Source organism: Gossypium raimondii, chromosome 1, assembly GCF_025698545.1.
Source record: "Gossypium raimondii isolate GPD5lz chromosome 1, ASM2569854v1, whole genome shotgun sequence".
Classification (NCBI taxonomy): Eukaryota; Viridiplantae; Streptophyta; class Magnoliopsida; order Malvales; family Malvaceae; genus Gossypium; species Gossypium raimondii.
Genome location: NC_068565.1, coordinates 33,788,919 through 33,861,007, shown reverse-complemented (window position 1 = coordinate 33,861,007; position 72,089 = coordinate 33,788,919). Strand labels below are relative to the sequence as shown.

The 72,089-nt window shown below is 33.2% G+C and overlaps 2 protein-coding genes across 3 annotated transcripts; one reads left to right on the top strand and one right to left on the bottom strand.

Moving 5' to 3' along the window:
• Positions 1-33,485: 33,485 nt before the first annotated feature.
• LOC128043111 (uncharacterized) lies at positions 33,486-34,057 on the top strand. The gene is made up of 2 exons (XM_052635239.1): positions 33,486-33,678; positions 33,786-34,057. Exons 1-2 carry the CDS (start codon positions 33,486-33,488, stop codon positions 34,055-34,057), a joined length of 465 nt encoding a protein of 154 aa, XP_052491199.1.
• Positions 34,058-58,540: 24,483 nt separating this feature from the next.
• LOC105785648 (probable peroxygenase 5) lies at positions 58,541-61,285 on the bottom strand. 2 transcript variants are annotated; one of them, XM_012611763.2, is made up of 7 exons: positions 61,030-61,285; positions 60,820-60,924; positions 60,645-60,730; positions 60,190-60,284; positions 59,978-60,103; positions 59,733-59,880; positions 58,541-58,771 (listed from the first exon to the last, which is right to left on the bottom strand). In XM_012611763.2, the coding sequence occupies exons 1-6, from the start codon at positions 61,064-61,066 to the stop codon at positions 59,736-59,738; spliced, it is 594 nt and encodes a 197-aa protein (XP_012467217.1). In that variant the 5' UTR covers positions 61,067-61,285; the 3' UTR covers positions 58,541-58,771; positions 59,733-59,735. The 2 variants fall into 2 exon arrangements, with proteins under 2 accessions (XP_012467217.1, XP_012467216.1); XM_012611762.2 differs by having other exon boundaries at positions 60,820-60,939; positions 61,030-61,280.
• Positions 61,286-72,089: the final 10,804 nt, after the last annotated feature.

Below are 72,089 nucleotides of genomic sequence, written 5' to 3'. Positions count from 1 at the left end.
ATGGTACTATCCTTTGTAAGTCTTATAATGAGGCTTATGAAATCATTGAGAGGGTTTCCAGTAACAATTATTAATGGCCAACCAATCGAGATACGTCAAGAAGATGAGTCGCTGGAATACATGAAGTAGATGCTCTCACTTCACTCGCATATCAAGTATCCTCGATTTCCCCAATGCTTTAAAATTTTACCACTAATGGGTTTAATAGTTTTACAGCAGAACCATCGAATCAATTTGAAAATGTAGCCTGTGTCTATTGTGGAGAAGGACATTTATTCGAAGAATGTCCATTGAACCCAAAATCCATGTATTCTATGGGTAACCAGAACCAAAACCGAAGAAGGCAAGGACTACAATCCAATTCCTATAACCCATCATGGTGAAACCACCCTAATTTCGCTTAGAGTAACCAAGGGGCTAGACCTAGTAACACATACGCCTAATCTAGACCGACCCAACCACCTATTTTTACCCAACAAGTTTAAAAACAACCTCAAGTTGAACCATCCAATGACTTAGAAAACTTGTTGAAGGCATACATAGCCAAGAATGATGCCTTAATCCAAAGTCAAGCAGCTACATTGAAAAACCTGAAAAACTAAATGGGACAGCTTGCAACTGAACTCAGAAATCGACCACAAGGTGCTTTACCTAGTGATACAGAGAATCAGAGGAATCCTGGGAAGGAGCATTGTAAAGCGTTAACATTGAGGTGTAGAAAGACATTAGAGCCTAACACCGTCGAGGTTGAAGAGGAGCCAGCTGATGGTTAAGACTCAGAGTAAAGTTCAACCAAGTGTTGAAATTCCAGTTTCATCGGAACCAGAATCTGCAAAATCTGATAAGGTAACTTATGAACCAATCAATTCTGATAAACTAACAACTTCATTAGATACATAGTTGCCACAAAAGATGAATCAATCAGTTCCAATAAAGAAGCCTCCATGAACCTACCCTCAAAGACTTCAGAAGCAGAAGCATGAAGTTCAATTCAAGAAGTTCCTAGATGTACTCAAGCAACCTCATATCAACATTCTGTTGGTTGAAGCACTTGAAAAAATACTGAACTACGTTAAATTCATGAAGGATATCCTGTCAAAAAAATAAAGACTTAGAGAATTTGAGACTCTAGCCCTGACAAAGGAATGCAGTGCATATCTTCAAGACAAACTACCCCCAAAGTTGAAGAATCCTTGCTGTTTTACCATACCTTGTAACATTATAGCAATATATTATGGTAAGGCACTATGTGATTTGGGTGCGAGTATCAACTTGATACCCATGTCAATATTTAGGAAGTTGGGGATAGGTGAAGTTAGACCTACTACGGTTACACTTCAATTACTAGATTGATCCTTAGCACATCCAGAAGGAAAAATCGAGGACGTATTGGTATGTGTAGACAAATTTATTTTTCCTGCTAACTTTGTTATTCTAGACTTTGAAGCAGACAAAGAAGTGCCAATCATCCTAGGAAGGCCTTTCTTAGCAACCGGAAAGACCCTTATTGATGTGCAGAAGGGCGGGCTTTCTATGCGTATTTAGGACGATTATGTAACATTTAATGTTTTTAAGTCTGTGATTTCTTGACACAATTGATGATTTTTCTGTAGTGTCTAGTTTAGAGGATTAATCATGGAAATGGAACTCAACTATGTTGAGGACCCATTGGAACAAATTTTGACATCAGACCCTCAAAATAATGAAGATGAGGATGAATACTAAGCTTTGCTAGAAGCTAATCTAAGGGGATTTAATTCACAATCTCGCTTTGAATCTTTGGAGTTAGAGAATAGAGATTATGCCCAACCAAAAGCGTCAATCGAAGAGCCACCTAAATTAGAACTGAAGGTACTTCCCTCACATTTAAAATATGTTTATTTAGGTAATGCTTCTACTTTTCCTATGATTGTTTTAGCGAAATTAACCACTGAGCAAGAAGAGAAACTCATCCTAGTATTGAAACAATTCAAGAAGACTGAACCCCATCATGAAGGACGTGGTAAAGAAAGAAATCATCAAGGTTAGGTGCGAGTATAATTTACCCCATCTCAGACAGTTTGTGGGTAGGTTTAGTCCAGTGCGTTCAAAAGAAATGAGGTATTACGGCCATTGAGACTGAGAATAATGAATTGATACGAACTAGAATTGTTACAGGATGGAGAATTTGCATTGATTATCGGAGGTTGAACAACGGGGTAAGGAAATATCACATTCCTTTGCTGTTTTTGGACCAGATGCTGAATAGACTCACAGGGGGAGACTATTACTATTTTCTCGATGGATACTCAGGGTATAATCAGATTACAGTAGCACCAAAAGATCAACACAAGACAACATTCACCTACCCGTATGGTATATTTGCATTTAGACGCATGTCATTTGGTTTATGTAATGCACCTGCTACATTTCAAAGATGTATGATGTCTATTTTTGCTGACATGGTTGAGAAATACTTGGAAGTATTTATGGATGATTTTTCAGTATTCAGAGATACATATGATGATTGCCTAACCAATCTAGCCAAGGTACTAAGGCGATGCGATGAAATAAACATCGTACTCAACTGGGGAAAGTGTCATTTCATGGTACAAGATGGTATTGTTCTAGGGCATCAGATAACGAGATATGGAATCGAGGTAGATGGAACGACGAAAATGTGCAAGTGTACACAATCGCAGCAAGTAATAAAGTGACAAGTAAATGTCGAGTTATCGTACCCACAGAGACTGTGAAAAGAATTATTTATGAATGCAATTTTAAAAACACTTTGGTGAAGAAATATATTTTGATTTGAAGAGGTGATTAAAAATTAGGATTTTAACGAAGTAAAATGAATAAAATAAAATAAAAGTTCAAATGCACGATTTCAAAAGATGATTTTAATCAAGATGACATAATTGTATTAGACTAATTACATTTCTAAACTTAGAATTATTAAACTCATGTTCATGTTGTTACGAATAAATTCACTGCAACTCGGTAATTTGCTAACTTATGAACATACCTACCTACCAAAATCTATTTATCTATTGACTATATCTTTACATCAATTCAACCGACTAAACAAATATTAATAAGGAAATGTGTTAATGCACATACATACTTATGAAATTAAAATGATCTCTTGTACATATCTCTATGCCAATTCAAAAATTAATTCAATCTCATAAGCACATAAAATATTACGTGAGGTAACAATGTATTTCTACCTTGAAACAGTTTAATCACAATAATCTTGCAAGTTATGCAAGGCTAATGTATCGTTAGATACTGTTGCTAATTTAACCCTCAACTACCTTTTATGATTAAAATTGCACTGATTAAGTATCATGTTAATTAATTACAATTTAAATCTGTTTAAATAATTAATTCATTAGTTACCATACAATTGTAATGCAAGAATAACTTAGTCATGGTTTTACTTAATCAAACATCTTACTGAGGCCTATAACAACACAAACACAATTTTAATAAATCAAATTCATGAAATGCAATCAACCTAACACGAATTAAATTTAAACCTTATTAATTAAATTAAGCATATCAAAATAAAAAATATTCATAGACATGTTCATCATAACAACAACAAAATTAAAAGGATAGGGAACAAGAATCAAATCTGTTGTTTCTCCAAGGCTTGACTAGTTTGCTCCACTCTTCTCCGTTTGTTCTTATTGAACCGAGGCTTCCATGAATACTTGAATGTTGATCCAAATGGTGTTTGAAGGACTCTTTTGAAGAGGTAAAATCGACAAAGGAATAGGGGAAGAAAATGAAAAACAATGGAAGGGAATGAAGAGAGAAAAGTGAGAGAGAAGTGGGAAATGAATGAGTTTGAGATGTGTTTGAAGTGAGCAGCAAAGCGGCATATTTATAGGTTGAGAAGGCTTCTAAAAATATAAAAAATCAGTAGCCATGGAGTCCCCCCATGGCTGGCCACACATGTGGCAAGTTTAAAGGTTTCTAACTTTCTATTTTAAGGTAGGGGCAAATTTTGAAAGGCATAAATAGTGGAGGGGTTTGAATGAAAATTGAAGGAGTATTCAAGGGCTATTTTGCAAGAAAAATAATCAGCCAAACAAGCTAATTGGGTCAGCATGTGGGACGGTTTTGGGCTGCCCAGTGCTCGATTGGATCGATTTTCTCGGTTCAGCTCAATTGGTCCTCTTTTCATAATTAATTAACAATAATTTATTTAACCCAAATTCAATTGGATTAAAATTAAAATTAATTATATTATGAATTAATATTCATAATTTGGACCGTCTTAGGTGAAAAATTAATTTTCCTTGATGCTTCAAAATTGCTTCTCGATTTTCTGCTTCTAGCAGTGTCTGCTAAGCCATTTTTCGCCCTTTGTGCAAATGTGTCGAAAATAATAAAAAATAATCAAAATTTGATATAAAATTAATTTAAATTCAAAATGTTAATAATTTTAGTGCAATTTAATTATTTTATAAGAGTTATATATTTTTCGACAAGAATTTTCCTGAAATTGCATGAATTTGAGTTAAAAAGGGCATGAAAAAATGTGTATATTTTCATGTTTCCAGTAGATAAAGCAAAGGTAGACGTTATTAAGAAACTCCTACCTCCAACATCTGTAAAGAGTGTTAGGAGATTTTTGGGCCACACCGGTTTCTATCGAAGATTTATCAAGGATTTCTCCAAAATTGCTAAACCCTTATGCAAATTATTGGAGAAGGACACGACGTTCAAATTTGATAAGGAGTGCTTAAGAACTTTCAAATATTTGAAGAGTCGGTTAGTTTCGGCAACCATAATCGTCACACCAGACTGGGATTTGCTATTTGAATTTATGTGTGACGCAAGTGACTTTGTGATAGGAGTTGTCATGGGCCAGCGAAGGAACAAAGTTTTTCATCCCATCTACTACGCAAGTCGGACTCTGACAGGAGCTCAACTAAATTAGACAGTAGCAGAGAAAGAGTTACTTGCTATTGTGTTTGCTTTTGAAAATTTTTGATCCTATCTTATAGGTACCAAAGTGACTGTCTATACGAACCATTCAGTAATTAAGTATTTACTTGCCAAGAAAGATGCTAAGCCGAGACTGATCCGATAGGTACTTTTACTTCAAGAGTTTGATCTAGAAATTCAAGATCAAAAGGGAGTAGAAAACCAAGTAGCAGACCACTTGTCCAGAGTGAAGCCGCAAGAAGGGAATTCTCCACTTATACCCATTCAGGAGACAGTTCCAGATGAACACATACTGAAGGTAAATCATGTCCATAATACCCTTTTGTTTGCTAATATTGCTAACTATTTAGCTTGTGGTTTGATGCTGATTGATAAGACGTATCATCAAAATAAAAAGTTTCTTCACGATGTGAAGTACTATTTCTGGGAAGAACCATACTTGTTTAAAAAGTGTGCAGATCAAATGATCAGGAGATGTGTGATAGAAGATGAAGTACATAAGATTTTATATCATTGCCACTCAACTCCTAGTGGGGGACACTTTAGAGGTACATGTACTGCAACCAAAGTATTGTAAGCCGGATTCTTTTGGCCAACATTATTCAAAGACACATATGCTTACATAAAGAGTTATGATTGATGTCAAAGGGTTGGAAATATCACCAACAGAAATGAGATGACCCAAAAAAAATTATTGAGGTAGAATTATTCGATGTTTAGGGTATTGAATTTCTCGGTTCTTTTAGTCCATCTTTTGGTCAGAAGTACATATTGGTAGTAGTAGACTACGTGTCTAAGTGGGTTGAGGCCAAGGCATATTCGACAAACGATGCTAAGATTGTGATGAAGTCTTTGCAGAAACATGTGTTCATAAGGTTTGGAACCTCGAGAGCTATCATTAGTGATGAAGGGTCCCATTTTGTGAACAGATGGCTGAAATGTTTACTCGACAAACATGGAGTGAAGCACAAGGTTGCCACAGCTTACCATCCGTAGACAAATGGGCAAGCTGAACTGGCAAACAAAGAGATCAAAGGCATACTTGAAAAGGTAGTTTGCCTGAACTGACGAGATTGGTCCAAAAGATTAGACGATGCTTTATGGGCCTACAGGACAATATATAAGACACCTTTAGGGATGTCACCCTATAGGCTAGTCTTTGGGAAAGGTTGTCATCTGCCCTTGGAGTTAGGGCACAAAGCTTACTGAGCTCTCCAACAACTCAACTTAGATCTTAAGTTTGCTCCAACACAACGAGTTAGAAGAATTCCAAATGTTCTCATACGATAATGTCAAATTACTCAAGGAAAGACTTAAGAGATGGTATGACAAGTACATTCAAATTTGAAAATTTGAAGCAAGTCAGCAAGTCTTGTTATTCAATTCTAGATTAAGGTTATTTCTAGGTAAGTTAAAATCATGTTGGTTCGGTCCATTTACGAGTCACCACGTTTATCCATATGGAGTTGTCGAACTTCAAAGTAAAGGAGGCAATTTTTGAGTTAATGCTCAGTGCTTAAAACATTATTGGGGGGATAAAATTGAACGGGATCAAATCTCGTTTATTTTATAAGATATTTAATTTTTCTTGGTTTTCTTTTTAAATAAATGATTTAGGGTATATTTTCGAAATTAGTATGTTTAAATAAATTATGTCTAGGAGATTAGAACTTAAGCGGGACCGCTTGTAACCTCTCCAATCTTTCCTGGGAATTGATTTTAACATGATCTTCAGAGAAAATATTCCCTAAATGGAAAAATAAATTTTTAGTTTTTCAAATAAAAGGGTCAATTTTGATCCAAGTTTCAATTGCAACACAGTTTCAAATTTTCTTTAAGCCTAGGTACCTAAGTGAACTATTTTCAAATTTTGGTTGCTCTTTTTGTAAATATTAAAAATTAGATGCCTCTTTTTTGTAAATATTTTCAAAAGACATCTAGAATAAATGTTTTTAATTTAATTTAATAAATAAGATGATAATAACTAGTATATAATTATATTTATTATAATATATATTAATTATTATCAACTTTGCATAGAATTAGGATTAGTTTAAATTTAATCATATTTTAGTTAATAAGTTTTTATTTTAATAAATTAATAGCAAATAATAATTTAATATGCATTATATTCATTATTAATTGTTGTTAACTCTATGTAGAATTAGAACTTAGAATATCTTAATTATTAATTTCTTCAAAGAATTCTAATTAAACTTGTACTCCCTTCACTATAAATTTCACTCACCTTTTCCACTTTTTCACTTCACTTCAACCTAGCCACACTAATACCCACCTTCGGCACTAGCAACCCCAATGCACACCGTGCGCGCCAACAGCCCAGCAGCCTACTCCTTGTCGTTGTACCTGCCCACACGTCTAGCTCCAGCAGCCTCCACACTAGCTCGCGCGCCTAGTAGCTCTCAAAGCCTGCTCGACGCACCTGCCTGTTGCCCAGTCTCCCACATCAACGCGGTACACGAATGCCCTGCTACTCACGTAAGGATTTGCACATTACTGTTGCCTCCATCGCGCCAAGCCACGCCTAGCACACCGCTTCTCCCTTACGTGCCGCTGCTGCCTTGCTACTCGCACCAACACCCTTGCCTATCGCACCACACCATCAAGACACCCTACAACCATCCCTAAACCGACCTCTTTTGCTTTATATTTATTTTCTTTGAGTTCTTAACTTCTATAAAAAGGTGGTAAGATAATTTTTTCTCCTAAATTTCAATTTTATTTAATTATTTAATTTTTCAAATTATTGAATTATTAATATTTTATCCTAATTAAATTTTTGAGAAAATATTTATTCTATCTTATGATCAGGTTAATCATGCCTAGCAAAAGAACTCGTGCCTCTACTCAAATTGATGAATCACAAAATAAATTCCACTATGAAGAAGCCAAAGCGAGATACGATAGTGTTTTCAAGAATCAACAGATGCACCCAGAAAAAGGCTTTACACTGAAACAAAATGACTATATTGATTTCATGGCGCGCATTCGACAAATTGCTGAAGCTCTCAATTGGGAGTTATTTTGTGAGAAAAGACCTAGTGAAAATGAGGAGTTAGTTCGTGACTTTTATGCGAATTTGATCACAAGCGAATTGACGGAAGTTTTCATTCACGGAATCAAGGTACGAATAACCTCAAACGCTATTAGTGAGTTCTTTGATTTACCTGATTTCGAAGACGACTAATATTCTTCCTTGATGAGAAATATTGAGTCTAAAAATCTACAATAAATTCTCTAGGAACTTACAGTTCTAGGTTCTAAGTGGACTGTGTCAAAGCAAGGTATTCACACTTGTCGCAGAGAATATGTGACACCACTAGCAAAGGTATGGTTCTATTTCATTCGATTCAGCCTTATGTCTATTTCACATGGGACTACAATTTCATTAGAGCGAATGGTCTTATTATACTTGATTTTAATTGGAAAGACCATTGATGTGGGAAAAATCATTTTGAGGGAAATGCGGAATTGTGTCGCCAGACGTTCTGGCCTAGCTTACTTTCCCTTTACGATAACAATTTTGTGCTTAAAAGCCAAAATTCTTGCAAATGTAAAGAAAACAGGTTATAGCCAGGGCATAATCACTGATTGGGACCTCTACCGAATAGTCGAAGATTTTGTTCTCCAGCAATGGGTTGAAGAGAGTGAGGATCCCGAAGAAGAAGAAGATCCTACAGAGATCGAACCAATGCAGTCAGCTGAAATCCTTGATAAGGCAGAACCAATGGAACTAGTAACCGAACCTGACATCGTAACTTCAATGTTTAGGACTCAATCACCTCGCCCAGATCTTCAAGATGAGTTGTCAAAGTTGATGGACATAATGCAACATATGCAGTGGCCGCAAAAAGCTTACTGAAGATATTAAAAAATACGGGATGACTCAATGAGAAGCGCTCCTACGAAAATATTCAATGACCAAATTATTTTTGTGCCTGAGTTTCCAGATTTCATATTTGAACCATGAAGTCCACTATCGGAGAGGAAGCAAAGAGATTCATGCAAAAACAAAGACGAAGGAGAAAAAGATGAGTCAAATTCGGAGGGATCTGTAAATAAATAAAAAAGGGGGATCTTGACTTTATTTTATTTTCGTTCTGAGGTCATTTAATATTTTAGTATTAGGTTTTATTAGGAATTTTTATTTTCACATAAAAAAACAAGAGGTGGAAATCATAAATAAAAATGAACAAGTTGCAAAGTATAAAGTGTGGCCATAGATATATACATGTCTAGAATTGGATCTAGAATGAGCTTGGTACTTAAGCAGTCAAATTGACTCACCTTCTCTTTTATAGAATCCCACCTGCTGTATAGTATCTATTAACTTTTTACAATGAGGACATTGTTCATCTTAAGTAGGGGGACCGAAAAATTGAAATTATTTCCTCTCAGAATAAATTTTTCTTTAAATTATGATTAGGTTACGTTTTGTTCAAAAATTTGAAATTTTGTTAAGTATGCTAAATTTCAGTATGAATAAAGTTCTACTATTCCAATAATTGTTATGCTAGCCGAATTATGACATAAATGTATTCTTAATAAAGTATGCAAATAATACCATAAATTTTTTAGTTCATTAGGAAAGTTAGGCATGCACAAAAGTTTAATTCTCTAGAATTGACTTAGTAGTTTCTTGAGGCGAAATCTTAGGAAGCATGGAATGTTGAAAATGATTTAGGCAACTTTTTTTTGGACCGTTTGAGCCTTTCAATCCAACCTTGATGAAATTTTATCCTTTGAAACCCAACTTTGAGACTATATGGCCTAATTTTATTTGAACCGTTGTAATATTTAGCCATCACTTTTCTCTTGATTATCTTTAAATTGTACCAAACACTAGACTCAATACTATTTAGAATGTTTTTTAAAAATAAGTTTGGGGGATTTGAAAGGAAGTATCAAATGCTCAAAAAAATTGTAGTACATAATGCTCATGAAAAGAAAAGAAAAGAAAAAAAAGGCAAAAACAAAAAGAAAAAGAGTATATTTACTTGAAAAAAAATAGATGTACAAAAGAGCATGTGAAAGCAAAGTAAGTTGGTGTATTAAAGGTAATTATTCTGAAGGTCTGATTAAAGCTGAGTCTAGGGTTTTCAGCCTAAATTTATCTATCTTTTACCTACCCGTAGCCTAGCCATGTTACGACATTTTTAAAGACCTATTGATTCAAGTTTCTTTGCTACCTACATTAGTGGAGAGAAATTACTATGTTCAACATATGAAGGCATAAGTTTAACTTAATGATTGCAGCTTAATCTTGAATAAGGGAATAAAATCAAATTGGTAGGGATTTAACATGTCTTTATTAGGAAGCATTGAGTCTATTTTTTCTATCATAAGAATAATTGAGATTAATTTGAATAATATGTATACTTAAGTAGCGTAAATCTCAAAATTCTTGTTCTTGAGAATAAGTATACCAAATTCATAATTTTGGGAAGAGTGTCGTTTTGAAGGAAATTTTCAAAGGTGTTTCCAAAAAAATTCTTTTCAATTTGTGCATTTCTCAGGATGAGCAATGAATTAAGTTTGGGGGTGTGGAAACACAAAAATTTACACACTTTTTCATGCCCTTTTTAACTCAAATTCATGCAGTTTCGATAAATTTTTTGTCAAAAATATATAATTAGTATAAAATAATTAAATTTTACTTAAATTATTAACATGTTTAATTTTACTAATTTTTATAATAAATTTTTATTAATTTTGATCATTTTCAATAGATTTGCACAAAAGGCGAAAAACGGCTCGACAGACACTGCTAGAAGCACAAAACCGAGAAGTAATTTTGAAGCATCAAGGAAAATTTATTTTTCAGCTTAAGATGGTAAAAATCATGTGTATTAATTAATAATATAATTAATTTTAATTTTAATCCAATTTAATTTGGGTTAAATAAATTATTATTAATTAATTATAAAAAGGGGCCTAGTTGAGCTGAACTGAGAAAACCTATCCAGCGAGCACTAGGTAGCCCAATACCATCCCACGTGCTGACTCAATCTATTTTTTTGGCTAATTATTTGGCTTGAAAAATGGCCCTTGAATACTCCTTCAATTTGCATTGAAACCCCTCCACTATTCATGCATTTCAAGATTTGTCCCTACATAAAAATAGCTTGTTTGAAATCTTCAAACATGCCACATGTGTGGCCAGCCATAGGGGGGTCTTTGGCTGATGATTTTGGGTAATTTTAGCAGCCTTCTAAACCTATAAATACCCCCATTGGCTGCTCACTTTAAACACATCTCAAAACCTTCCATTCATCACTTCTTTCTCACTTTTCTCTCCTCATTGTTCTTCATTTCCTTTCCCATTCCTTTGCCGATTTCACCTCTTGAAAAGGATTCATTCAACCACCATTTGGAGTAGCATTCAAGTGTTCGTGGAAGCCTCGGTTCAACAAGAACATGCGGAGAAGGAGGAGCGGAGCAAACTAGTCAAGCCTCGGAGAAACACTAGATTTGATTCTTGTGCCTTATCCTTTTAATTTTGTTGTTGTCATTATGAACATGTCTATGAATATTTGTGATGTTGATATGTTTAATTTAATTAATATGGCCTAAATTTGATTCGTGTTCGGTTGATTGCATTTCGTCTACTGGAGTTATTAAAATTGTGTTTGTGTTGTTATAAGCCTCGGTAAGATGTTTGATTCAGTAAAATCATGACTAAGTTATTCTTGCATTACAATTGTAAGGTAACTAATGAATTAATTATTTAAACGGATTGAAATTATAATTAATTGACACGATACTTAATCAGTGCATCTTTAATCATCTAAGGTAGCTGAGGGTTAAATTAGCAATGGTATCTAACGATACATTACCCTTGCATAACTTGCAAGATTATTGTGATTAAATTGTTTCAAGGTAGACCTCACGTAATCTTTTATGTGCTTATGAGATTGAATTAATTGTTTGAATTGGCATAGAGATATGTACAAGAGATTATTTTAATTTCATAAGTATGTATATGCATTAACACATTTTCTTATTAAAATGTGTTTAATCGGTTGAATTGACATAGAGATATAGTCAAGAGATAAATGGATTTTGGTAGGTAAGTACGTTCATAAGTTAGCAAATTACCGAGTTGCCGTGAATTTATTTGTAACAACATAAACATGAGTGTAACAATTCTCAGTTAAGAAATGTAATTAATCTAGCACAATTATGTCATCTTGATTAAAATCATCTTTTGAAATCGTGCATTGGAACTTTTGTTTTATTTTTTTTATTTTACTTAGTTAAAATCCTAGTTTTTAATCACCTCCTCAAATCAAAATATTTTTATTCACCAAAGTGTTTTTAAAATTGCATTCATAAATAATTCTTTTCACAGTCATTGTGGGTAGGATAACTCGACATTTACTTGTCACTTTACTACTTGTTGCTATTGTGTACACTTGTACATTTCGATCATTCCAAGGTGAACATAATTGAAAGACAGCCAATGAGTGTCAATGAACTATATACCCAAGTGTACGGTTACCTGTGAGAGTTAAGCTTGCTAAAGTAAAAAAATGATCTAGGATGAGACAGAATAAGGCCAATACCATAGGTAATCATTGTCGTTGAAGGACACATTTATGTTTGAAATAGTACATAAGTCCGCCAATGTTAAGCATTAGAAAAAGGCAAGACGTCGACCATGCCGAAAAATCTGTTGAAGGATAGACGGGAGTTTGAAATCTTTGCCTTTATTTTTATTTCCTCAAGCACATGAAATATTTTTGTTGCATTGTTTCACAAAGCCCCACTATGTTTATTTGAACTTACAAATTTACTTCTTGTTTACAAGATAAATGTTTTGACTCGGGAATCAAGTGTAGGGACCAAGCCAGACACCTTCAGATTTGAAGGATGGGCGAGGAAGTCGTTCATGTGTATAAAGAGGTTCCCTTAGAGACCACGCCTCGAAGTTTAAGTTGGATGTATCAGTAATAAAGTCTTAATCTAGAATCGTAAATACTGCTAGATTTGCTAAGGTAGTAAATTTGTAACAATTTATTTCTCGGATGATGTAGATTATAGCTAAAATTAAATTTTTTGATTTGACAGTGTCAAAATACTTAAATAAATTAGTCTAGAAATTTTGTTAACTTATTCGGGTTGTTTCTAACATTCGGTACCCGGACCCAGTGATCGAGTCAGGTATAGGATGTTAGACCAAGCCTTAGAACGTTTCAAGCCAACAAGCCTTATATGACCTTAGCATCCTTATGTACAAATCTTAAATGTGCAAAAACTTAGCGCGAAATAAATAATTTGTATTTCTTCGAGTATAGATGCATCATATTTGTATATCTCATTTTAATGGAACAATGTAAAAATGTGTTATCTTATGGGATTACCTCAAATCTAGATACTTTGGAACTTTGTGAACTAACTTGATTTGATCCTGAAGTTGTAAATTTGCAACGTGTCATTCTTAGGTTGTATAGGAAAAGAATTTATTGCATCGTACCTGTCCATTAATTGATTGTCAATTCTGTTCACTTTTCAAGGGTTATCTTTTATACATGATCTTTAAGTGCTTACTTGAGGACAAAATAAGCTTGATTTGTCGTAATTTAATACGTCAAATTAAGCTCTCCATTACATTTAAGGAGCTTATACTCGAGTAATTTAGATGTCTTTTCATTACTTCTGTTGATTTTTAATTTTATCATTAATAATTTTTTTTTTAGTTTTATACCATTTTTTAGACCCAAATTGGACAAACATGTCATGGGAACCTAACAGGTTGATTGAGTGTTTTAGGGGGTCGATGGTGTCCCGAACGTGAAGATTACATCACCTTCAAGGGGGTATCACAATATCGAAGCATGAAAGCCATGATACCCCTGAGAACGTTGAAGCGAAGAGGATTAAGGCCATCTAGAGTGGTATCGTGATGCCAAGACACCCAAGGAGACCCAATTTCAAGACTCTTATGGGTATCGCAATACCGCTACCTGATGTGTGAAAAAAAAATGTAGGGGAAATTTTATGCCCAACAAGCTTAAGTCTAATTTTCATTTAAGAGCATAATGGTCAATGTTAGGTTAAATGTTATTAGGCTATAAATACAACCTTATAAGCCTTTCATTTTAGATTTTTGTGGGCTAAACATTTCTCCTTAGGTTTCCATAGTTAAAGATTAGGTTTTCCTTTCTTTTTCTTTTTCTTTTCATTTTTAGATTAGATTTTCTCTTTATAATAGATTTTCCTTTTGTTGTTTATTTTCTTCTTTCTTGTTAAAGACTTTTGTAAATGAAGATGGATCAAGCTTTAGGGTGCCTTTGGTTCCACATCTAAATGAGCATTTCTTACCCTTATCTTTATATTGTGCATATTAATTGTTCGATGAAATGTCTATTTGAGTGTTAAGCTTTATCATGTGCTAAATTTTTTTATGGTTGGTTGATTGCTTATTTGTTAGTTTAAGTTAATGGTTATACTTGATTAATTAGTTGTTCAATTATATCAAAATGTTTAATACACTAGAATTGATGCCTCTAGCAGAAAATCTAGATAAACGAGACCAAGAGGAGAGTTATCAGTATATAGTTTGATATGATTGTATCGAATAGTGAGACAGAGAAGAGAGCTTATGTGGTATCTTTTAGTCAAGGATGAGACCAAGAGGAGATTCCTAGCTAAGAGTGGCAATCAATATAATTGGTATAGGTCTATTAGCTTAGTTAGCGATTAACGATTTAACTGACCATCATTTTATCATATACATTGTCTAAAGAAATAGGAAAAAAATTTAGATTAGTTAGTTTAATTGATAATTTAAATTTAGTTTATAAATAATTTATTTTGGAATATGCACTAAAAATTTCTGACTCGATCATATTAGTAATTGTTGAACTTCCAATTAACCTGATAAAAACATTTACCGGTGATCCTTTAGGTTCGGTCATACTAGATTGTCTCATTGACACTAAAAATATTACCATTTGCACTGCATGATTGCAGTTAAAACCAAACTTTTAATTGTTTTATAAAATTTTTGTTTTCTGGGCACACGCACATGCGTGTCACTCACTTTAATGTATGATACGAATTGGAGGTGCTATTGGAGTGCTTTTAAATCTTAACCAAAAATTTTATTTTAATAAAATACTTAGTTTGGTGACATATTGGTATTCTTTAAAATAATTTGGGAAAGTTTAGAAAGGTTTAATCACAATTAAAAATCATTTTGGTTTTTTCAAAACTTATATGAACATGTTTAAACCATAAGATAAGTGCTCGTGGTTCTTAGGTTTAGAATTCATAATGTTCGGGTTGAGAGAATAGAGATTTTACTAAATTTAAAACATAAAATAATAAAAATAAAATTTTAGAAATAAGTTAAAATCAATTTTAAGGTTTTAAAATCATCTTTAAACTATTTAGAAACATTTTTCGTGTGCTTGAAGGTGTCCAAGACCAAATACGTGCCTCGTAGGGTTCAAAAGTACCAAAACAATGCAATGACATTGGCCAGATACCTAGGTATCGATCAGTGCCTAGGGCCTTAAGTATCAGAGCTGGGTCCTTGTACTTTGAATTTTACATTCTACCAAGTTGGGTATTGTTACCCATGGTAAGGATATCAAACCTTAGGCCCCTAAAGCTGAAAAATAGGCCAAAAACACTCCAAGCATGCCCAAACAACATATGGTACCAATATGTTTCAAATATTTTTTACGACATTAAAATGACTCTTTAACTTAGATTCATTCATGAAAACCTGTATAACACTTTAAAGAAAAAATTATGGCTTATCATTCATCAAGATTAAAATTAATCATACAAACTTGTTATTGAACAAAACTCAACCTATGTACCTGCCATGTTATTGAAGACAAGAACCAAATACTATTACATACTTCTCAACTTTGCAAAGGTGATGAAGACTTCCAAATGTTCGTGACTTCTCATAATTCATAAACTAATCTACACATAGGAGACAAAGATGCATTAAGCATAAATGCAAAGTAAGTAATCAAGAAAGATACTCAACTTGTCATATGTGAGGGGTTAATCCATATTTAAGCTTTACTCATTTATTACCATAGTTCAATATAATTCAAATTCTCATTTCTATACAACTCAAGGTTCTAGTTAAACTTAAGCCAATTAATCTACAAGTTCATTCTTCATTTTCTTAAGATCATTCAATCTTATACTTCAATATTAACTTATACTTTGAAGAAGCATACACATATAAGTCATTTTAACCCCCATAATTAATTTCATAGTTCATATTTGATTCCATATATTTTATATACTATAATCTAACTCTTTTATAACATGTATCCTTTAGGATTTGTTTCATGAATCATATTCTGTTTATTATTCCTAGATGTTTTTCTCTCAATATCTTATGACATGTGACCCTTAGAATTCATTACTTGATTCATGTTTACTTTAGTATTCTTATATATATATTTTCATTCTCTTACAATGTATACCCCTTAGTAAACACTAGTAGAAAGAGATTTGGATACACGAGAATCCTCCAGCACACCAAGAAAGTGCAAAGTGTTAAGTATCATATCACATCCCTCCTAACACACCAAGCCTCAAAGAAAGCACAAATACACAACACGAATATGCATCGAGGTGTTCAGCCTGAAGGCTTTAAAAAATGCATGTGATTTCATGGCTCGAAGGCAACATATAGTGCATGTGATATGTGTAAAGCCCAAAGGTAGAGAACTCCGAGTACTGAACTTCCAAGTACGTATCCATCCTAATTGGCATGGCAATCGTATCCTAACTACTTCTATAAGTTTATTAGGGCATGGTTTATTTTAAAATTTCCATTTCATTTTAACACATTCGCAGACACACCCACATCATTCCATACATATACACATTTTTTTTCACATACATATGCCATTTGGTATATCTCAAGAGATTGTCCACACATCATGTTCATAAATATTTATTCATTTACTTTTTATTTCAAGTGTTCATACTTTTTCACTCTTATGTTCAATATGGCATTCTCTATTTTAATAGATATGCTTTGTTACTCTAATTTCACATGTAAACAACATCTTATAATATAAGTCTATAGAAAGATCAATGAGCTACCAAACATGCCATCAATGAAAGTTACCATAATACTCTTTATTCATGCAATATTACATTTTCAAACTCTTTATATTATACTAATCAATGTACTTGCACCTCTTTTTCATATTTACACACTCAATTACTTATTAGCTCATTATATGCTATAACTTATCATTTTACTAAAAATTCTTAACTTCCTTGAAAATTACTATTCTTTACCATTTAAGTCACTTTTCCATTTCAATGTTCATCAAGTACCATTGATTCTATTTTCACATGTTATTTTATGACCATGGCCCTTTTATATTTAACTCTTCTTAGATTTTCATTAAACCATTTTCTTCACTTACGAACATTAATAATTAATTACCATATTCTCTTTTAACCATTTAAGCTCTTAAGGCTTTGAAATTTTTAACATAAACAAGGTAACGATGGTTCCTTGAAAACTTAAATCTCTTTGTGTGAGCTAAATCACTAAATTTCTCTACTTTTACTAGTCCAAAACTTCTCTTTCTTGCCTAAGCTTCACCATTCACAGGTAAACTCTTATCCTTCACTTTTTCAGTCTGGCTCAAGCTTTCTCTCTCTAGTTCATGAAAACCCATGCTTCCAATAGTGAAGATGATGGTGAAACTAAGCTTAGAAATGGGTTTTCTATAAGATTTTAACAAAAAAAAAAAAAAGCTTGGATTGTGTAGACTTTTGGTTGAATTTGAGAGAAGATGAAAAAGAAAAGATTTCTCTTCTCCTATAGAGGTGGATGACAATGTGGAATGAAAATATGAACACTTTCATCTTTTCTTTATTTCATTTTAAATGGCAACTAAATAGTTAAAAGGTAACTAAAATTTTAAATGAATGACCCACAATTTTCCTTTGCTTAAAAATATAAAATATATGGCCATTAATTTTATCATCTCTACAAATATAATATAATCTCCAAAATAATCAATATGATACTCATGAGAAGTCCCATAATATCTTTTAATGGAGAATTTGCACTTCTAGCCCTTTTCCTTTTCCCTTATCACTTCACTTCAATTAATTCCAAATATGACACTTCATACATTTAATCTTCATATATCATCATAAAGGTCCATATTAATCCCATACATCCAAAATATCCTCAAAATAATATTTCCATCGAAAATACTTGCAAAATGACCAACATACTATTTTCGGAAAATTACTATTTTGTCATTTTGTCTCTTTGTATAATTTCTTCACAACAATAATCACTTATCCAATCTAAAATAGTAATTCAAATATATCCCTTAATATGGATCCATAAATAGTGAAAATTATAATTTTACCCATTTTGTGAGAAAAATGGGAAATTACATTTTGTTCCTCTACTTTTCATATTTTTAACTTATTCCAAACATACTTTTCCTTTGTAAAATTACATATTCCATGTCAACATAATATTTCTTGTTCATTATTGGTCCATATTTTTCAAATTACTCACTTTATACTTAGTCCTCATATTTTTCCAATTTAGAATTTAGTCATTTTCCACAATTTCGCATCCAAAAGTTACTTCAATAATTCCCAACAATAAATCATTATAATCCATTTTAAACTTTCTTTATTTCTTCTTATCAAATTTTCTCAAAATTCACTATAGTAGTTCCTGGAATAGAACGACTTACCGTATCTAAAATTTCAGGTGTGTTACAATTTTTCTTTTCACCTCTAGGTCTCAAAGAAAATCTTTCACATAAATGTTTACAATTAATCTTCCTCCAAAATAAAGTTCTAGGAATGAAATACCCCAAATTGACTGCAATTTTGCGCCCATTCAGTCTAAATCCATGAATTTGATATACAGCCCTGGAAGCATCACCAAAGTTTGAGAAGAAGGCAAAACAAAATCTCTTCCTAGTTCTACTTCTCCTTTGAGGGATGAAAACATCAAAAACCTCTCCATAAGTCTTGAAAATCCTTCTGCAACACCCTTTAGCCTATCAGGAAGACATGGCATGTATCAATCAACTAGACAGACTGCCTGACAGACGGGGCATTACTGACGGATTCAAATCCTTTGGCTTAATTTAATTTTTTTAAGGAAAACAATTATGAAGATTTTCCTTAGTGTAAAATTCAATTCTCTTCACAATTATGAAGATTTTCCTTAGTGTAAAATTCAATTCTCTTCTTTCATTTGATATCGCCACTTTAGAGAAAATATTAGGAGTTATAAAAGTAAATAAGTTATTCAACTACTACCTAGTTAAGGCGTATATATATCAAAATCATAAAATTTAGGATTAACAAATCAAGAGGGTTCGGCGTGCACTTTCAAAGAAGGGACACTTCTAGTTTAAGATAAAACAACACAATGACGTAGTTAATCGCAAAAGTTAAACCCAAAACATATGTATATGCCATCCGCCATATAACCATGCATGATATAAAAATAGCTAAGTAGCTCACTCGAAACTGCAACTCTGGCGTAGTCCCCTTCGATAGATCCTTCTTCTAATATCAAAATGCCTCAGAATGAAAAGTAAAGGAGTAAGTTCAGTTGAACTTAGTAAGTTCCAATATAGACACAATTAGATTTATAAGAACTTTTAAAAATCAACAAGTAATAATACTCGTAAGAAAAAAACTACATCTTTTTCGTGAGACTCTGTTATAAAAACATAATACGCTAATTGACATCCACAATTCCTTAGTGGAAAAACTATGTTAATCTATTACAAAACATAGTGCACTCAAGCAGGCACATTCCACCGGCTTATACACATCTCTCACAAACCTACATGGTTATCAACAACCCATCCTTGTTCCAGCCTAGGACCCATACTTTAGAAATTAGAATCACATCGCAGTCATATTTATTTTCATTTCATATCCTTGTTAAGTCTAACACATGTTCTCCTGTAAGGTTAGGTCGTGATCTTTCAGCCCAGTTTGCAATCTAGCTGCCCTATCGAAGGCATAAGATATCATAAATTTCTAGTACTGGGCTCATGGAACAATGAGGGTGTTGTTACAATGGCCATACTCACACACATGTCCAGACAAAATACATTGACTCATTTACAGTAAGAGAAACTTACCGAAAGTAACCCGCATATCATGGAAGTTTCATAACTCAAAGGAATTAAGAAGGTACTCACCAGCAACTTCAGAACAAAATCTACTTTACTGGCCTTTTGCCTCGATTGCTCAGACCTTCACTAGCTTTTTAAGCTAAATAAGAAATAGTTATAACAATCAGACCATTTATCTAATTTTATCATTCATGTCTAAGGGCTTTCCAAAACTTACCAACAAGCTAGTACTTAACAAGGGTGTTTTGGCTAGCTATTGGAAACCTTCATCTTCTTCTCTAATGAAGATAACTTAAAGCTTTCTAGAGGCTTAGAAAGAACGTAGAGAAAAAAAGTGAAACATAATGGAAATATGTATCCTTATATAGCACAGAAACAGGGACAAGATATAGTGGGAGGGTCAGAAAAACCCATTGTAGCCCCTGAAGCTCGATAATAGGCTTACCTAAACATCTATCAAACTTAGCTACTACCACTAATCAATTTAGTGAGTAGAAAAAAATGTTTCTACTCTAAAACAAGTCACTCAACTACCTATACACATCAAGTTATAATCTGCAGTATTCTAGTTCAATTTTAACTAGGTCTCAGCTAAACTCTAACGATACTTACAGAGCTATTATTTTCATGTTAAAACATGGAAATCAAGTCTATCAAAACGCGAACTAACAAGTTGACCCCAAGTATTTGGGGTTGGCAGATTGTCACACAAAAGAGTTCACCAAACCCTTAAAAATTCTAGCGAAGCATTTCACAAATGGATGTACTGTCAAATCCATGCAATACGCCAACCAGCCTTATAATGGATAGCTCACCAATCTGACTCTTTTTCTACACTGACTTATTCAACTATAAGCCACACAGCATATCGATACGTTTACACTGTAACGCCCTCAGCCCGACCCGATTCACTGGTTTCGATTCTTGGCTGTTACATTATTATTACAAACTTATTCACACATAAGACACAAATTTTTAAAGAAATACAACTTATTACTAATACTACCCAACAAAGTTGCGTCTGGGAGAATAATGTGTACAGAACATAGAAATATAATTACACATCACATTGGCTTATACTGTCCCCCTTATTCAACCCCTAAATAATATTACTAATTGCACTTATTGAGTAACACAATCTATAATTCTTACAAATAAATTTTCGAGACTTCTTTGAAACGTTTCTATCAAACTCGAACACACCCGTGCAAGCACCACTCTATATGCATAAGTTCCCACTTCGCCACTCCTTTAGCGTAACCTTGACGTCGTCCCTCCTAGCGCCTCCTTTACCTGAGACATAAAACACAGAGGGATAAGATTGATAGAACTTAGTGAGAGAACCCTCTTTTACCTCAGCCTTATTAAAAAATTTCATCATTTGTTTATCGTTCATAACTTTAACCTTATCGATTGTACAAACTTCACCATAAATTTCCATACTGACTTTTCTTTTACAGCTAATTCGTACTTGCCAATTCTTAGAATACAGTGTTTGTCATTCATTCAGAGTCCACCCATAGGTGTTGTCTTCAAATGGTCATCAGGATAATCGTTCTTTAAATTATGCTACGAAGGCGTTCTTTTCCAAGATAGCCACAAACTCTTTCCTTTCAGAGTCTCGCCATGAAGGCATCCTTTGACAAAGATTGCCACAAAGGCTTTCTTTTAAAAGATATTGCCACAAATGCTTCATTTTAACAGAGATCGTCACAAAAGCTTCCTTTTAATAGAGATCGTCACAAAGGCTTCCTTTTAATAGAGATCACCACAAAGGCATTGTTTTATGAAAATTGACATAAAGGAACTTCTTTACGTTGTGCCATAAAGGCATCTCCTTATAGATTACCACAAAGGTATTCCTTATCAGAGATTTACCACAAAGACATTCCTTTAACAGAAACAACCAAAAGGGTTCACTTCTACAAAAATTGATATTTTCGATGATAAGGATTCGCCTAAACTCACCGTCATAGGGTTTGCTCCTCACTGTCTTGTGCTCACCCAACCGTCTTTTAAATCTTTTCTATATGATGCAATAGCCCAACCATGGTCTTACACTATATGATCTTTAGAGTGCCATGGACATGGGCTTTTCCTTATTAGAGATTCATTTTTTTAGTCCTAACGGACCGCTTTAGACGACTCTAGAGACAAGCAAGTTGTAATAGCCTATTTTCAGTGAAATCAGAACAGTAGTTTCGAGACCACAAATATAAAGTCAAAAATTTTATTTTATTATTTTATGGTCTACAGCATGATAGAAATATCGTATAAAAATTTTGTTAAGAAATTTTATCGTTTACATGTTTAATTTGATAAAAAGGACTTAATCGCGTAAGTGCAAAAGTTGAGTTCTAATAGCTAAAGGTATTAAATAGCTATAGGAATTTAGAGTGGAAGTCTTTATATGGTAATTAGACCATTAGTTTGTTATTGGATGATAATGGCTTGGCATTTTGTGTAATTATTAAAGTTTATAAAGGTTAATTAGGTAATTAACTAAATAAATGATAACTAAAATAAAACCAAATTAGTATCATCTTTTCTTTCATCTTTCTGAACCGAATATCAAGGAGAAGAAACCATTTTTCTTGAAGCTAGGTTCAGCGAAGCTTATTTTGCTCAATTGGTAAGTTATTTTTGTCTCGTTTTTAATGATTTATATGTTTTCGAGATCGTTGTAGCTTAATCTAGCTAGCTCGGGGATTAATTTGTGAAATTGTTAAACTATTAGGGTTTTACCATTGATGAGCATGCTTAATTTTTGATGTTTGATGATAGAAAATGAATGGTTTTTATTAGATAAACAACTTTTGTAAAGGAATTTTTAGTAACATTGTCAAATAAGGACTAAGTTAAAAAAATAAAAAATATTGTGTAGTGAATTTGTGAATTTATGAAATATATGGGCTGCTATGAGTGTATAAAAATTAGCTAGGCTTGGGTAAGGGTTAAATTGCATGAATTTTATTTTCGAGCCTAGGGACTAAATTGCAAAGAAATTAAAAGTATAAGGACAAAATGATAATTTTTCCAAAAATATTTTTTGGACTAAATTGATTGATAAATATATTAAATTGAGTTAAATTTATCCGTATAGATCCAGGTAGACCTCGTATAGAGTTAGATCGAGGCAAAGAGAAAATCTCAGATTAATTGCCTCCATATCTACGTGTACTCATCGAGGTAAGTTCGTGTAATTAAATTGAGTATTTATATGTTTTAATTGAATTATATGTGTGTGAATTGTATAATTGTTATGTATAAATACTGATTGCATATCTAATGACGTAAGGCGATAATCGAGCCCCGTTTGAACCTTAGGAATTTGTAGGATACAAATGACATGTCATTAGGGTTACCGATTTGGTTGTGGTCCTACATGTGTTGCGGGCACACCACAGCTCATATGAGCTTACTGATTTCAGCTCGTGAGAGGCTACTGATTCTTAGCTTTCTTATGAGCTTTCTGATTTTCAGCTCGTGAGAGCATACCGATTCATAGCTCGTATGAGCATACATGTACAGAAATTGATGGATTAAAGGTTAGCACACTATGTGTGAGCTATCCCACGTATCCAACGATATTCTAACTGGTTCTACGGGCAATGTTCTAATACGATGTGATATGAGTTCGGTACGAACTATTACAGGTATAGATATGAATTTTATGGAAAATGATATTACATGGTATATGGGTATATAAAATGGATGATAAATGTATATGCAATTTGATTAATTGTTGAGCTCATCCATGACTTGGTTTATATATGTGATTACATGACTAACATGGTTGAGGTATATGTGCTTAGGCATTTCGCCAATTTATGTTAGCATATACTTTGATTACTTACCTTATATGTGAATAAATGGTAAGTTAAACTTTATGTTATACGAACTTACTAAGCTTAAATGCTTACTCTATATATTTTTTGTGTTTTATAGTGAATCAGAAGCTCGTTCGGACTAGAAGCTTGTCGGAGTTATATCACACTATCTATCGAATCTTTTGGTTCTTTCGATTAGTTTAATTTTAGTTATAGTGGCATGTATAGGTTATTTGGCTAATGTTAGCCTATGTGTTTTGGTTGTGGAAATGACCATTTGGTTGGTTTGCATTTTGGCCTTGTGTTAATGAAATGGTATATTTTGATGTGTATATAAGTTGCCTTATATGGTTGAGGTATGGCTTGGTATGGTAGAATGATGAAAGGTAAAATAGTGGTTTGAATTTACATTTTTTGTAAGCCTTGAATAGTTGTGAATTGTACTTGTTTGAATGACTTATTTGGTGTTTTTAGTGCACAAGTTATATGTAAATTATATGACCATTTGGAGCTAGTTTTTGTATGTCATATATGGTACATTTTGGTATGTTTTTAAAGGGTAAATCAAGTGGCATAATATAGCTTAGTTTTGGTTAAGCCTTTGTTGGTTAAATGATCAAATTGTGTTTATATTTTTACATGCTTATAAATTGTCATTTGAGGGCATATTGGTTGTATGTGATCATACCATTTGTATAAGGCTTGATTATGCTAGTTTTGTATGCCTTATTATAGCTTGTGTATATGTGCATTTTTTAGTGTAGGGTTATACCAAATTGGGGGAGAAACATGGCTTGTAAAATGGCTTATTTCTGTCCACACGGGCAGAGACATGAGCGTGTGTCTCAGCCGTGTGTGACCATGGCCAGGTGACACGGCCGTGTGTCCTCTGTAGCTTTCGAAGGGTTGCAAGTCAAGCTGTTACACTACCTAGCACACAACCTGGCACACGGGCGTGTGAGATTGCTTCGAAGGGTACACGACCTAGCATACGGGCGTGTGGCTTGGCCATGTAGCCCAAGTCAGTGAGTTACACGGGCATGGACACGGGCTGGGACACAGCCGCGTGTCCCTATTTCGAATGCCCATACGTTCTAAGACACGATCATGTCTCTTGGCCGTGTGTGTCACACGACCTGGCCACACGACCATGTGACTCCTGCAGCTTTGAAAATTCAGTGTTTTTCGAAAAATTCTCTAAGTTTCCAATTTAGTCTCGACTTGTTTCTAATGTATATTTTTTGCTTCAAAGGCTTGTATACGAGACAATATGAATGATTTTAATTGGTTTTTTATATGAATATTGATATGTTTCTGAAATGTTGAAATTTATGTTTGTTTGATCTATAAAATCTGGTAATGCACCGTAACCCTATTCTGGCGACGGATATAAGTTAAGGGATTTGTACACGTGCTCATCATACAGACTCATACTTGAAAGGCTTATTCCTTTCAGACTTCTTCATAATAGATGCATCGTGCTTACAGATGCAATGCACTTCACCTCAGACTCGTTCAAACAGTGACTAACTCATGACAGACATATTCATGCTTTTAGACATATATGCACGCACACCATTCCTTTCCTTACCAAAGTCATAGAGTCATGCTTTACTAGTTTCAATTGCATGCTTTAGTCACCTAGGACAGAAATATCTAGAGTACAAACATACATGTAAGATTCAGTCTAGAGACTCACCGTTAACCTTAATAGTTGCTTGGGCTTTAGCTCTAAGTTCTTCTTATAGATTGTAGCGACCGCTACCTTGGTATGAAGAAACCATCATAAAGCTTAGGATTTCTACTATAGTATAAGGAATACTTTCTCTCCATTCTCCTAATCTGAAAATAGTAGGAGTTTTGAAGAGAAAGAAAGGGTATGTTCTGTTTTTATTTAGACTCAAGCTAAAAATACTTATTGAAGAAGGAAGAGAAACTCCTCATTTTAGTCTAGTCACCCAGATTTATACAACCCATGTCCAAATGATAACTTGACACATGTTAAAATCCTAATCAAGTTGTCGTATAGGTGGTTCACAGCTGTAAAGAAACGTGTATGAGAATCCAAAAATATTTTAATACTTTCGATTTGACTGATCGTTCATTTCTAACTATTTCATTAGTGTGTAACCTACGCTTTAGCCAAACTAACTGGGCACGCCTTAACCTTGGCGACATCCCTTACCACTCACAATTCCTTGACAACTCAATAACTTCCTTTCTTGGAAATCTTTCATTACTCCTGAGCTAACTATCCACCTTACCTTTTTCTGCCAAAATCATCGCTTGGGTGGATAGAACCACGTCAACCTATTCTCTTTAGAGACTTCTCCCAAGGGCGCACTCGTGAACTTCAACTCTTAGTTGAATCTAACAGCTCACTTTTGTAGGACCTGTTTTGAAATTCTTGCAATATTCAAATATCAAGGATTTGTCGGGCGGGGTGTCACATACGTCGGGCGAGCTATTTCACCTTCCCGATTCCCTCCATTGCAATCTTATTAGAACATTATTAACAAAAACTTTCCAACATCTCGGACGCTGTCATTGACATTAGAAGTCCCTCGCCATTCTTCACATTTAAATGATTTTGAGTCTATCACCCTACAAAGACTAAATACATAATAGTGTTATTTCTTCTAAACTTTTTTGTAAACTTTTAGTTAGGTAACCTATAGTGTAGTTTACCTTCTTCTTTTTTTTATTACTTGAATTGTTAAACATGCATCTTAGTTTTGTTTATCCTTCCAAATGTTAAAAGAGGTCAACTTAGTTAACAACTTACATGAAATAAATAATTTAAAGTTGGTGTATGATTGACTAGTAACATCATAAATATATATATATATATATATATATATATATATATATATATCTATATTTTTATTTAACCTGTCCAAATATTTTATAATTAGTAAAGTTTGTAATCCAAAGTTCCCTTTCCTTTTAATAAAGAGAGAATATTTGATGCCCAATCATTTTATGATTAAAATGAAACAAAAATCTAAACTTGAGATCCTCAACCTTAAACATTATATTAAAGTCTAAACTTAAGACATTAAATCCTAAAATCGAGAGTTATTATTATTTTATTTATAATTATTATAATTAAAATAATCAATTATGTTTAAATAAAATTGTTATTATTTTTAAATTCTCTATTATTTTATTTTAATCAATAATAAAATGTTATTTCTCTAACAAAATATCCAATTCTTTCCTATAATCCACATTTGTGAATGATCACTATTTATTTTAGATTTATATAATTAAAAGGAAATGTTTGGGAGAAAGTGATGCAACTTTTAATATATACCAGTACTACATTTTAAAAGGAAATTTCTTTCCAATAATTCACTATTTTCTTCTCAACCTATTACTCTGGAATTACATAAAATTTAGGTAGATTTCTGTAGTTTTAACAAAGATTAGTTATGTTCTCATGAAAATGACCATAACATGCCAATACCAAGAAGCTTCCTTTTCCCATATTTTCTTATATTTCATTAAAAAACTTATAGTTGCTTCAAAATGCCAGTATTAGTTTCTAAGTCTTTGGTACATTGTCATGAAAGGTCAATGTTTTTCTTCGAATTAATGATAGATTTCTCGGGTTTTTCATTGTGGAGAAATTAGTCAAGCAGGAAGTCATTAATGATGCATGCAGCACCCACAAATCAAGTAAATGTCAAGCTGTTATATGATTTAAGTTATCAACTGAATAGATATCTAGATATAATTTTAGCTTGTTTTGATTTAAATGGAATGATAATTAAAATTTTCATCAAACAATTTATTTAGCATGAGTTTGACACGTGTTATTCTATCCCTACAACTAATAAAAAAATAACTTTAGACTAATTCGATTAGAACTTCCTCAAAATTCCTTTTATCATTTCCTTAAAAAATTATGACTTAAACATGGTAACATAGTCATGCAATTTCTTGTTTTTATTGCAATTTCGATATGGACCGGCCATTTAAGTTACTCGGGAGAATTTGGCAATGAGGAGTATGGTTGGTCAAGGATTGTGGAGGAGCAAGAATGGGAAGTTCCATCAAAGAAAAATAATGGAGGGTAGGAAAGGGAAACGATAGAGAGATGAAGAAAGGGAAGGTCACCACATTCAATAATTAAATCAAATGTCCATATATGTACATTTATCAAAGCGATGAATGTTTTGTCATTGCTTTTATTAGGTGCCCACAGCACTTTTAGGTCTATGGTTTAACCTCCGACCAAACTGTTGTCATTTTGCTATATTAGATAAGATTTAAGAGCAGTTGCATCACCCCTCCCCCCCATGCCCTTTCTATAAATACCCTTTGATTTTGGGTTGGATCATGCAATGTCTCTCGACTTTGGAGCTGGCAATTAATAATACTAAACCATAATATACCCTTTGTTTTATAAATACATAACTGCATTTGTGCCACGGTTATATTGTCCCTTGCCTCACTACATTGTTGTTGCCAATCATGCATGGATCTCTTTTGGAACCAAATTATTAGGTTTGATGAGTAGAGGATAAGTTATCAATTATGATTGGAGTCTCTGTCTCTGATTTCTTACGCTGCAATTTTTATGCTTTTTTCTTCACTTCGAAATGAAAATTTCAGACACAACTTTCCAAAATGTTTTAACTATCATTATTGCATTTTCTTTTAAAATAAACTTTGGTCAGTACAATATTTGTGGCCATACGGTCAGTGTAGCTAGCGGCTGGCAGGGCGACTCTCCTAAATGAAAAAATTTGTATTTAGGCCTTTTCAAAATTTTAAAATTTTAAATTAGTAAAGTTAAAAGTATACTTTTGGCCCTTCTAAAAATGATAAAAATTTGATTTAATACTTTTAAAAATTATAAAGATATAAGTTATTAAAATAGTGAAATTATATTTTTACTATCTCAAAAATTACAATTTAATTTCGACCCTCCTAAAGAAATTTTGACTTCGCCCCTACATACGATCCAACTAGTGAAGCATGGATCGTGCTGTGAGTAGATATGTTAGAATTATTATTTTTAGATATTCACATGTCATAACATACAATTGAGTGTAATCTATAGAAATGAGTATTAATTAGTTTGTGTTATGATGTGGGTTCAAATATATCAAAACACAGTTAAGATGGTAAAATTTTAAGAAAGTTGTGAGCATCAAAGAGAATAATTCCAACTTATGTATTCACGACATGACTCATGCCCCGTGAGCTAAATTAGGCCATGGCAATCAAGAGCGAAGCCAGAAATCTTGATGGGGAAGGGTGGGTATTTAAATAAAACAAACATGTTCAAAGTATGCCCAACCCACTTTTAATAAGCTATTTTTAATTTCGAGATGAAGGGCTAGTTCTAATTTTAACAATGTATTTTTAAAATCGGGATAATCTTAATCACCAAAATTTAGAAAAAATAAATTAAGTTAATTGCTCAATTTGTATTAGATATTGTAATTATTTAAGATTATTTTTATTTAGTTACTATTTATATACTATTCATACTTGGATATTGGAATTATTTAACTTTACTTTTACTAAATTAATATTTAGATACTATTTTGTATTAATTTATCAAATTGAACTAAAATGTTTCTAAATTTATCACAAAATTATAAATTCTATAAACGAAATAAAATTTAAAAAAAACTTTGGAAAACAAAACTTTATCCTAATCTTAAACACTAATTATAAGATAAAAATAAAAGTTTTAAAAACTCAAAGGGACTTAAATGAAATTTAACAAAATTGAAGGGGGCGGGGTCACTGCTAATTAGAAATTGTAACTAGAGTATGTCCTTTATTTTTGACACAATATTAAGGGTAGAAGATGAGGACAATACAATTTAAACTTATATCAAATGAGTATCTGACACGAGTTTTAATCATCACTTCATTCAAGTCAAGGCTACGACATTCTTTATTCATCTATTTATATAATATAATAACATATAAATATTAGTATTAGTATAATCATATTCTAATTGGCTTTAAATTATGTTGTTCAAATGGTTGTTGATTTTTTTTTTCAATACTTGAGTCAAAATCAGACAAGATGTGCATGTGAGGCAAAATGTTTAAGCAAAAGTTAATTTTATTAAAGAAATGATGGAATTTGATCAGTAATTCAAAGACAAAAATACAGACAAGACTTATCCATTCTTTCACTCATATTATAGGGCCATAAATTTATTTTCCAGTCATAAAGACCTTTTTGTCACAACAAACGCCATAATAAACAAAGTTGTAATGAGATTGGAATTGCAACACTTCACCTTCTTTTCTTTAAATATCTTTCAAGGGCAGTTAACGAAAATTAAGATTGTTAACCAAAGAACTCAAAGAAAGCTATCAATTTTGTCCAATTAAAATGAAAATAAACTCTAACTATTTATTATAATGTAAATTTAAAATTTAAATGACAATAATTTTAGATAATGGTAGGTCAAAATTCATACTTTAATTTAAAATTTAGGGAGTAAAGTTAGACATATTTATGGGCTGAACAACTCGTTTAGTCCAACTCCGTCAATGTTATTAGTATCTATTAATTAAAATGTATTTTTATTCAAATTTTATAAACTTATTTAAATATTAACAATCCTTTTAAAAATTTTAATAGTAAATTTAGATTATCAAATTGAGATAAAAACAAGCCTACTAACAAATCGTAGTTCAATTCCATCCAACCCATCAACAATTCTAAGTTAAGTAAATGATGAAAATGTTTGATAATGGACTTCTCAAACAATAATTCTTGGGCCTAGTGAAAACGCATACGAAGGCAATTCTTGAAAATTTTCCTCATTTCTTTTTAATTTATTTCTTCTTTTATGCAATTTTCTTAAGGTAATTGTTTTATGAGTTTAAATTAAGTTTGGATCACATAAGTTTGATCCATTCCATATTAAAAGAAAGGTGTTATTTTACACATGGAAACATAATGATAAATGCATGAATATAATATATATATATATATAATGTATAATATATAAAAGTACGAATTTAAAAAAATAATTGAGGAAAATATTATTTATTGTTAATTATATCGTTAAATTTACATTAGAATAATAATTTATTAATATTATTATGTGAGAATAATAAAAGTAATATCAATTAATATGATAGTATATTAGGCTCCGTTTGTTTCATTGAATATAACTTTCAAAAATAATTTCTAGAAAATAATTTTCAAAAATAATTTCTAGAAAATAACTTAATTTTTGAAGAAGCTAAATTTTTGTGTTTGGATAAATCAGTATAAAATATTTTCTATTGTTTAGTAGATTTCCTAAAATATTTCATAAAAGTTGTTTTCAATGAAACAAACATACATTCGAGATTTTCTTAACATTTTATTATTTAATTGAGTTTATTTTATATTTATAAATTTATATTTAACATTGTTCTTTATAAAACAAACACGACATAAATGTATTTATTATAAAATATTATAGTGCAATTTCTTTTTAACAATTGAAATTTATTTTATAATAAGAAAATGTTTTGTAATAATCAATAACATATATAAACTTAATAATAAATAATGTTTAATTAAAACTTAGTTTAATTTACATATATGAGAGCACATGTTGACACATTAGAGTTGTATATATGGGATAAATGAAGCTAAGCATTATTTAAACAAAAACTTATATTTATATAATTAAAATATTCATAATTTTGTATTAGGTTAAAATATGTCATATTTATATAAATAAATTTTACTATCGGTTATTTCTCACTCTTTTTAATTTTCATTACTTAAAAAATAAACACATAAAACTATTGCACGTGACTTAAAAACTAGTATATATAAAAGCACGAGTTTGGAAAATTTTTGAGAATACCTTTTATTTTTCATCCTATTATTAAATTCACATTTAAAATAATTATAATATTTAATTTAGAATTATTAGTTTAAAAATTAAAATAAAATAGAAGTTGTGATAAAACATTCAAAAATAACTATAATTTAATAGAAGTTGCGATAATTACACATTACAAAATATTTAGAATTTAAATTAAAATTATTAGTTAAAAGAAGTTGTGATAATTACAAAATAGATTTATTACTTGAATATAACTCTAAGTATAGGAAAAGGTAGTGATAATTATAATTTACAATTATTAGTTTAAAAATTTTATGCATAAACAAAAGTTGCTGGAAAATAATTATTGAGTGATGAATGATAATTGTATCTCTTGGTTTAATAGTGCATTTTTCATACAGTTGTATCTTTTGAAAAATGTATCTCTTGGTTTAATATTGAAATTTTTCATTCATTTTCTCTATTCACTCATGTTTATTAATTTTTCAACAAATCTCTTCATTCATTTCCTCTCCTCTATATAAAACCAAGTTAGGAGATTTCAAAAACATATCATCAAAACTATTAATATTAAAAATTCCTTCTAAATTCATTTCTCCTGGTAATAGAGAAAGGCAAGATTGTGTTCGATTGATCATTGTTGTTGTGCTACTACTGTGATCGTTTGTTGTTGTATCCTGGGAGATAGACGTCTAACGTTACTCAAAGCACCGAGGAGAGGATGAATCTATCTTAAGAAAACTGTTTATATAGGCCTCGACAAAATTCTTCTTCTAATTTTTAACTTTGTCTAGTTACATGTATTCTATTGTGTTACTGCTACTGCATTGTATTGCATTATCATTGTTCTTGACATATTAATACTACGAGACAATATCAAATTTTCTTACAAAAGTTGTGCTAATTTTATTAATGTAAAAAGAGTTATTACTTAAATAGATTTTAAGCATCTTACTTATCACTTAATTAATATTAAAAGTAATTATGTTAATTGTATTATTTGGAATAATGTTAATTACATAAACTAAATTATATTGTACATTAAATATGTAAAAAAATATTCTAATTATTACTTGAAAATTTTCTACTATAATATTTGAATTGATAAGCTAATATATTTTTATTATATTCAATAATTGTGGAGTGTGCCTTATATTTACTAATTGATGTTGCAACGAGGAAAGTCGACATCTTGACAACGCGAAGAATGGCATCCTGACAAGGTACATACGACGTTGCAATGTGGCGACGTATTTCCCAATTCAGTCGAGTTTTCTTCTCATTGTTAAATTCTGCTATTGTTTCCTAGTTAAACTTTGATTAGTCTAGGGTTATTTTAGTCGTGTTTAACCTTACGAATTTAACATATAAAAAGGGTTGTTGTAACCTGGATTAATCATCTTCGTCATATTTGAGATTGAGAGAGTTTTGTAAGTTTTAGGAAATTTTGAGTTTCAACTAAAGTACTTTATTCTTTATGGGTTTAGGGTTTGTTTGTTGAGATTATCTTTATCCTATACTCTTTCGATTTTTGCTCATTTGTAAAGTCTCATTTACCCATGGTTTTTAGTCCTCTTCTTCAAAAGAATTTTTCCACTTAAATATCTGTGTGTTTGTTCTCTACTTTTACTTTTATATTCACGTTACATATATGAGTCGATCCCTAACAAACTAGTATCAGAGACTAGTTCAACTTTCGTAGACTGACACGTTCAAATATGAAAATGAAGCTTGATATCGAGAGGTTCAATGACTATACAAATTTTAGTTTATGGCAAGTTCGGATTACGACAATTCTAGTTCGGAAAGGCCTGAAAAAGGTCATTATTGAGAAAAAGCTCGAAAATCTAGATCAATCAAAATGGGATGAGCTTGATGAGAAGGCTCTGTTTGCAATTCAATTCTGCATCACTAATGGTGTGTTGCAAGAGGTGCTTTCAGAGAAAAGAGTAGCAGGCTTATGGAGGAAGATAGAAACCCTATATATGACAAAGTTTTTGGCTAATCATTTGTTGTTGAAACAGCGTCTGTATACATTTCGTATGGGAGAAGATACTCTATTAGGGCTCATATCAGTGAGTTTGTTTCTCTGAATGGTTTAAAGAACATCAAGGTTCAGATTGATGATGAAGATCAAGTCATGCTATTATTGTACTCTTTACCCCATTCTTATAAGTCTTTCAGGGAAACCCTAATTTATGGGAGAGACAAGCTTTCATTCGAGGAAGTGAATGGAAACTTGTTAAACAAAGGAAAACTCGACAATGAGTTTGGTTCAGATAGCAGTTCAGGTTGAAAACTCTCGGCATTTGTTACGAGAAGCATGACTGGTTTGAGGTCGAGGTGTAACACCCTATACCCGACCTAGACGTTGAGCCTGAATATTAGGATGTCACACCACCATCTCATCAACAATCATAGCCAAACATCTTATTGAACATGCAATTCATGTCACATTATTAATCTTAAACATATATAGAGTTCTTAAGTCTCGAATACTTAAAGCATCGTTAAATTAAGCCATACAAACATCAATCGAGCTTATTATGCAATTACAACATGCATATGAATCATTCAGCAAAAATTCAATACAATTCACATAGGTAAAATTACTGAAACTGAGATATTGATAATTTTCTTATATGGTATCGATACAGCTTGGAAAATCGATACCAGAATAGCATTTTGTTTCTCACTTAAAACCAAACACAAGAAACTATCGATACATTTCAAAAAGTATCGATTTAATTACCCAAAGTATCGATACTCGTGGTATGGTATCGATACCAAATTACAATACTAACTTCCTGCACATCAAAATATCATGGAGGTATCGTTTTTAAAACCTGAATATTGATACCTCTACTCCAGACAGTAAAAATACAACACATAATAGCAATTAGTTCAACCTATCTTAAATCCAATCAACATGCAACTTTCACCTCATCAAACAATTGTCGAAACAACCATAATCATTGTTCAAAACATCGAAAACATGTTCAAGCGAGAATTAATATATCAAGGTCTAAAGTCCTTAAATCCTAAGAACAAATAAGCTATGAAAACATCCAAAACATCATGGCAATATTTATGCAACAAATCTACCACATTATTCAACGTCCATTGACCATACGTACAATTCATGGTACTTCAACATAGCAAATATTCAAACCAAACTAATACCAATGAAATAATTATAACATCCACCAAAAGTGCTTGAAAACTAAACCCATAAAGTATCATGAAGAACACAATAGTAATCGATCAAAGTCTAACCATATTGCCTTATCCCCACAATTCAAAGAATAATATTAATACTACCTACACAAATACTAAAGCCTAACTTGGATCACTTCCTTGGTATCCCCGCACTGCTTACACTGCAAACGTTAAATATCTACAATGGTTAGAAAGAATGGGTGAGTTTAAACAAGCTCTGTGAATGTTAGAGTAACCACAATGTATACACAAAATCAAAGGTTAAACAAGAGCATTCTATAACACATTCACAATCATATTCTAACCAAGTCACAATAACATATTCACGCTTCATTAAATCATAAAACTAGCATATACTCTTACATATAACTACACTCAACTCATATACAAATAATTCAATTTACAATAATTCATCAAGGCTAACAACGTATATATGCTTTAATAATTCACAAGTCTAGCTTATATATTCACATGTATTCACAAGTTAAATGAAAACGACCCAAACTACAATTACATACACAATTTACCATTATAACATACTAACATTTTCATGAAATTTAAATCAACTCATTTAGCATATTATTCACATGTTTATGCATCCGTCTCACATCGTATTATCATAATATATAAGATCACATTTAAACGATAATTTGACACTTGAGGCTATGAAACATAAAAGTGGGCTCTACCACCAAATATCGGATACACGGATCTCCAGCACACCAATTGACTCATTGAGTCAAACACATCCCAAAAGCGTAGCATTTAGCTAACACTCTCTAACACACTAACATATCCCAATGAATGGAGCTTATCTCACATTCCTTTACATCTCCAAATTGTCCCAGGGCCTCAATGCCCAAATCACAAAACATAAAGGTGAGTACTCACAACCCTATGGAATGCCAACTATATCCAATGGTTTCAAGAGATCACAAGGACAAAATATCCACAATTACACACTTTTAATTACTGATTTAATGCGCATCATCTCTGTTCATATTCATCAATTTCCATCACAAACTTGTATACATTGCATGCTTATCGAATCCACATTTAATTGCACTTTAAGAGCCACAATAATGCTCATTGAGCCATCACATATTCGACCACATAGATATGCATTAAAATCAGTACATCATATATAACATACAACTATTCTCACATATTACCTGTCATAATAATATCACATTCCACAATTCAACACATATATACTTACCGAAAGTTCGCTCGCTTTCACTACATATTTGCATTATTAGCATATCATTATCACTATCATTTGGCATGTGTATCATGCCAAAAACACAATTCACAATAGTCATTAAACATGTCTCATATCACAGTGTCGTATCATAATAATCAATCCACAATTATTTAAATAATCACATAATTTGCTAAAATAAAGCAATAGAAATAAAAAGCTTACACTCGAAACTTTGGAGATCGGTCTAGGCTATGCCTAAGCTCCCAATTAACACTATGAATCGTGTCTACAAGTAGTAATTCCAAACACTCACCGTTCATCCTTTTACCTAATTCTCGAAAGCTTAAACTAGTTTTTTCTTACCTTTTGCCTTACTCGAAAAGGATCCTAATGATTTTGAAGCTTCACCAAATTAAGTCACATAATAAACACAATTAACATTCAGCCAAAGACTGTAACACCCCAAACCCGGCATGGACGTTATGGCCGAATCTGGCGATGTCACATGGAAGTGCGTTTGAAAATCGTATCCTTTCTAAAACCGTTTTTCGTTTAGAACTTATCATTATCTTTCATTAATTCTTGAATCGTGATTCATTTCTAAAACGCTATACTTTGCGGAAGCTTTTTAAAAATAATTTTCGTGTACGTGGTATTTTGATAAAACATTCATCTCTTTTGAAAACTCGAGTTTCTCCTATTTCTAGCTGATATAAACAGAAAATAATATAAAATCCAAATTTTAGGTAAAAATCCAGAGAGGCCATTATTACAAAAAAATACCCCAGAATAAAATTAAAAATAAAATATCATTATTAAATACTAAATCAAACAATTTAAGTCGTGTGACCACTTTTGAGTCCTCCACCGCACTGATCCGCCTATGTCTGGGGATTACCTGTATAGTCAAATTAAAAGGGTGAGTTTTCGAAAACTCAGTGTGTAATCCGAAAAAAAAATAGATAGAAAACAATCACAGTCTGGGCCTAAGCCCTTTTTTGTATCAGTGACAATACTAGTTTGGGCTTTAGCCCATCTCAAGATTTAGCGATCGTGTTTGGGCCTCGCCCATTACAAGAATAATAATCAATCAAGAATAGATTATACAGTATACAGGTCCTACCCAACCAGCCTCTACACTCAATCTCCGTCCAACGCTACACTCCATATAGGGATATAATCAACCCACCTATCCCTACACTCCAGTTAGTACCGAATACGGCACTGGACAGTAGTTGCAGTTGAGCTGCTAGTAAGTTAGGCTCGAGGCCTTTCAATACACTTCCTCCAATCAATATGAATCCCCAACCCAATGCAATGCATCATACAGACATGTCATGGTATCATGTATTATCAGTTCAGTGTAAATAACATGCTCAACATACAAACATACATATCTATCTCATATAGGCATATAACAGTCTTTCAGTCATTTTAGTCAATAAGGGGTCCAGGTAAGCTTACTGACCCTACAATAGGTCCATAGTCGACTCGGGCGATCCGTGCAACCTTAGCAGTCAAATAGTGAAAATGGGCCCATAGGCCCATGTTGTATGCCCATATGGACCCACATGCTAGTGTGGCCCACACGGCCCAAAATGGCCTTGGCTGTGTGGATCACACAGCCTGGCCCAATAATCCCACACGCCCGAGGGGCCCACATGGCCCAATACGATCTGACCCACGATTCGCACGTGGTTAGCCTCGTCGATCACACGTCCGTGTTTAGTCACACAGCCTACAACATGGTCGGCCGCACGCCCGCGTGGCGTCGATATTCGTATTTTTCAGCTTTTCGCCGTTTCCATTTTTAGAGTTGTGTTCACACACACACACACGCACATCACCTGGTTTCGCTTTTTTGCAAAAGTGCTCATGAGCACTCCAAGACCTAGCAATTGAACGAGAAACACAAATTAATTACTTACACGATAATCGAGTGAAACAAACCCTATTCAAGATACCTATCTAATTTATCGACAAATCTACCTTTGTTTGAACAACCAAAGCCCTACATTTAAGCCGTTGAGAAACGATCATTGGCCCTTTTATTACCTGCAAACCAGTTGAAAACCTCTCTTTAACAAATATTCACAAGAATAGTCTAAACAAAACGATTACCTAAACTTACCGAATGTACAGAATCAAAGAACGGGAATGGGACTATTGGAACAACAACAGAAAGAACCCAAGAGAAATGAAATTCGACAGAGTGCAATACTCAACAGGACGACAGCAAAGAGAAAAGAACAAGGCGGCATAGTGAGGGAAAAAAGTCGGCAAGAAAAGAGGCAACTCTTGGCAACCGAAACGAGAAAGGGAATAAACCAATAGCCAAAAATCAGCAAGAATGAAAAAAAAAGAAAATTTTGGTAGAGGTTTGGCAGAGCTGGGGAAGGAGAACGTCAAAAGAAATGAATATTTCTGCACCATATTTTCTCAAAATCCCTCAAATCTCTCCTAAAACCGTCCAACCACTCCCATCCAAATCCCTTAATTTTCTTCCCACACTTCCCATTACCCCTCTACCACTTCGGCATTTCAGTTCAGCTTAAACACTACATGACACCACTAGCAAAAATAATACTCAAGCACCGGTCAAACCAAAGACCTCTAGCATTTTAACACACCACTTATCCACCAGACCAGCAGTCCCATTCTGACATGCTTTTACAAACTTTTAACTATAAGCCTACCGAACAAAAGCAAGGCTTTATTCAATTAAAACAAAAATTTTTGCCCAAGTCAAGGCTTGAACTTATGACCTCTCAAACACTTCCAGAACACATAACCACTAAAGATGAAAAATATTTGTGTCATAAATACATAGAAACAAAAGTACAAATTTTGTGGCAATACAACTCTACCCTCCTTAAAGAAAATTTCAGCCTCGAAATTTTACTTGATCAAAACAGATGAGGATGTTGCTGACGAATTACATCTTCAGGCTCCCACATGTCCTCCTCAGAACTATGATTACGCCAAAGAACTTTAACCAGTGGGATAGACTTCTTTTTTAGAACTTTTACATCGCGATCTAATATTTGGACTGGCTCCTCCTCGAAGGTCAGATCTGGCCTAAACTCGATCTCCTCAAATGGAACAACATGCGTGGGATCAGAGCAGTAGCGCCTCAACATCGAGACGTCGAATACATCATGAATCCGCTCTAACTCTAGAGGTAACTCCAACTGGTAGGCAACCGGTCCCACATGTTTTAGTATGTAGCAGGGCCCAATAAACCTAGGGCTCAACTTGCCCTTACGACCAAACCTCAATACATTCTTCCATGGTGAGACCTTGAGAAAAACAAAGTTCACCACAGAAAACTCAATCTCTCAACGCTTCAGATCGGCGTAGGACTTCTGCCTATCAGATGCCACTTTTAATCGGTCCCGAATCAGTCTAACTTTAATTTCGGTATCAGAAACTAGCTCAGGGCCTAGAACACGCCGCTTGCCCAACTCAGTCCAACATGAAGGTGTGCGACACCTACGACCATATAATGCCTCGTAGGGTGCCATCTAAATGCTAGACTGATAGCTGTTGTTATAAGTAAATTCTGCTAACAACAAGTAATCCTCCCAACTGTCTCGAAAATCAATCACGCAACTCCTTAACATGTCCTCTAGTATCTGAATCAGCCTCTTTGACTGACCGTCCGTCTGAGGATGGAACGCAGCACTGAAGTTCAACCTTGTACCCAGAGCTTAATGTAGTTTCTTCCAGAACCAAGACGTGAAGCGAGGATCCCTATCAGATATGATTGAAACTGGTACCCCATGCAATCTCACTATCTTAGACACATACAGTTTAGCTAGCTTCTACAAAGAGTAGTCGGTACGAACATGTATGAAGTGGGTAGACTTGGTCAATCGATCCACGATGACCCATACAAAATCCTTCTTAGTAGGTGTGAGGGATAACCCACTTCCGAAGTCCATAATCACTCTCTCCCACTTCCAAAACGGAACCTTGACTGGTTGCAACAAACCTGAAGGTAATTGATGCTCAGCCTTAACCTGCTGGCATGTCAAACACTTGGCCACAAATTCAGTAACCTCCCGTTTAAGACCTGGCCACCAGTATAACTCACGAAGGTGTCGGTACATCTTGTTTCCACCAGAATGCATAGCATAAGGGATACTATTTGCCTCTCTTAGTATAGACTACCTCAATTCAGTATCTTTCAGTACACAGATTCTCCCACGAAAACAGAGCACCTCTTCACTATTCAGTCTAAAATCCCCGGTATTCTCACTCTCAACTTGTTGAAAATGAAGACCCAACGACTCATCCTCTATCTGTTTACCCTTAATCTGCTCTATCCACGTTGGTTTAACTTGAAGTTCGACCAACTGACTACCATCATTAAATAAACTGAGGCGAGCAAACATCGCCCTCAGATTAGTCATAACTCTACGGCTCAATGCGTTGGTCACCAAATTAGCCTTACCAGGATGGTATTCAATAGTACAATCGTAGTCCTTAAACAGCTCAATCCATCTACGCTGCCTAAGACTTAGCTCCTTCTAAGTGAGGAGGTACTTGAGGCTCTTGTAATCGGTGTAAATGATACGCTTCTCACCATACAAGTAATGCCTTCAGATTTTCAATGTGAATACCAGTGCGGCTAACTACAAGTCATGCGTCGAATAGTATGCCTCATAAGTCTTAAACTGACGAGATGCATACGTTACCACCTTACCCTCTTACATCAACACATATCCCAAACCGACATGTGATGCATCGCAATTGTAATGCCCTAAATTTGAGCATAGAAGGAATCAGCCTTGAGTATAGGATCAGTTAGGAGACTGCACATAAATGTTTATGTGTGCCATAAAATGACATAAATTTCTTGCTTGCTTTAGTGGCTAAATGATTTAGGAAGAGTTGGGAGTGTTGGAGAAGTCTTGGGTTCAAACCTAGGCTTTAGCAAAATTTTTTATTTTTGCTCTTAAGTGAATCTTGGCCTTAGCTTGAAGGCTTTATATTTATTTTTGGTGAAATCATGACACAGAAAGGAGCTTGTGGTCTAGTGGCAAGGTGGTGTGTTGAGTAACTATGAGATCTAAGGTTCAAGTCCTAGTTTGTGCAAAAGAGTATTTATTTTGCTATCTTGCCATGTGAGAAGCAGAAGTCAGCTAGAACTCTGCAAAGTTGGAATTTGATTTGGTCAAGGAGAAGGTTGTGGAGAAGATTATGGAGGAATTTGAATGAAGTTCAAATTGGATGGTTGAGTGATTTGTGGAGAGATTTGGGGAGGGATGTTTGGAGAGATTAAGGGAGGAAAAAGAGGAGCTTGAAAGGGAGAAAAGTTGTAGCCGAATAGGTACTCTGACCATAGGGAATTCGGCTTGGGAGTTTTGGGAGCTCCTCTTGCTATTCATTTCGGGTTTTGGCATTTTTGTTCTTTTTCACCTTTATTTCTAAAGTCGTGGAGTTCGTTTTCTACTCTTCTGTCTAGCCCTCTAGTCCACCGTTTTTTATCCTTCATTCTCTTTTATTCAATTGGTATTCCCCTCTTCGGCAGAGTAACACCTGTCTTTCCTTTCATAAACCCTTTTTGGTTGCTAAGATCGACTCATACCTTCTTCTCATGTTCCTCTCTCAACTCTTTTGTCCTTCTTGTTTGGCCAAATCTTGTCAAGGCCTGACTATCTTCCTTCTCTTCTCTTCTTTTCTGGTCTTTGGCCGTTTCTTGCTAAAGGTTTGCTTAAAACCCCTTGGTCTATTGGTAAGTGTTACGGTTTGTTCTCTCTAGCTGAACCTTATTAGGTTCTCCTCTGAAAGGTTCGACTTATGTATCTCTTAGGTCGATCGTTGGTGTCTCCTCTTTTCCACCATGGGGAAATATTCCTTTAACACTTCTTTTTGTACGAATGATGCTAGGGACTCAAGTTCATAACAAGGTGTTAGGCCGACTACTTATCCCCTACAAGGGATATCTCTTTTATTGGTAATGTTTTAAGTCCTAGATGTATTCATGTGGGATTGTAGATTCTTATGAATCGGTTTACGGTTTCGTGTGAAGGGAAAGCATTGAAGAGAATACGTGGTTTTGGAACAAGAGGAGTACTGCGATTGGTTGTTTGGTAAGTAGTTATGATTTGATTAAATGATCCAATGTTATGATTATGGAATTACGATGGTTTTGGACTAATAAAGGGTTGTGTTTTAACCATAGGCTCTCAACTTCAGAAGCATCTCGGCCACGACTCCTTAACAGGTGTGTAATTGTACACACACATTGATTAAACCGTAATTCGGTAAAAGTTGAAAAGCTAGAAAATGCGGTCCTTGATGCCACACGGGCAGGCAATCGCACATATGGTAATCTGAGCCCACGAAACATGGGCTTTTGGCTGTAGAGGCCACCATGAGCGATCTCATGGGCCTAGACCATTTTGGGACATGTTAGGCAAAATATTAGGCCTTGGGCCCATTTACATCGTTATGACCATTTAGGTTATCTGGGTCGCTCGAGGCGACTGTAGACCTTCGAAAAGGTTGTAAAATGACCGTAATGACCCTGTAAGGTAAAATGACTGTAATGCCCCTGTAAGGTAAAATGACCGTAATGCCCCTGTAAGGTAAAATGACCGTAATACCCCTGTAGGGTAAAATTACCATAATGCCCCTGTAGGGTAAAATGACCGTAATAGCCATGTAAGGTAAAATAATCATAATACCCTTGTAGGGTAAAATGACCGTAATGCCCCTATAGGGTAAAATGACCATAGTGCCCCTGTAGGGTAAAATAACTGTAATACCCCTATAGGGTAAAATGACCGTAATGCCCCTGTACGGTAAAATGACCGTAACACTCTTGTAGGGTAAAATGACCATAATACCCCTGTAGGGTAAAATGACCATAGTACTCTTGTAGGGTAAAATGACTGTAATGCCCTGGTGGATAAATGACTATTTTGCCCCTCGAGGTCAAATGACTGATTTGTCTGTGTTTGGTATGACTAATTTGTCTGTGATTTGAATGACTAATTCTGAGCATGGCATTTTGCATACACGACATACTGCATGGGGTTGGAATACAATTATGGAGGAAGTACTATACTGGTGGCTCTGCCACAATCACTGTTACTGGTAACTTTGCCATATATACTATCACTGGCACCTTTGCTGCGATACTGCTGCTGGCAGCTTTGCTGCGATGCTACTGATGGCTTTGTGTCGATCATAATATCGTTACTGATGGCTTTGTACCGATCATATTCTCGTTACTGATGGCTTTGTGCCGATCATATTATCGTTACTGATGGCTTTGTACCGATCATATTACCATTACTAATGGCTGTGTGCCGATCATATCACTGCTACTGATGACTTTGTGCCAATCATATTACTGTACTTATGGCTTGCAACCATTCTATTTATAGCTTATAGCTATCCTATTTACGGCTCTTAGCCATTCTGACTACTGGCAGCTATGTTGCGATATTGGTGTGAAGGCTGGGTGGGTCGACTCCGTCCTCACATGGTGTGTTGGGTTGGTACGGGTGGTATGTTGGCTGGATTGAGATGGGTTTGCATACTTGCACCATACTGATACTGTATCAAGCTCAGGCCCACACTGTTTCTGTAATAGGCTAAGGCCCATCTTGCATCTTATCATTAAAGCGGCTCGCCTAAACCGATTTACATCAGTATACCGACTGTTTGACAAGAGATTACACACTGAGTTTTCGCAAACTCACCCTTCTGTCTACCTGTGCAAGTAATCCCCAGCCTTAGACGATTCGGTGCTGCGAGAGACTTGGAGGTGGCCACACAATTGCTGTTATTTAAATTTACTTGTATTTTTATTAAATTTTATACTGCTAGAAGTAGAACACGGTTTTCCAAAATAATAACTGTTTTCTAACACTACATTTTTGCAACTTAATTTTTTTTAAAATATCACGTTTTCGTAAATCATTTGTTTTAAATTAAGCTTCCGTAACAATAAGGCTTTGAAGGTAACAACTTTTCTTTAATAAACCTCGATTAAAAATAAACAAACGCAAACTGAGGTTTTGTACAAGTTTTAAATGGCAGGAAGTTTGAAATTTCAAGAAGGGCTTTCAATGAAAACATGGTTTTCGAAAAACACTTCAATGTGACACGCCAGATTTGGGCCTAACTTCTAGGCCGAGTTTGGGGCGTTACAGCTGTAGACAGTAAACTCTTTTCCAGACTCTGGCTGTATGAAAATAGGGGCCTCGGTCAATATAGTTTTAAGCTTCTCAAAGCTTTCTTGCTGCGCATCAATCCAATTAAACGGTACACCCTTACGTTGCAGCTTAGTCAAGGGTGCTGCAATCAATGAAAAACCCTCTACAAATCATCGATAATACCCTGCCAGTCCCAGAAAACTATGAATCTCAGATATAGTATTAGGCTATTTCCAATCCAACACCGCCTCAATCTTTCGAGGATCGACCCTAATCCCCTCAGTAGAAACCACATGGCCCAAAAATGTTACTTCATGTAACCAGAACTCATATTTACTGAACTTAGCGTACAGTTGTTTCTCTCGCAAAATCTGTAGAACCACTCTGAGGTGTCCATCATTTTCATCCTCAGTTTTTGAATACACTAGTATATGATCAATAAATACCACTACGAACCGATCCAGATAGGGCTGGAACACTCGGTTCATCAGATCTATAAAAGCTACCGGTGTATTCGTCAGTCTAAATGGCATCATTAGGAACTCGTAGTGACCATAGCGAGTCCTAAATGTCGTCTTATGCACGTTAGCTTCTTTAACTCTCAACTGGTGATACCCTGACCGTAGATCAATCTTGGAGAAAACTGAAGTACCTCAGAACTGATCAAAGAAATCGTCTATCCTTGGTAGGCGGTACTTATTCTTAATGGTCATCTTATTCAGTTGCCATTAGTCAATACACATACGCATGGATCCATCCTTCTTTTTCACAAACAGAACTGGTGCTCCCCACGGAGACACACTAGGGCGGATGAACCCATGATCCAGTAGCTCTTGAATATGGGCCTTAAGCTCTACAAGCTCTTTCGGTGCCATTCTATAAGGGGCGATGGACATCGGAGCTGTACCAGAAAGGAGCTCAATCCCAAACTCTACTTCACGATTCGGAGGTAACCCAGGTAACTCTTCAGGAAAAGCGTCTAGAAACTCCTTAACCGTCCTGATATTCTTAACCGAGGAATCCCTAGAATCTGAAACACTAATGTAAGCCAGATAAGCCTCACATCCCTTACGAACCAACTTTTGGGCCCTTAATGGTGAAATCACATTCAATAAGTAGTTCCGGTGCTCCGCAATTACGAATACCTCGCTGTCTTCTGTAGTTCTCAGTATAACCCTTTTCGTAGAACAATCTAAGTTCACTCGGTGTTTAACCAACCAGTCCATTCCCAGTATCAGATCAAATTTCCCAAAAGGCAGTTCCATCAAATCATCAAAAAAGATAACTCATTGAACCTCTAGAGGAACATCTCTAAATAGTTTGTTAACCCTTATTGACTGCCCCAACGGACTCAGTATAGTGACCTCACTCATAGTGCTCTCAACCAGTATACCCACGTTTTCAGATACGATACAAGCTATATAGGAGTGAGTGGATCCTATATTTATCAGTGCAGTATAAGGTACATTATAAATAAATAACGTACCCGTAATAACATCCGGAGCATCACCATCCTTTCGGTGGCGTGTACCATAAACTAGAGTTGGCTGCCTCGCCTCAGGATGTCCAACACCTCTGCACGGTGCTATCTGACCATGGCCCAACCATTACCACCTCTAGCCTGGCCACGGCCTCTCGGTGGCTGCAGAACTGCTCTCGATGGTGGTCAAATACCAATGCCCGAAGCTTGCATCTAATCGGACCTCCGTAGACACTCTCTAATACGGTACTCTTGAGAACTGCACCTCAAACATGCCCCAGTTCTTTTCCAATACTCGCCCTGATGGCGTCTACCACAGCCAGTACACAGCGATTGTCCAGTAGCAGCAGTAGGAGCCCTAACTCTGATCGGCCCATCAACTCTGACCTTTTTCTTAGGCTTCTGAACGTAACTCGAAGGCTTCAAATCCCTCTTATTCCTGCCTCTCTCTCTATCACGGTTCTGGCGCTCAGTGCATTTCACTTCCTCTGCAATCTTCGCCTTATCAACCAGTGCAGCAAAATCTCGCTCCCTCTGTAAAGTTATCAGAACCCTCAAATTATCCCTGAGACCATTCTCGAAGCGAACACATCACTTGTACTCAGTCGCTACCATACCATGCGCATAGCGGCTCAGTCATAAAAACTCAGCCTCATACTCGGCCACTGATCTGTCCCCCTGAGTTAGATTCAAGAACTCTCTCCTACGGGCATCCACATATCTGGCACCCAGATACTTTCCCTGAAAAGCGATCTTAAAGAACTCCCAGGTCAGTCGATCGGGCCGAATGCCCTCCTTAACAGTGAGCCACGACTGATATGCCTCATCCCGTAGCAACGATACAACACCCTTTAATTTTTGCTCAGGGGTTCAGTCTAGGTCGTCCATAATTCTCTCTGTGGCCTCTATCTAGTACTCAGCAACATTAGGGGCAAATCCAGCAATACCGCTAAAAAGCTCAACACCGTTAGATCAGAGTCGTTTTGTAACCAACCCGCGGCCTCTAGCTCCAGTATTTGGCCCAGCAACCCTCTCTAGAATCCTTAACATGGCTTGGGACAGTACGTCGTCCCTAGTCGCTCGATCATGAGACCCAGTCTCAGTCACAAGTGAAGCCGGTGTCTCATAAGATTGGGGCTGGAGACCCGGTGTGCCACACATTCAGTAAAAATGTTTCAAATTATTCAGAAATCAGTCGTATAAAAACCAAGTTTTAAAACCTAAATCCACAACCGAGTTTTGCAACCTAGCTCCGATACCACTAAATGTAACACCCCAAACCCAGCCTGGACGTTATGGCTGAATCTGGCGATGTCACAAAATTAAGTCACATAATAAACATAATTAACATTCAGCCAAAGACTCACCAAAATCAACTAAAAATGCAACCCTAAGCTATATTCCTCATGAAATTGAAATTTCGACTAACAAACTTGAAACTCAAATATCTCGATCTATACTTAATTTTTTTTGCTTAAAACTGATTGCGTTCACCTAATTATTCACCTATAACTGATTCTCAACTTTTAAACTAATCAAAACTACCCAATTCATGGTATTGAAATTTTCAACATGTTTATGGCAATTTTCACAAAAAATTATTAAAACGTTGGAAATCTTCAACGAAACTTTAAAGTAAGTTTAGAAATTTTCTAATCATGTAAAATTAATTAAAACACTTTGAAACCATATTTTTACCTAAAATCTCGATATCCACCATTAACAACCCAATTTTCAATTTTTATTTAAAACATGCAATATAATGGCTAAAACTCAATTTAAAGGATCAAATAATATCAAAAACTAATAAGGAATCAAAGCATTACCTTAGATGATGAAAAACCTAACGTTTGATCGAAAAACTGAACGTTTGATCAAAAACCCAAAAGACCAAACATTTAACAATGGAAAAATCTATGGTATTCTTGGATGTTTTTTTTGAAATACTATGGAGATCTATGGCTAGGGGAATGATAAAAATATACGCAATTAAGTTTTGGAATCAAAATTGAAAGAGAGGAGCTTTGGAATGCAATGGGCGACAAAACAAAAATATAGAGAAGAGACTAACGTGACTTTTATAAAGATGAAGGGGAAAAATAGGGTGAAATTTAAATTTTGGTTTAATTACCTTTTAAAAATTCATAATTTAGACCCTTTTAAAAATCAGTCCTTATTTCAAAATTGAAAGCCTTTTAAACATCATTTTCAAAAATTATTTTAATTTCAAAAATGCCATAGACAAAAACATTTCAAGATACTATGCTAACGAGATTCCTAAGCTAACTAGAGTTAAAATCCCAATTTTATCCTTAAAACTTCTAGCCCGATTTTGGGGTGTAACATGAGGAATCGAGAAAAAGATATGTGGCTACTGCAAGAAGGAAGGTAACATTAAGGCAGATTGTTACAAACTCCAAAATAAGAACAAGAGGGCTACTAAGAGCAATGAGGATGAAGCAACTAATGTTAATATAATCAAAGACAAGGGTGATGATTGGTTGTTGGTCTCTACGACCCAAAGGTCTCAGTTTATGTCCAAATGGATCCTGAATTCAAGGTGTTCTTTCCACATGTATCCCTATATAGGAACTGGTACTCCACATATAGTTTAGTTGAAGGTAGAGTTGTGTGTATGGGGAATGGTTCACTTAGTAAGATAATTGGTATTGGTACTATTCAGATTAGGATGCACGACGGAATTATATGGACACTGTCAGGTGTCAAGCATGTGCCTAATGTAGAGAAAAACCTTATCTCCTTGAGTATGTTGGACTCGAAAAAGTGCAGAATCATTATCGATTCAAGGGACATTAAGGTATCCCATGAAGCTCTTGTTTTGATGAGAGGTCAAAAGGTTGGTAGTCTATATGTTTGTCAAGGTTCAATTGTGACTAGTGTAGCAGCAATTTCTCCGACAATTATAAAGTCGGAGTCAACTTAATGACAATTTAATAAATTTGACTCTTTTAGGTTAAGCAGTGGATCTGTTATTAAAGGTCGTTCAGTTTTCAAGTTCAAACACCGCTTTCGACTTTGCGAGTAACCTGCAAAGGTTTAGATAGATTCATGATTGGCTCAGAAAAGGAGACATGAGAAAATATGATTCAATGTGGAGATTTGTAGCACCCTATACCTGGCTTGGTCCCCAAGCCCGAATATTAGGATGTCACACCACCGTCTTATATCATACTCATAATAAATTGTCACATTATTAAGAAATCATCCTCTTTATCAATGATCTTATAAATTTTTAGTCCAACATATATCAATCATCATTAGAACATGTCAAACATACTTTAAATAAAATTAAAATAATAATAATTAAACATGCATTAGGACCACTTAGCAAAGTTTAAACACAAGTCACGTAGGTATCGATACTAGAATATGGGTATCGATATTTTCTTGGTACGGTATTGATATCATTTGGAAAATCGGTACCAAATCAACATTCTATTTCTCGTCTAAAATCAAAACATGAGAAGATATTCGGTACCTTTCAAAAAATATCGATAATTTTTCCCCGAGCATTGATACTCGTTATAGGGTATCGATACTAAATTAGGATTTTGACTTCCTACACATTTGAAAATCACAAAAGTATCGTTTTTACAATACGAATATTAATACCTCTGCTTCAGACCAGAAAAATATAACATACATAAGCATAAAAATCATTCTAACTTGTACCAATCCATCATGCTATCATATCATCATCAAATAAACATCAAAATAGCCATAATAGTAGTCTCAAACATCGAAAATAAGTTCAAATGATAATAAGCATAATACAATTCAATTCTCAAAATCCTAAGAGCAATTAAGCTATGAAACTTTCAAAACATCATGACAAATATCATTAAAAGTCTACCACATTGCCTTATTCCCAAAACGAAAACAAATAAACAATAAACACCTACAAAAATAGAAATGGACTTGCTTAGATCACCCCTTGGAACCACACCACTCACACTGGCTCTTAACTACTCTGCAAGGGTTTTAAGAAAGGAGTGGGTAAGCTTAACAAGCTCAGTGAATGTTCAAAATAACCACAATGTACACACAATATCAAAGGTTAAACAAGAGCATACTACAACACGTTCACAACCATATTCTAATCAAGTCAAAATAACATATTCTCGTTTCATTAAATCATAAAACTAACATATACTCCTATATGAAATTACACTAAACTCGCTTATATATAATTCATTTAACAATAATTCATCAGGACTAAACAACGTATACATGTTTTAATAACCCACAAGTCTAGCTGATATATTCACATGCATTCACAAGTCAAATGGAAACGATCCAAACCACAATTACATACACAATTTATTATGAGAACATACTAACATTTTCATGAAACTTAAATCAACTCGTTCAGCATATTATTCACATGTTTAAACATCCATCTCACATTGTATTGCCAAAACAAATAAGATCACATTTAAACGATAATTATCATAGCAACCACATACTCATTTAGGCATACATCACATTACATATATATACAATTTAAGATAATTTGGCACTTGAGGCTATGAAACATAAGAGTAGACTCCACCACCACACATCGGATACACGGATCTCCAACACACCAAATGAATCATAGAGTCAAATATATCCCAAAAGTGAAGCATAGAGCTGACACTTTCCAGCACACCAAACATGTCTTATTGAATGGAGCTTAGCTCACATTCCCTTATCTCTCCAACATGTCCCAAAGTCTCAACGTTCAAATCACAAAACACATATAGGTGAGTACTCACAATCCTATAGCATGCCAACTATATCCAAAAATCTCATAAATTTTAGGGAATTTTGGATTTCAGCCAGAGTACTTTGTTCTTTCTAGGATTAGGGTTTATTTGTTAAGATTATCTCCATCCTATACTCTTTCAATATGTTCTTAATTAGTGAAGTCTCATTTGCTTGTAGTTTTTTTTTCTCTTCTTCGGAGGAATTTTTTCACGTAAATATTTGTATGTTTGTTCTTCTCTACTTTTACTTTTATTTTCTCGTTGCATATACAGGTCGATCCCCAAAAAATCTAAATAAAAATATTATTTTAAGGTAATAATTATTATTAAAAATACAATATTGAATAATTCAAATTAAAACTTGATAGGTTGAGGGTTAAATTTGGAGGTGGGAGAGGATGATGGTCTCTCTTTTTGGATCATAAGTAATACGCATTGAAGCATAATATGAAGAGGGTTTGGAAAATGAAGGGCAAGATCTGTTTACGACCAAACTTATATTAGATTAAGTTTAATAATCTTGATGACAAGAACAAGGTCTTAATGGCATCGATGAGATTATGGTTTTTAAGGACATGTACGTATTGATATTCTAAATTTGTGGGTCTCCTCTCTACGACTTATTTTATAAACCTTTATATAAAATATGTACTTTGGTTGATCATGGACTTTTCAAAAATAATTCTTAAGTTAGGCAAGTGAAAAAGCACCGGAAGGCACAATTCTTGGCTGTTTTCTTTTATTTGTTTAATGCAATTTTTTTAGCACCATTGTTTTATAAGTTTAGATCCTATAAGATTTTATTCATTCCATATTAAAAGAAATGTGTTATTGCGATATGAGTTTGGTTCAATGTTAGGTTTTAATTTTAGTAACTTTCAAATTTTAAATTCACGTAAATGTGTGTATTTTTTTAATTTATTCGATTATAGTTAGTTATTTAGTTATTTTATGCAACGTAAATGTGTGGTTTTAAATGGATTTCTTTATAGTTACTTATTTAGTTATTTTAAGTTATCTTTTATTCACGTAAATTTTAAATGCATTCTATGTGATAGGAATTGAAATATTTCATGATAGACGAAAATATTTGTTAGCATTGTATCAAAAACTTACAAAAAAATTCTAAAGAGATTTAATATGCGTAATTATTCAACAAAATTATTCCTATACGAAAGGGACAAATTCAATATTATGTAAATCCAAAGAATGATATAGAATATAAAGGAAAGGTGTACACACAAATTTCAAGTCACATATTGACTTAAAAATTTGGAGCAAATTTTATTTGTAACTTAAAAAAATTACAATCTTTGGATATTTCTTGAATACAAAGAAAACTCTTTTGATTTTTCTCTTCGGTTGAGCTTCAATTTGAGGGATGTCTAGACTTGATCTTGGAATGATGCGATTTGCTTCAAGGATTGTCGAGACATGATCTTGAAAGTAGATTTGGACTTCCTTTCTTCAATTGAATTGGATCAAAAGGCGGCTTTCTTCGGAAACGACTTTTGGCTTCCTCTCTATTGGTCAAATATCAAACATGCAAGTACACGTATCGCGAAAAATAGTATAAAAATTGATCCCACAAATAGCTATTACTAATAATGACGCTAGTCACCAAATATTACTCCAATACCTATAAAAAAATTCATAATAGAATTTCTCAACTAAGTCTAATAAAAAAAATAGGCAAAGCAAATTAAAACAAAATAATCAATCAATAATAAAAACCTAGGATTACAATTTCATCCAGTGGATTAGCTAATTGTTCTATCTCCACCTAGTTTGCCTTAATAGAGTTGATTATTAACCTAGGGTACTAAATTTCCTTAATTATTTTCTAAATAATTAAAGAATTAATTTATTCTAACTATTAAGTTATATTTCTATGCCAATAATTTAGACCAAATTGATTAAGAACAAAGCCCAATTATGGCAGCCCAATGTAATTAGGTATACCTCTATCCTAAATACAAATCGAAATTTACCCATCTAATTTAAACAAAGAGTTACTCATTGTAGACCTAAAACGAAAAGTCATTTTCTAATTTCTATAAGTTTTGTCGATTAATAGTTGGCTAGAGTATTATCAATAAAGAACAAGAATGAATAAATAATCAAATCTCTATCAAGAATAAAAGAGCTAGAAATAGAGAAATGTTTGATTAACTAAACATGGAATCCATTGCAATCCTAGAAAGAGAACTTAGGTCATGGAGGAATTGAAAAACATCTTGAAATAAAAACAATAGCTAGTCATAGAAAAAGAACTCAACAATAAAATCAATGGAGAAACTCAGTTTTCTCGATAAAATCTATCAGTTCTTGATGCATGAAGGCTTTGGTGGCTTCTCTTGTTTATCTCCACTCCTCTCTCGAATTTAGGTATCTTTTTCCATTTTATATTTCCTAAAAATTACAACTCTTGAAAATTGATCAGGTACTCACACCTCTCTAGATAACAAACTTTCCACAGGAGCGGAGAGTTGCTTGCTTGTGTTTACTGGAGTAGAAAAAATATTTCACTAGAGTGAAAATCTACCTTAATTGCCTATGTGAAGCTATCATTTCTCCATGCTTTGTTGGACCTACATTGGGTAAGAAAACACTAGAAAATGAGTTTGGTTTAACACTAATAATATATAATTTATTAAAAACATAAATGAAAGAAAATACCTCAAATGTACTAAAATTAACCTATAAATAAACCTAAAATCCTACAAGAATAAAATACAAATAACTCTAAGATATTAGAGTTATTATTCTCCTCAGTTGAACTGGATAGGAAGACAACTTTTCTTCAAAATGAATAAAACATTCATCAGAATTTCTTCAAGTTATTGAGTTTCTTCAAAGATTTCTGCAGAGAATTTTTAGACTTCTTGAGCTTGTGAATGTGTGTTGAATAGCTTGAATATGACCCCTTTTATAGTGTCAGTCAATCAAGTAAAAGAGTTCTTGTAAATTTTAACTTCTTCATTTGAGTGTTCTATAAGAATTGAATTATTTTATTTATTATTTATCTCATATTAATTTAATTAATTGGAGATAAAATAATTCTTAAATAATATGATTTCTTTATAAAAGAGATCTAAAATGATTTAATATTTTTATTTATCACTTTATTAATTAAATTTAATTTAATTGGAGATAAAAACAATAATGATAGGTGATAAATTTTGATTAGTCCAAAATTTCTCCTTCTACAAAAAGAATAAATTCTTCAAGCTTTATTGTGGGCGGTTTGATTAAAGGGATTACATGTTCATGAATAGAAGATCCAATTAGTTGAAACTAATTTCAAATTCAAATTTTTTTGGATGCCTTTGTAACATCCCTAACCAGTATTCGTCACCGGAACAGGATTACGAGGCATTACCAGATAAAGCACAGTTTAACACAATCATGAAATTCATCTCATATTCAATTGTCATAAATAAACTTTTAAATTAAATAGCAGTCATTCATTCAAATATAAAAGTCAATTTATCACATATGAAACACATAACTAATAAAATCATTCAAGTTTTATTACTTATAATACATATATGAACCATGCTTCATCAATTCAATCACATCAATATTATTGGTCTATTCCAAATATTCGAACTTAGTTGTTATACAACAAAACCAATTTACACATGTTTCATATTTACAGGATTTAAACCATATAGCTATCAAATATATGACATTCGATTTCCTAAATTACAACTAGGTATGTATCATTTCTTATACCAAACGCATATACCACCACAATAAGTTGTATATGACCATTTTATATCTAAGCCACGACTAACCATATCAATTTATATCATTAACTAAATATCCAGCATATCGTTTAGTAACTTCTGCACACGTGCCTATTATATACCAAACGAGCCATATTACACTACTTAAAAATTATTCACATATAAGGCATTAGTAACTTACAATGTGGTCAAGTATACTTTTAATACCATTTATGTATATATTCTCATGTGCATAAACACCATTTCAATTTGAACCATTTTCAATCACCAATAATAAAACATATAATGTCTAGACATTACTCATTCAATCATCCACAGAGCCATATAAAACTGAACCTATATGACCAAACATTCAAGCATAATATATGTGTATACTTGTCACTACAAACCGAATCAAAATAGCCAAATCACAAATGATCATATCATAAGTATACCAAATTTACATGATCGATAACCAACCAAATAACATATGCTTAACCGGTTCATTATTCATATATTCGGTCCACAAGTTAAATCTCTTAAGACCAAACCAAACTATCATAAAACATATTCATAATTTGCCATCACCAATCGCACCTAAACAGCCAATCAAAAAATAAGGACATAACCATCACTTAACCTATATTTCATATACCATAAACACACTTTCAAATGGAGCTAATTTCATGGCCGATTGTAAATCATGCTTTTCATCACCCATTACCAAATCATATATCAAAACATCTCAAGCATATATACAATGAAACTTACCTCCATAATAAGATCAAGTTATAAGCAAATACACGCAAGCATTAACATCTATCTCAAGCCATTTTCTCATGGCTATATATATATACAAGAATTCAAAATACAATTACATTAATACTAGCCTATACATGTCATATGTTCAAAGTTTCAAACTTTTAAAATACCAAAATAGAGATCGATAGTGTGACGGACTTCCTTGATGATCCCCAAGCTTGTAACTAGCTTTCCGAAATCTATAAGACAACGAACAAACACACACACGGTAAGCTTAAATAGCCTAGTAAGTCATAAGCAAATAAATTATCAAATGAACATTAGCATGATTATTTCAATATGGTCGAATATGAACAATCTCATGTACATAATGGTCACACCTTTAACATGTATAATTCATCTCATCATCTCATGTACTATACTTACCCTATTTTCATGAACATTTAACTTCGCACGTACCTGAACCATTTAGCTCGATTTCATATTCGATTTTAACTCAAAATTTCCCGTTCAATCGTTCGGAATCAATAAGGATACTTGGATAGCTTGAAAAGCTCATACAATGCCAACGTCCTAGATGAGGTCTTACATGTAATCAAATATCGATGTCACTATCCCAGACAGGGTCTTACACAAAATCATATATGATGTCAATGTCCCAAACATGGTCTTACATGTAAATCTCAAATCGATGCCAACGTCCCAGATGTGGTCTTACACGAAATCACATATCGGAATCCTATGTCATGACATATGTATCCTAACTATTCCTATGGTTCGTACGGAGCTTTCGGATGTCATAATTCGATCATTCAAGCTTGTAACTAGTTCTCTAATGCTTAATTCAATTCGGCATATACACATATATTTATTAAAATTCAATTTGGCACATATAATACATATACATTCAAATTTAACAATATTTATTTACTTATAAACTTACCTCGTACGGAGACGAATGAACCAGAACGACTATTCGACAACTTTTGATTTCCCCCGATCCAAATCTGATTTCCTCTTTTCTTGATCTAAATTAATAAAAATTTCACTAATTTAATCACACCTTTAATCGATTCAATTCACAAATACATAATTAAGACTTTTTACACTTTGGACCTTATATTTTCACACTTTAACATTTTAGTCCTTATTTCACAAAACACAAAATATACATAATTTCTTTATACACATGCTTGGTCGAATATTCCATTAGTTTATATAAGCCCATATATTTCGTTTATTTCACATTTTGACCCCTCAATTTACTGATTTCACAATATAATCCTTAATACACATTTTATTTATTATTATTTTATCAAAAAAATTCACTTAATTAAACATAATAATCTATCAACAAAGATTTATTTTTCATCATCAAACCAAAAAAATCTCAAGCTATCAACAATGGCAAATCACAAAATCCACAACCAATTCAAAAATTCAAGCATGAGCTAGCTAGTATTCGAAGCAACGATCTCAAAAACGTAAAAAGTATAAAAAACCGAGCAAAACACATAACTAATTCAAGCTTCCAAAGGTGCTGAATATTCAAAGCTTTCAAAGCTTTCTTTTCTTCTCAAGTTTCGGCCAAGAAAGGTGAATGCATGGCCATTTTAAGTTTTGTTTTATTTTATTACATATTATTACATAATTTACTTTTGTACCCTTAATGAAATAATACAAAATTTTATAATGGTTGTCCACTACCGTCCATGCTATTATTAAATGGCAAAATTTCAATTTAAGGACTTTAAAATTAAGAAACCATAGCAATTAAGCACTTTAGAATATAGAAAGCCACTTTTACATTTTATGCGATTAAGTTCTTTTTATCAAATTAAGCATACAAACGGTAAAATTAAATCAAAAATTTTCATACACATTTAATCACATGCTGTAAACACCAATAATTATTTAAAAAAAATATTTTACGACTTCAGATTTGTGGTTCCAAAATCACTGTTCTGATTTAACTAAAACTGGGCTGTTATAGCCTTGACAGTAGAAAACACACTTTTGGCTATTTATTTCGTATCATGAAAAAGTACTAAATAGTTTGTCATTGCATCATCTAAGATGGAAGCAGATTTTGTGACATGTATTAAGGCTACTATTCAAACATCATTGTTGTGGAACTATTTTATGACTTGAGGTAGTCGACACCATTACCAAGTCGTTGACAATTAATTGTGATAATTCACCAAAAGTATTTTCTCCAGAAACAACAAATATTTCAAAGGTGCAAAACATAGGAAATTAAAATATTGTGCCATTAAGGATGAATTTTAGAAACAAAGAGTGTTTGTAAAGCAAATTAGAGCTTGTCTCATGATTGTAGATCTGTTAACTAAAGGCTTACGCCAAAGCATTTAAAAAACATGTACATAAAAATGAGTCTCACTTGTAATGATGAATATTATATTATGATGATATGACACTTTGAGCTCAAGTACTTTGTTTTTTATATGAAATAGACATATTTCTTGTTTATTATGATTGCATGCAGATAATGTATTTGAAATTGTTTAAAACAATAAAATATTTATAGATATAATTGTGACAATGATGTGATATGTATGTTACTTAAAAGACCTGTTATATTGAGATGTAATGTTGTAGTATATGGAAGAAAGTACATAACTTAATTTATATATAACCACCATAACTCATATAAATAACCTTAAGTAATTTGTAAAGGGTTACGATTGAGCCTTGTAAAAGTTAGAGGTTCTAGTTTAGCTACAAAACTAAGAGAAATGTTTTATTTTTGTCTTGTGAAAATATAGGGATTGTAAATGTGTTTTAATAAATATAATATTTTTAAGCATAATAACTTATTTGACCTTTCAATTTTATAAAAAAAGAGTCATTTTAGTACTTTGTTTAATTTTTCGCCTCTTTTAGCCCTTGAACTTACATTGTTTTTTTCAAATCACTCCAAAATGGATGGAAAAGGTAACATTTGTTAACTTTGCTACTGTGGCGTACACGTGAATTGCCAAGTGTATGCTTTGTTAGCAATTAATTAATTTTTAAAATTTTAAAATATATATTTATAATTTGTACTTTTTAAATAATTTTATTTTTTAAAATAATTTATATATTTTAAAATTTTTAAAATTTTAGAAATTAATTACCTATGTAGTATTTACGTGGCAATCTACATGTATATCACATCAAAAAGTTAAGAAATGTTAAAATTTTCATTTATTTTGGGACGAAATGACAAACAACATAAATTTAACTGTTAAAAGGATGAAAAATAAATAAATTTTTTATAAAATTAAAAGAGCAAATAAAACATTATTCCTTTTCTATCCACATTGTTTTTCTACTTCAAATTCTTTTAGATGTTGAGTGAAATTTCAAATTTGGACTAGTAGAATACATCTAATCCAACCCAAAACAACAAAGTATTAAAACATAGCTAAAAGTGTAAATTTGACTATGGTAGTTCATACTTATTTTTATAAGAAATAGAATAAATATGTGAAACATGAATGAATAGGCAGATACATTTGTTTCTACCATTATACATTCGAAATCATGAACACAAATTAAAATTCAATTATAAGTTCACAAATCAAATCTTCCCAACGAGGCTCAACCAACCAAACCCAACTGAACCCGATCAGACCCAACATCTGAATGAAGCACTCCTTTATATCCAACTGCATCACAAACAGTAATACAACTATAACTTATTCATCAAACAATTTGCTTCAAACCCTTAATTTACATATTTTGATTCTCAAAAATAATTAATTAATTAAATCAAAAGGAGATAGGGATGGCAAAAAAAAAACAACAACAACAACAACTACGAAATTTCGATCCATTAAGTTAAATTTTTGTTTTTGAAATCGGTTTCAAGGTGGGGAGGGTAAAATTGAAAAAAATAGTTTAGGGTAGATTTGTCCGAAGATATTTATAAAAGTATTCTTTATATATATTTATATTGAGGAATTCACTTCTTGTTCAGATATTTTTGTACGATTAATATTTTAAATATGAATTCATATATGTATCATGCATGCCAATTTTGATGTAAGTTAAAAATTTTAACTATTTTTTATATAAAAAACTTTTAATTGTTCAATAAATATTAGTATATATCAATATGATAAAGATATTAAATCGGTTTAAAATTTACATACATGACAAATACAAATTATATCGATAAATTCAACGATTGAATTGTTAAAATATTTGTAAAACTAAAGTTTTACTATTTAATTCTACACCCTATATTTATATAGAAATTCTTTCTTTCTCACTCAACTCTCTTTTCCTCGTAATTTCTCCCACTGCCTTAGTTTTAAAAATGTTTTCTATTTGCAAATAGTTTAAAATTTGGTTCCAGAACTGTGCTTACTCTTTACCACGAAACTAATTTGTTATGTGACTTATTTTTTAACTAAAAATATATAATCTTATTTCTCTAAAATTAAGTTTAAAATGAAATAAATTTCAGATTAGATCAGGATGGGGTTTTCTTTGAAAAAGAAAAAAAAAGTTAGGGTAGTGCGGAAGGAGCAAAAATCCACCCGTCCGGTTCCTATCCCTAAAAAGAGATGAGCAATAAATTAAAGAATGTGAATGAAATGTAAAAGGGGTAGCTAGCGTCATTACGCTTTATTTTCTGTGAGGTTTTCTGTCCCTCTCCATGCGTTCGAACAAGCTTCCATCATAAACGCCTTTAACTATTTCTTTCCTCAGTAATCCATTGTTGTCCTTGCAAAGATTGTATAATGTCATCCATTCCGTCCAACTACCAATCCTGCAATGTGTATATTGAGATTCGAAATTTATACCTCTTTTTGGCAACATATATTCACTAACACTATCAGAAGAAAGGAAATATTTAAAATGATTACCATCCTTTGTAATCCTGTGGTTCCCTGTTGGCCTTGAGCATTGCCATGAGTTCACCAGATGTTAAGGCATTGCCATGGGTACGGGCGAACTTTCTGAAGATTTCTTCAAACTTCAATGATATAAATCTACCATATCAACCCAAATTTTTATATGATTACATCATCCATTAATTAAGACACCTTAAATCTGCCATTCAAATGGGTTGATTTACCTTCCATCACTGTCATATACACCAGAGTCACTGCCATGTTTAGCCAGGTGGATATTTTTAACCTCAATTGGAAAGAATGGAGAAGGACATTTCCCCTGCATATATTAGATTGCGGAACAACTTATTACTTAACATCCTTGTTTGTCTTCTCATTTCTTGAAAAAAATAAAAATAAAAAAGGAAGGTGGTCCTTTTAATGCAAACAAAACTAACGAAATATCATCCGTTTCACCAACGACAAAGACATGATGTATGTGTCTTTGTTTGTTTTCCTTCTAATAAATGCCTGTTTGAGACATACAAGGCACCTATTTCTTCAAGCAATAAACAAAGTTTAATATGCAAATCAAAACAAATAAAAATTTTGTTAATTAATAAGCTTCTTACTACATTTAATTAAGGGGGGAAAAACAGAAAAGATGAGGAATAAAAGAATAAGTGGAAGAGGAGTTTACAGGGCGAGTTTTGCTACTGAGAGCAAAGTGAATGAGGAAAGCACCGGTCATGGACAAGAGATAACCTGCCCCGATTGCTCGAAAACCTGTTTAACTTTAATTAATCGTTAATAAACAAAACAAAAACAACCCACATAAAACTAATAAACCCCATGAAAATTAAAAAAGAAGGAACCTTCAAAAGTCTCCCATGGATAAACGATGCCATCATGGTTTCTGTCAAAGAATGCAACATGCTTTTCCAGAACGCTTTGTTCAGAACCACTAGGCTTAGCTGCCCCTGCATCACCAACTCCTATATATGTGTGTGTATTCACATTTCCTTACCATTAAAAAAAACCTGCCAATTTCATGAAGAAAGAGCTGCATATATATATAAACATACCTTCTAGAAGAGCTTCTGGTGGCATAGAAAAAGCCATTTGGATCAAATCAACAATAGGGTTAGGAGATGGGAGATATTTGGAAGATATGAAGAGAAAAAAAAACCGATAAGAAGTGATAACACAACTTTTCAAAAGAAATAATATACGAAAGGAAGAAACCCCTTTCAACTGTAGAATAAATTGCTTTGCTTTTATTGTTTGTTGATGCAGTGACGAAAAGCTTATTAGAATGAAAGCTCAAGTTAGGCCTAACGGATATTTATACTTGAATGCATGACCGATGATCAAGATTGGCTATTGGGTCAAAAGAAAAATAAATAAATAAACAAAAGCAAAATGCCCTCAGCCTTTTTTAAAAGTTTCTTGAAAATTTTCTTTAATATTTAGGTATATAAATAGATTAAAATTATTAAAGGCATCAAAATTTTAAATATAAATTAATTTATGTCACTATCGTATGGGGGAAATTTTTTTAATCTAACAAATATATTTATGAAAAAAATTATATAAAAATAAATGAGGTTTTGGTTGAAATGAATGTTATAATATTAAAGATTATAGTGTATTGAGTTTAAATCTTATTATATATTTTAAATTTTATATATAATTATAAGAAAACTCATAATATATTTATTATTTTGTAAAATGATTAGTGTGGAGTGTGTCTCGCATTTTTCGGTCAAACCATAGTCAAAGCAGAGGCGATGTTGCCAAAAGGAACCACGTGACGTCGCAATGACGCGACAACGTTTGAAACAGAGGCAAAGCAAAGGCAACGTCGTGATGAGGAGCCTGGGATGTGTGATGACGCGACGAATTCTAACTTAAAGCAACCACGTAATTAGACTCTCAGTAGGGTTTCTTTTCCTAGTTAAACTCTAATTATACCAAAGATATTTTAATATGATTAGAACTCTAATATTAGTCTATAAAAAGGGCTTTAGTAACCCTAGAATATACATCTTCATAACATCAGATTTTGAGAGAAGATTAAAAGAGAGTTTTCAGAAAGCTTTAAGGGAATTTTGTGTTTTAGCCAGAAAGCTTTTGTTTTTAGGGTTAGGGTTTTTTTAGAATTTCTGCATCTTGTACTCTTCGTTTGTTTGCTCATTAGTGAAATCTCCTTTAGCCAATGGTTTTTTATCCTTTTTATTGGACGAGATTTTCCACATAAATATTTGTGTGTTTAATCTTCTCTACTTTTCTTATTCGTCGTTTATTTGGGTTTATCCCCAACAAACTAGTATCAGAGCTTGGTTAGAAATCCACAATCAACCCGTTGAGAGATGGAGACAATGTGATTCGAGATCGAGAGGTTTAATGTGATCACAAGTTTCAGTTTATGACAAGTTCGGATGCTTGCAATACTATTTCAGAACGGCCTAGAGAAGGTTGTTAAAGAGCAAAAGCCCACGAATTCGGATGAATCAAAATGGGATGAGCTTGATGAGAAGGCTTTGTCTGTAATCTAGTTGTATCATACGAACAATATGTTGCAAGAGGTGCTTATGTAGAAAACGACATCTTCCTTATGGAAGAAGTTAGAAACCATTTACATAACAAAGTCTCTAGCTATTCGATTGATGTTAAAAAAACACCTATACATGTTCCGTATGGCCGAAGGTGCGTCCATTAGGGCTCACATCAGTGAATTTGTTTCTCTATTAAATCATATGAAGAATGTTGAGGCTAATATAGATTATGATGATCAGGCTATGCTATTATTTTGCTCTTTTCCCTTTTCATATAAGTCTTTCAAAGAGACCTTGATTTATGGTAAAGAAAAGCTCTCGTTTGAGGATATGAAGGGAAACTTGTTGAACAAAGACGAACTTGACAATGAGTTAGGTTCAAATAGCAAGTCAGATGAGAAAGATTCAGTTTTCGTTTCAAGAAGTAGTACTTGATCGAAGTCGAGGAATCGAGACAAGATGTGTGGCTACTACAAGAAGTTAGGTCACATTAAGGTAGAATGTTATAAGTTGCAAAATAAGAACAAGCGGGCTGTTGAGAGCAACGACAGAGCAGTAGTCGATGCTAGTGTGGTCAAGGAGAAAGGTGATGATGGGTTGTTGGTGTCTATGGCCGAAAGGTCTAAGCTTACGTCTGAGTGGATCCTGGATTCAGGGTGTTGTTACCATATGTGTCCCAACAAGGACTGGTTTTCTACATATAGTCTAGTTGAATGTGAAGTTGTGCTCATGGGGAATAATTGACCTTGTAAAATAATCGGTATTGGTACTGTTTAGATTAAGATACAAGATGGGATTCTCAGGACATGGTCAAATGTCAGGCATGTGCCTGATTTAAAGAAAAACCTCAACTCCCTGGGTAAGTTAGACTCAAAGGATTGTAGAATCGCTATCGAATCAATCAAAATTAAGGTATCTCGCGGAGCTCACGTTTTTAAGAAAGGTCATAAAATCGACAGTTTATATATTCTGTAGGGTTAAACAGTGACTAGTGCAATAACAATTTCCTTGTCTATTATGGAGTTGGAGTCAACTCGGTTGTTGCATATGTAACTTGGTCATATGGGCAAGAAAGTTATGACTGTTTTGAAAAAGAGACTTCCAGTTTCCAAGTTCAATAACTGTTTGGACTTGGTTAGTATCCTGTAAAGATCGAGTTAGGCTCATGATGAAGCCTGACAAATGATTCATGTTGAAATACGAGTCAATGTGGAGATTTGTGGAGTGTGTCTCGCATTTTTGGTCAAACCAAAGTCAAAGTAAAGGCGATGCCTTTGCGATGAGAAATCACGCGATATCGTAATAATGCAACAATGTTCAAAACAATGGTAAATAAGAGACGACGTCATGACGTGGAGCTTGGGACGTCACGACGATGTGACAAAATCTAACTTAAAGCAACCACGTAATTAGACTCTCAATAGGGTTACTTTTCCCAATTAAACTTTGATTATACCATAGATATTTTAGTATGATTAGAATTCTAATATTAGCTTATAAAAAGAGTCTTAGTAACCCTAGAATATACAGCTTCATAACATCATATTTTGAGAGAATATTAAGAGAGATTTTTGATAAAGCTTTAAGGGAATTTTGTGTTTTAGCTAGAGAGTTTTGTTTCAGGTTTAGGGTTTGTTCTGAATTTCTCCATCTTGTACTCTTTGTTTGTTTGCTTATTAGTGAAGTCTCCTTTTCCCCATGGTTTTTTATCCTCTTCATTGGAGGATTTTTTCCAGTATGTTTGATCTTATTTACTTTTCTTGTTTGTCGTTTATTCGGGCTTATCCCCAATAATTTGGTATTCGGTAATTTCTTAAGTTGGGGTCTGGTTGATACCAATATGTGATATATGTCTTAAACATTTCCTATTAAATATGTTTAATGTGTTTTTATCATATTTTATATTTATATTGAACAAAAATAAATTTTATAGAAAATAAAAAAAGATAATTTAGTACATTGTTAATAAGGGGTTTTTTTTGTTACAAAATAGGCCAACAACATTAGAACTTAAATTGTTTGAACCATTCTTAGAAGGAAATGCCTTCAATATCAACTTTCAACAATTGTAAAGCATCTTGAGGAAGATAACCCATGATTCATATTCTTTCCCTAATTCTCTAGCTTGTCTTTACCATCCAGTCAACCACGTAATTCCTCTATCGAGGAGCAAAGCACAACTCACAATTCCAATCACACTATATTAAATCTTTTATAACAGTAGCTAGGCAACTCCATTTTCGATCATATTATTGATGTTAGAGAATCAGTTTCAACAATCACATCCATATATCCCTTCACCCAAGTCATCTGAATTCTTTAAAAAAGTCCGTGAAAGCTAAGCAAATTCAATGGAGCATTTGCCACATCAGTCTGAAAGCCACCAACCCAATGACCAAAGGTACCCCTGAGGACCTCTTATGTGCCAGCAAGTCACTCTTAAACATTACAACTACTATGAGTGTTCAACTTTACAACCTGATTAGTTGGCTTCTTCCATCCTAAGATAATTTCAGTTTTTGGATTCATGTAAGGAAGCATAATCACCCTATCTAGCTCGTGCAAGCCATGACAAATACTAGCAAATTTTACATTAATATGGAAATTTTTCCCAATGAGTTGAAACTCGTTCCTTTATTTCCATAAATGCAACAAACATATGAGAATAATATAGATCAATCCACACCTCTAGTATCATCTTCCCATGCATTCCAATATTAATAAACAACCAATATACATAATCATTCATAAACAAGATTGGGTTTGATGCCTCCAAGAAAAAACTCCCAATCCTCTAGTTGTATGACAATCCCTTAAGATGTACATGGTATTCTCCACAACTACACCACACATGTGAAAATTCTCATCAGTTGTGAACCTTAGAAACTTATGGATTTCATTGGCCATAAGCTTATTTTCCAAGCTAACCAAAGAAAGTGTTGTATATTAGGCAAGCATGGAAGCTTCCAAATAAGCTTGGCAAGTTTGCAAAAGTTACTATCATTGTTAATAAGCAACTCATAACCCGAGTTAAGAGTGAAAGCACCACTAGAAGACATACCCTAGATCATTTAAGATTTTTAATACATATTCATTTATACAAAGACTTAGATGTTGAAAGTCCTAGTTATTGTTGTGCCAATACTTATGATACAGTGTTCTATCTTTGTTTGGAGAAGGTCTCAATTACATAAGGAAATAAGAGGACCAATCTCAAGCCAATTATCAATCCAAAAGCAAGCCACTTGGCCATTTCCAATCCTCCAACACATACCTCACTCAAGTAACTCACGACCCACAAGGATATTATGCTAAGTGTGTGATATATTTCCTATGGAAGCATAAGACCTGAACTCTGTATTCAAGAGATATTTAGTACAAAGTATTCACATCCATAGACTAAAATCATTGGTCAATAATCTCCATCGTAACTCGATAAGGAAAAGAAAGCTCCAATCCCACATCATATGAAATTCTAGTTCCTCAACATACTTCCTTCTAAACAGTCTCTTAATTAACCAAATGAATCTTTCGTTTACGCCTAGTAGAACCCCACAATAAACCACAACATAACTTATTCTTACACTAGCATATCTACATAGTGTAGAAGGGTATCAAATTAGCCAAAGCCTTAATAAGCAAACTACACCTGCCAAAGACAAAAGATTAATCTTCCAACTGGTGAATCTATCTTGCATCTTCTCCATAGGATGTTGATACATCTTTTTCATTACACGCCTATAAATGAGAGGCACACCAAGATACTCTAACAAGTCTCTCGTTAATGGAATGCCTAAAAGAGTGCTAATATCCTTAGCCTATTGATTACTTACATTTTTTTAGCCACATTTTTCTTTACTGAGGTTGACCATTTGTCCTGACCATTGAATGAAATGCTCAAGGAAATTCTTCACAATCACATTTTTTTCACTAATAAAAGTAAATAACACAAGGTTATCAAAAAAGAATAAATTAGATATTAGTGAACCTTGATGGCTCAACTTAATCGACTTTCAGACTTTAGAGGCAATTTGACTTTGAATTAGATGCAATAGTCTTTCCGTGCCTAGCATAAATAAATACGAAGAGAAGGGATTACCTTGATAGATAACTCGAAATGGTCGAAAAGAATTAGACATCTCCCCATTCCATAGAACCTTAAAATATGTAAAGCGAATACAACTCATAATTAAGGAAAGGAAAATACTATTGAGGTTGATTGCTATAAGTGTCTCCAATAGAAAATTCCAATTCATATTATTATAGGCTTTTTCAATATCTATTTTCTATATCATAGCTCCAGTCTCCCACTTTTGTTTCTAAAGGAATGCAATATCTTGTAAACAATCACAATACTATCCCAAATTTAACCACCCAAAACAAAGCTACTCTAATTTGGTGTTATCAAGAAAAGGTAAAACTTTCTTCAATTTGCTCACAATAATATTAGAAACAATTTTATAAATTACATTGCACAAAATAATACGACATAGTTGATTTAGTGAAGTCGGATCATTTACCTTATGAATAAGAATAATAAGAGTCTCATTAATATCACTAGGCATCTCCCCATTAGCATAAGAGCTTCAAACCATACCCGCAACATCTTCCTTGACGATCTCCCAATTCATTTGTAAAAACACAACCTGAAACCCATCAGAACCCAGAGCTTGTATGCATCCATACTGAAGACTACACGTTCCAATTAATCAATACTAACAAATTGATGCATCTTTTCAATATCACTCTAGCCAATGCATGGAAATAAGATAGAAATATCAGACTTTCTACTAATGGATAAAGCATCAGTATACAAAGATTCAAAATGTAATACATCCATTCACTTCAATTCCTCTTGGGAGTTGATCCAATTGCTATTGTTATTTTTAAATGCCCAAATTCCATCTAATTCCTTTTAACAAAAGCAAGTTGTGAAAGTAAGATGTGTTCCTATCACTTGATTGTATTTACTCTATTCTTGCTTTTTGAAACCAAAGCAACTCCTTCTGAGCTAACACATCCTTGTAATCATGTTGTAATTTGAATTCTAGTAGATGGAGAAAGAGTTATTCTTACAATCCTTTGCCTATTGGATCCCACCAAAATGAACAAGAAGAGTTTGTTTTTTTCTTGTATAAAATATTACTAAAACACTATTATTCAAATGCAAAAATTCATTTGCAAGCATTTTCTACCTCTCCTTCGTCGAGTTGTCGAAGCATTCCAACTTGCACTAATAATATTCTTGAAATCCGAATAGTGAAGTCAAACAACTTAAAATAAAAAAGGCTGATGACTATGGGGTGCAAAAGCAATGCCATCCAAATCAAGCAAAATAAGGAAGTGGTCCAACTGCATTCGAGGGAGATGTTTGACAATGGAATTAGGAAAGAAAACCTTCTAACAATAGTTACTATTCATCTTATCTAATTTCTCTTTCATAGAAGTCATATTATTTGGGGATTTACACCAAGTGAATCACGGTCCAATGAAATCAAGGTCAATAAATTCACAAGCCAATGAAATTTCATGCATTTTCATCGATCACAATATTCAGAGTTTCTAAAGTTTGACTTCTTAGAAGAAGAGACAATTTCATTGAAGTCACCTTTAATTAAATATGGCCGCGAGTGATGGTTGCACACTTTATTTAGATCATTCCAAAGTTGTTCCTCCGGGTCAAGGCAGGGCTCTCATATGCAACAACGAAAGTAAAATGCACACCTTATCACATTACTATAGATGAAAAAAAATTGAGACAAATTTTATTCTACACCCACATTAACTGTTTGATCATTCCATAACATACAAAATGCCTCCTCTAAAGCCAGAACCCTCACTGATTTCCCATCTAAGTAAGCCAATATAAGGAATCATGCAATCCACTTTGTCTTTACAAACACATGTTTCTAGAATACCAACAATATCTAGTTTCTGAAGCCCGACTAGTTCCCTAACATTTCTTAGAAAATTGATCTTACTCACACCTCTCACATTCCACAATACAATCTTTATGATAAGAAGCATGAAAGAAGAAGGCAATATTAATTAGCTTCCTCTATAATAGAAACTACAAACGTCATTTCTATTACATTTTACACGCTTGCAACGTTAGAAGGTAGGTCACACACGTCCATAATATCAACATGTCGTCCCAACATATAAGCTAGTTGCACCAACAAAACTTATACCTTTATGAGCCGAAACCATAACTAAATTAATAGGAAATCCATAAGAAAGCTCAACCCCTAACTTGGTATTACCCTTAATTATTAACATCACATCCAACGGATGGTCAATTCTAAAGGTGGCTTGATACACTCAACTATCATCGAGTTAACAACAACTATTATGTTTCTTTTATTACGAGTAGGGTTAGGAGCACCCAATTTCTTAGAAATAAAGGACACCTTATCAACTCTAATAGAATTGAAATGTGAAGAAAGCATATCAGTATTTAGGCTAAAATTACTAACATCACACAACACTAGTCCTTGGCTAGAACATTTTGCCATCCCTTTAAAGCCATTTTCATTTGCAAAGACGACTTAAACACCAAACCAACATCGTTATTTGACTTAGGCTCAACAACATCATCATATTCTTTCGATTCTTCCACTGGTAACAAAATGAACCTCGAGCCTTTACCACTTGTTCCATTCTTTGCAATTGTTAGTCCCTTCTAAGTGTTAGTATTGTCCTTCCTTCTATGCACAACCATCCTCTATGGGCCAAATTAAAAATCATTGTTAGGCATCGCTTCAACATTTTCTCTTGCAAGACCATTGCCAAAATTTCCAAAGCTTTGATCACCCGACTCAGGAATCAACACAATATTCTTAGGGCTTATATCCTTATTATGGTCATAAGTAGAGTTAGAATCTAGTGCCCTTAGTGTAGTAATATTGTCTATGTGCTATATGTACTTGTAATTTTTCGAAAAAAATGGTTTAATAAAATTTCATCATCATTACTAACTATTATATAATGTCCTCAATGATTTTTGCATACAAAACAAATATTAGCTCATTGATTATCTAGCATTTAACTAATAATAAGTTTCATTATGTGGTCGAATCATAATGTGAGAAGACAACTTATATTATTAGATAATCTAAAAGGTTCATAGTCTAATCAAAATTAAGGAAATCAATTAAAAGACTATTATGTTGTCTTTCAAGTCCAATTAAGGAGATACCTTGTCTTGGTATCGAAGCGAATGACTTCTAGAAGATAGAGACATAGATGTGACTAACTAGATGGATAATCTAAAAGGTCCATAGTCTAATCGAAATTAAGCAAATCCTAAATTTGTTTATCGATTTGTTTACATGTGACGTTCATAGTGTGACTTACCTCAATCTTGAGTAAGTGATAGAATGTGTGCGTGTAATTTATATGCTTTAATTTATTAAAAGTTTGAGTTCAATTGGTGATAGAGTTGAAAGCTAGTAAGTTGGGTATACTACTTCTGCATGGCATAACTTCACTTACAATAGTAGAATTCATATAATAAAGGATAAATGCTATTCTCTCATTGGACTTACATGATAGATGAAAAAGTAACGTGGTCAGGAGTCATTTTTGATAAGATGAATGACTTAATTACTATACATTAGTAATTGATTTTTTCATAAAGGAATATGTAATGGTTACCATAAGATAAAATAGAACAATATTAGGAGAACGAGTTTTCTTCCAAAGAGACTACGGATGTTCTATGAGAGTAACATACATATGATAAGGTAATTGGATGAGGACATGATATAGTAGCTTTTGTAATGATAAATAGGGACAACTAAGTCATGGTACTTTAGTGGAATGACTCCATGATTAAATAATGTTGTCATTAATAGACGAAGAGTCAGAACTTAATTACAAATTATTTAATTCTTGATTATATATGCTCAATAGGTCTCTCCGCTAGCTCAGTATAACCTTGATGGTTTGCAATAGAATTAATATAAAAATATGAAACGACGAACTAGAGAAATAGATCGCATGTATCATTATCCATACTGAACGCGTTTTCTCACTATAAATAAAAGAGGACTAGGGAATTAAATTAATTTCTTCAAATTGTTATTTAATTATTTTGTAATTAAATAATTGAAGTTCGGAGTGAAAATTAAATTAAGTCATCATAGTTTCATGAGCACAAGTTAATTAAATTAATTTACTCATACCCTAGCATGTACTTTCCTAGTGAGAGTCGATTTTCCTATTAGAATCTTCAGTTTCTAGCCTTTGAAAGTTCAAATAGTTTTCATTGAGTTGCGAATAGGGTCCACACTCTAGCAAACTGATGTCGAGATTAACAAAGAAGATTGAATGGTTGAAAACCAAAAACAACAAAATCCTTCTAATCTGAAAATACAAATATAATTTAAATAAAAAAATTATTATTATAAATATCACAACAATTAAATTTTTAAGAGAATTTTAAAATCTTTCCATACTTGCCATAACTATTTTTAAACTGATTTTTCCGATAAGTACCACAATCAAAGCAGACGTGATCCAAACATTCATATTAAACCCATTTGCATAATCTAAAAAGTTCACCAACAATATATTAAATACTTACATGTATAAAAAATTGTGGCTTGATTGCCTTCAAAATTATCTAACCTTACTCGGTTGTGAAATCTATTTAATGCAGATTCGTGCACGCTACATTTTATTTTCCTTTACCCATGTTTTTTGGGATGACTTCTGTTTTGTTTGCAACTTAATAATCCCCAAAAAGATGGGTGTTTTCTTCGGTTAGAATATTACAATTGTTCAGGCTCAAAGACCAAATTTCATAATCTTTTTCCCAAATCAAAAGAAAAATATTATAAAAATATTTTTCATTCCATGATTTCATTGATATTTTTAATTTCGATTTACTTATACCATAATATTATTTGTTATAGAGTATTATCATATTTACCAATAATAAATTTAGAAAATTTACAAATTCTTTTTTTATAGAATGTTTACTTTTATTTATCATCTCTTATCGATCTTTAAATAAAAAATACACAAAATGTACTAAAATCTACGACCTTTTAATTGCTTAATAGTAACAGCTAAAGTTTAATTTGTAAATTAATAGTGATATATATAGGATTATATAGTATCTTATTATAAGTGTCGCTCTAAATTATTAATTTCAAATACTGAATGCATTTAGCATAAGACTTTAATGAAGAAAAGAAACACTACATAAGCAAGTTTTACTCTCTCTATATAAATTTCCATTAGTAAGCACAAAGAAAAAACTTGTATTAATTCAAAATCTAAATATTAAGTCTTGGAAAACAACAAAATAATATGTTCCGGAAGCCCCTGCATGAGTTTTGTTTTTTGTGTAATTAAACATTTTCTATATACATGTGGATATAACACGAAAGAGAAAGAGAATCACTGAGATAAACAGCCCCCAATTCAGAAAAAAGTTTTAGGGGCTAAAATCTTTATAATTTTTAAAAGATTAAATTAAAATTTTATTATTTTTAGAAGAGTTAAAAGGACAAATTTACTTTTATTAATTTAAAAATTTTAAAAATTAAAATTATAAAAATTCCATTCCCGCCCCTAAA

Excerpts from the sequence above, each read along its gene's own strand:
- LOC105785648 (XM_012611762.2), bottom strand. The coding sequence starts at position 61,066 with ATGGCTTTTTCTATGCCACCAGAAGCTCTTCTAGAAG. Across the intron at positions 60,731-60,819 it reads TCCATGGGAGACTTTTGAAG|GTTTTCGAGCAATCGGGGCA; the intron begins GTTCCTTCTTTT and ends AAAGTTAAACAG. Across the intron at positions 60,285-60,644 it reads TCAGTAGCAAAACTCGCCCT|GGGAAATGTCCTTCTCCATT; the intron begins GTAAACTCCTCT and ends TAATATATGCAG.
- LOC128043111 (XM_052635239.1), top strand. The coding sequence starts at position 33,486 with ATGAAGCTTGATATCGAGAGGTTCAATGACTATACAAATTTTAGTTTA. Across the intron at positions 33,679-33,785 it reads TCAATTCTGCATCACTAATG|CGTCTGTATACATTTCGTAT; the intron begins GTGTGTTGCAAG and ends TTGTTGAAACAG.